This window comes from Lissotriton helveticus, chromosome 4_1 (assembly GCF_964261635.1).
Source record: "Lissotriton helveticus chromosome 4_1, aLisHel1.1, whole genome shotgun sequence".
NCBI lineage: Eukaryota > Metazoa > Chordata > Amphibia > Caudata > Salamandridae > Lissotriton > Lissotriton helveticus.
In genome coordinates this window covers 952,113,268-952,185,356 of record NC_136063.1, presented here as the reverse complement: position 1 = coordinate 952,185,356, position 72,089 = coordinate 952,113,268, and positions in this window count along the sequence as shown.

Here is a 72,089-nt window from a genome sequence, read left to right as displayed (position 1 = left end):
AATTATCTTCAAGTGTACAACATAGTTCCCCTTACAAATTAACAACTCACCTTTTTAAAAGTAGCAGAAGTGTTAGTACTGTGTAAATCAAACACCAGAAATTCACCACCAAAAATTCCTCACAAATGTACCTCAGACAGTAGTATCACAAAATGGCTGTGGTTTCCTCTCATTTGACATATATACATAACCAATTAACTTTCATCACACACAAATACAAAACCAAAGTAACATTTTAATTGGTTCTAAATTTCAACACTTTCAAATGTGTTTTCCCCATGCAATTTTCCATAGGACATTTACATACGTCTACAGCCTGAATGGCTGAACGGAATTACACCAAACTTGACAAAATGGTACATCAAACCTAAGAGGTCAGGAAGGATCTACTATGCCCCCTTATGGTCATTTCCCCCTTCGCTTTGGCCTCCTCTTGTCTCTCAATCCTACCGAGAGACAAGATGGCGGCCGCTACGGACTGTTTGGAATGTTGACAGACGCCGGAGAACCAATCAGCTTCGCAAAGCTCCGTAACGCGAAAAGTACGCGAAGCGGAGCGCTGTTACAGATATATATCTTTTTTTGAACGTTAATTTCTCAAAATCCACTGGAGCACATATATTGAGACCTAGCAAAGGCACATCGGGCTACCAGTCCCTAATATTTTGCCAAGTTTCGTGCAAATCCATTCAGCCGTTCGATTATTATTATTATTTTTTTTTTTTGCCCCGCGGAGCCCTTTTAAAACCTCCACATCAAACGTAGGGGGTCAGCGAGGATCTACTATTCCCCCTTATGGTCATTTGCCCCTTCGCTTTGGCCTCCTCTTGTCTCTCGATCCTACCGAGAGACAAGATGGCGGCCGCTACGGACTGTTTGGAATGTTGACAGATGCCGGAGAACCAATCAGCTTCGCTTCACAAAGCTCCGTTGCGCGAAAAGTACGCTGCCCGGTCCGCTGCCCGGTCCGCTGTTACAGATATATATCTTTTTTTAAACGTTAATTTCTCAAAATCCACTGTAGCACATATATTGAGACCTACAAAAGGCACATCGGGCTACCAGTCCCTACAATTTTGCCAAGTTTCGTGCAAATCCATTCACCCGTTCGGGCTAAAAGTGAGGCCAACCGCCCTATGGAAAACTCAATGTTAAAAACACGTTTTGGGACCCCCTTTTTTCTCAGCCCCCCCTTGACGAACCCCCCCCAAATTTTCAAGGGCTGCTCAGAAACAAAATGTTCCATTTTCCTGAAAGTTTCAGCCAATTCCGTCCACAAACGCCAAAGTTATTAGACATAGAATTTTCAAAAAACCCATAGAGAAAAAATCCTAACTATATATACCTACTGGCGACCGCCAGTAGGTAATATATATATATATATATATATATATATATATATATATATTCACTGAAAAAACCATAGGTTATAGACCATATATAGTTAGGAATTAGTATTTACAAAACCTTGAAAATTCACTGAAAAAACCATAGGTTATAAACCATATATAGTTAGGAATTAGCATTTAAAAAACCTTACTTTACTCACACAAAACCATTGAAATTCCATATATAGTTAGTTGTACTAACTATATATCGCGCACCCGCAATCCACTGCTGATCATGTCACATATTACATCATTCATGACATGGTCAGTGACATCACTGATGACATCACTGATGACATCTCAAATGACATCACTGATGACATCACTGATGACATCTCAAATGACATCACTGATGACATCACTGATGACAACATCCAGTGACTGTATGTTTCTGTAAAGTTAAAATATGTCTTACATATTGAAGAATGAGTGGATGTAGAAGTGTCTGAACAAAGGATTTAGTAGGTGCATGACTGACTGTATGAGTGAGTGATTAAATGTGTCTCACTGAGTGCATGGGTTAGTGACTAAACTGTCTTAATTTGTGCATCATTATGTCTGTTGTTCTGTAAACTGCTGCATGTGTTGATCAGTAGCTATATGATTAACTATATGGGTTATTGATTGGTTGCCCAAGTATTTGTATGGGAGACTGAGAGTGTGTATGGGTGGCTGGGAGGTGTATGACTCTCTGCATAGATGTATGGGTTCAAAAGTGCATGTGGAAACAGCTGTATGGGCGGTTGACTGTGTGCATGACTGTATTGGTGAGTGAATAGATATCTCAGTGCTACATGTCAAAGTAAGTACATATGTAAAATACAGTACATGTGAGAGTTGACATATATAAATAACTGTGCAAAAGAGCCAGTGAATGTGTGAGTGGCTGTATGGATCATTGTGAACTTGTATCCAGGATTGTATAAGTGAGTAAATATGTTTTAGTATATGTTTGAATAAGTAAGGTGTGTTTAACTGTATAGTTAAGGAAATGGAGGTGTGATTGATTGTTTGCATGACTGACTAGGTGTGTGTGTAACTTCATGGATGAGTGAAAATCTGTGAGTCTGTGTTTACACTGAGTGTATCTAAGGTTATATTAGAGTCTGAAGAGGTTCATCGTATTATCACATGAATGATGTCATCAGTGATGTGATCAGTAATGTCAAATGAGATGTCATCAGTGATGTCATCAGTGATGTCATTTGAGATGTCATCAGGGATGTCATCAGTGATGTCATTTGAGATGTCATCAGTGATGTCATCAGTGATGTCACTGACCATGTCATGAATGATGTAATATGTGACATGATCAGCAGTGGATTGCGGGTGCGCGATATATAGTTAGTACAACTAACTATATATGGAATTTCAATGGTTTTGTGTGAGTAAAGTAAGGTTTTTTAAATGCTAATTCCTAACTATATATGGTTTATAACCTATGGTTTTTTCAGTGAATATATATATATATATATATATATATATATATGTATATATATATATATATATATCCAGCAAGTGCAACCTCCCAGGCTCCAACCGTAGCGACCCAGGAAAATCACGCAGATCCAATGCAGCTTTTTTACAGGCACAGATTTATTTACGAGCTGAACCAAACAATCTGACGCGTTTCGGGCATCCGCCCTTGCTCACAGATCTATATATCTATATATATATATATTCCCAAAACCTCACAAAGTAAGAAAGACGCCGCAGTGTCTTTGATGTCAATCTTATTTAATCCAAATGTCGGCTACTGTGGGATGCGTTTCGCCTTCTGCACAGCAGGCTTGCTCACCAACAATTTGATATAGTTTGTTTCACCTTTTTAAACATCCCATTTGTGAACTGGTCACGTGAGAATAACAAGTGCAGTAAAGAAAGAAGACATACTCGTAGTTTACCAGGAAAGATTACAAAATTCAATCGTAACCTTCATCTCCTTGACACTAAGGGGTCGATTATGATGGCGGACGGAAACGGGATCCGTCCGCCACGGACGCGGCCAAGATACTCCCGACCGCGCCGCGGAGAACCCGCCGTTGCGATTAGGATAAAAATGGCATTAAACACAGTACAGCAAACCCCGTCCGCGGCGGACGGAGTACACCTGAGACCGCCGCAAGCGGACGGAACCCAAGAAGCTCCGTCCGCCGCGGACGAACATGACCGCAGGAACAGGCACAGCCACCGCAATACCTGCGGATGCTTCGTTCCCGCGATTAGGATAACGCCGCCAGTCCCACGGAACTCACCCCCATCCACGACCGCTGCGGAAACAATGCTACGAGAAATCCAGTATCCCAGCAGAAGGACTACACGGACACCATCCCTACCGTCAAACCAATCCACAAATGGCTGACGGAAGTAAATACAAAACACACTACACAGGACACCCACCCACCTGAAACACCCACACCAATCCCAAGCCACAATGACAACCCCCCCAAGCACCTACTAATCCACTCAAGTCAACACACCCACCTTGCACCTGACTGCCGTCAACCATTGGGACACAACCACGACACAGACTATAAAATCACTCCCACCCACTACCACAGTCCTTTGCATCACAGCATAGCTGCTAGCAAGAGGCCCGAGACGACGAACAGCAGAGAGAAATTGCACACATACAACCACCACCCAAACACACCCACCATACAAACACTCACCACACCATTCCTACACACCACACACCTGCACCTCCCAAAACAATCAACCCACACCTTGAGCACCACACACCATGGCACCCAAAAAAAACCCCAAATTCACGGAGACAGAGTTGAAGGTCATGGTGGATGAAATCATCCGTGTTGAACCCCACTTATTCGGGACACTAGTCCAGCAGACCACCGTGGCCCAGAAAAATCACATGTGGGACAGGATTGTAACTCGGGTGAATGCGTCAGGGACCGTGCCAAGGATAAAGCACGAAATCCAGAGGCGGTGGCATGACCTAAAAACCATGATCAAAGGCATCCGTGCGAAAAACCATCTACAAGCAAATCACACTGGCGGCGGCACACCCCCGGAGCCCATACTCTACACTGATTGGGAGGAAAAGGTGCTGGGCATACTGCACCCAGAGAGCCTGGAAGGAATTGAAGAAGGAGAAGAGGCTGGTAAGTAAAAACCAAGCACCACGAGCACATAGACATGGCCTGCCACACACAACTGAGAAGAAAAAGCTCCCAGGCCCTAACCTATGCATGTGGGATACATACTCACCAAAATGTAAACGACTCCCAACAGGCCCCTATGTCCACAGGGAGGGTGGTGGAGGGTGGGGTGTGTGTGAGAGGTGTGTGGGGTGTGAGAGAGACCAGCACTACAACTCCCAACAGGCCCGTATGTCCACAGGGAGGGTGGTGGGGTGTGGGGTGTGTGAGAGAGGTGGGTGGGGTGTGTGAGAGACCAGCACTACAACTCCCAACAGGCCCCCATGTCCACAGGGAGGGTGGTGGTGGGTCGGGTGTGTGTGAGAGGTGGGTGGGGTGTGTGAGAGACCAGCACTACAACTCCCAACAGGCCCCCATGTCCACAGGGTGTGTGTGAGAGGTGGGTGGGGTGTGTGAGAGACCAGCACTACAACTCCCAACAGGCCCCCATGTCCACAGGGTGTGTGTGAGAGGTGGGTGGGGTGTGTGAGAGACCAGCACTACAACTCCCAACAGGCCCCCATGTCCACAGGGAGGGTGGTGGTGGCTCGGGTGTGTGTGAGACCAGCACTACAACTCCCAACAGGCCCCCATGTCCACAGGGAGGGTGGTGGTGGGTCGGGTGTGTGTGAGAGGTGGGTGGGGTGTGTGAGAGACCAGCACTACAACTCCCAACAGGCCCCCATGTCCACAGGGTGTGTGTGAGAGGTGGGTGGGGTGTGTGAGAGACCAGCACTACAACTCCCAACAGGCCCCCATGTCCACAGGGTGGGGTGTGTGAGAGAGGTGGGTGGGGTGTGTGAGAGACCAGCATTACAACTCCCAACAGGCCCCCATGTCCACAGGGAGGGTGGTGGTGGGTCGGGTGTGTGTGAGAGGTGGGTGGGGTGTGTGAGAGACCAGCACTACAACTCCCAACAGGCCCCCATGTCCACAGGGAGGGTGGTGGTGAGTCGGGTGTGTGTGAGAGGTGGGTGGGGTGTGTGAGAGACCAGCACTACAACTCCCAACAGGCCCCCATGTCCACAGGGAGGGTGGTGGTGGGTCGGGTGTGTGTGAGAGGTGGGTGGGGTGTGTGAGAGACCAGCACTACAACTCCCAACAGGCCCCCATGTCCACAGGGTGTGTGTGAGAGGTGGGTGGGGTGTGTGAGAGACCAGCATTACAACTCCCAACAGGCCCCCATGTCCACAGGGAGGGTGGTGGTGGGTCGGGTGTGTGTGAGAGGTGGGTGGGGTGTGTGAGAGACCAGCACTACAACTCCCAACAGGCCCCCATGTCCACAGGGAGGGTGGTGGTGAGTCGGGTGTGTGTGAGAGGTGGGTGGGGTGTGTGAGAGACCAGCACTACAACTCCCAACAGGCCCCCATGTCCACAGGGAGGCTGGTGGTGGGTCGGGTGTGTGTGAGAGGTGGGTGGGGTGTGTGAGAGACCAGCACTACAACTCCCAACAGGCCCCCATGTCCACAGGGAGGGTGGTGGTGAGTAGGGTGTGTGTGAGAGGTGGGTGGGGTGTGTGAGAGACCAGCACTACAACTCCCAACAGGCCCCCATGTCCACAGGGAGGGTGGTGGTGGGTCGGGTGTGTGTGAGAGGTGGGTGGGGTGTGTGAGAGACCAGCACTACAACTCCCAACAGGCCCCCATGTCCACAGGGAGGATGGTGGTGGGTCGGGTGTGTGTGAGAGGTGGGTGGGGTGTGTGAGAGACCAGCACTACAACTCCCAACAGGCCCCATGTCCACAGGGAGGGTGGTGGTGGGTCGGGTGTGTGTGAGAGGTGGGTGGGGTGTGTGAGAGACCAGCACTACAACTCCCAACAGGCCCCCATGTCCACAGGGAGGGTGGTGGTGGGTCGGGTGTGTGTGAAAGGTGGGTGGGGTGTATGAGAGACCAGCACTACAACTCCCAACAGGCCCCCATGTCCACAGGGTGTGTGTGAGAGGTGGGTGGGGTGTGTGAGAGACCAGCACTACAACTCCCAACAGGCCCCCATGTCCACAGGGTGTGTGTGAGAGGTGGGTGGGGTGTGTGAGAGACCAGCACTACAACTCCCAACAGGCCCCCATGTCCACAGGGAGGGTGGTGGTGGGTCGGGTGTGTGTGAGAGGTGGGTGGGGTGTGTGAGAGACCAGCACTACAACTCCCAACAGGCCCCCATGCCCACAGGGAGGGTGGTGGTGGGTCGGGTGTGTGTGAGAGGTGGGTGGGTGTGTGAGAGACCAGCACTACAACTCCCAACAGGTCCCCATGTCCACAGGGAGGGTGGTGGGGTGTGGGGTGTGTGTGAGAGGTGGGTGGGGTGTGTGAGAGACCAGCACTACAACTCCCAACAGGCCGCCATGTCCACAGGGAGGGTGGTGGGGTGTGGAGTGTGTGAGAGAGGTCACTGAAAAGTAATGTATGCCAATCAAAACATGTCATGTCCAAAGTATTGATCATCAAAACTTTTTCCCCACAGGTGATCGCAATTTGACTGGTGGAACCAGCAACCCGCCGCCACATTCTCCTCACTCACATCCAGGACTCTCTGGGGACGATGCCACAGCCAGCTCCGGTGCGGAGGAGGAAGCGGGCCAAAGCACACTGCCAGGGCAATCTGGCACACGGGAAATCCCTGCCTCCACAACCGTGGCCTGTGTCACTCCTGCAACACCTGCCACAGTGAGCTGTAGAACCACCACCACCACCTCCACCACCACCACCATTACCACCACTCCTGCCTGTGCCACCCTGCCTGACCCATCGCTAGACGCAGGGCCATCAACATCCCAGGCAAGCAGGGAGAGTGGACGGGAAAGCAGAGAGCCGAGGCAACATCCCCCAAGCAGGAGAACCTCACACCGGCGAGCTGGGGAAGGACACCCACCCCATCCTGCCGCTGAGACACTGGAAGCCCTAGGCAGAGTCCAGGCTTCCTATGAGCGTGGGCAGGTGTAGTGTGTTTATCTAGGGACCTGTATCGATACTCCTATTTCTGACCCTTGCCCAGTTATAAATCACTAATATCCATACAACGGCACAGAAACCCGTTTCATAAATTAGTCATAGCGCATGCTGTCACATTAAGCAAGCACTATTCCTCCAGCCCCCTAGAAAGCACACCGAGTTCTTAAACAAATCCAAGCCTCGAGCAACCTGGGAAATCCCCTCCTGCCATGTTATGATTTAGTCCAAGAACTCCTGTAAAGCACTGCAAGAACGCTCAGTTCTTAGTGACATCCTTATTGACGTCTTATGTCCATCCTTACGTCAAACCCAGCACCTCTCAGGTATAAATATACCAACGCTGTCCTAAGCAGAGACACGGTGGTGATGAACCTGGAGCAGTGACTACTTGCCGGAGAGCCCACGGACGCTGCCCCTCCCCTTTTGACGCGCTGAGGAAGACGCTGTCTTTTCTCTTGCCGAGAAATCCAGCCTCCAGCGTTTCCAGCCCACCTTCGCGGGTGACTGGGATACCGAGTCCTGAGAAAGAGATACCAGACCTCCAGCCTTCTAAATCCCAGGTACTGAACTGACTAAACCCTTATAGAGAATTCTTGAGTCAGATCCTTGGCAAATACAAACTTAACTTAAACTGCTACTTACTTACTCCTTCCCATGTATTAGGCTTAGGTCAGGTACACCGGGGTAGGCGTAGTTAGAAGCACCAATTGAGTACGATTAGTCAATGTATATATGTATGTTTATCTTTTATCCATTTTAAAGTATCATATGGCTAAGAAACCATATCAATGCTTTTACAGTATTATTTCATGATCCTGCTTTTACTGTATGCACTTTACTTAACTATAAGTATTGCAATTGTAGCGATTCATTTCTCTTGTATGAGAAGAGAGACTGATCAATAAATAACACCTTTTATTGAAAACGCCCGTCTCTCCTTTTCTCTGCAAACTAGTGAAACTAAGTATGCACGTATTGACTGAGTAAAATAGCTGTCTTTTGTTTTCACACGACTCTAGAGATACACTCTTGATCAGGGAGAGCAAAGTTGTCATGTTCTATGGTTGCCAGAAACTAAATCCCTTCTTGTCTATCCAGGGAGGTTAAAATCCTCCTCGCCTATTCGAGAAAGTTTCTAGTGAACTCTGAGCTAGCTGGCACACAAAACTTAAGTCTAATATCGTCAGTAGAGACCTAGTTAACCTCAGTCCTACGTCTACACTACTGAAGATATTATTCCAATGCGCAGAGCCTATTGGGAATATAGGAACTACACTACACAGGGACATGCTGATCGTGCACACCAGGACATGGTTGATAACACCAATGTGTTGCGGGCCATTGACAGCCGCATTGGCCAATTAGTGGACCTCGTGGCCCAGCACACATCACTGTGGAGGGTATGGTTAGAACGCAACACCCCCCCCTCAACCAAGTGTCCAGCTGCCATGGTCAGCAACACCACCGCCACCACCACCTGTGCCCCTGGAGACGGATGTGGCCCCTGAGCAACCTGCCCCACAAGCTGACTCCGCACCGCCTCCAAGACGGAGGGGCCGTCCGAGGCTGGATGGAGGGGAGAGCAGTGGGGATGCTCCATCTACACGCTCAAAGAGGGGCCGACAATGACTCTAACACTGCCTGAGGCTGCCATCCACCCGCAAACTATCCTGTCCCACCACGCCAAGTATTGGCACAGGTCTGCTGGACTAGCCGGACATCACGCAATGTGGTGTCAGTACGGACATTTCATCTACCATGACCTTCAACTCACACTCCCCCCTACAACACTCACTTGTATATATCCACCAGCACCAATGCACAACCTGTAAATAAATTTCACTTACACACTCAATGATGTGTTGACTCCATGTTTATTCACATGATTGTCTCAGAAACAGACCAGACCAGGTGCAGGGAACCATGTCGTACAGAATCCTGCTGCTGTGGGAGTGACCTAGGGAAAATCAGAGACAGCAAACACACGTCAGGTAAGTGAATCACAACCATCACAACACACAGCAGTGTAAAATTCCACAAATCACACCCATCACAAAATCAGTGGATGAGAGGACACACATCATGGAGACTTGCATGTCCAGAGAAATAAACACACACACATGCAAACATAACATACCAGAACAGGCAGCTGATGAACACCACATCCACAGACCACCAGCAAACATACAAAACGCATTGTCAACCAGCACATGAGGTAGTCACTCACATTCAAGGGAAATAGCGATCAATGAGCTGACGCCTCTGGTCCACACCTTCCTCCTCAGCACTATCCTCATCAGTCGACATGGGTGGGATGGGAGGCCGAGGAACTTCTTGGTCTTCAGGGTCCAAGATCAGTTCAATGTTATTGCGCACTGCCAGGTTGTGGAGCATGCAGCAGGCAATCACGATCCTGCATACTTTGCCTGGTGAGTAAGGCAGGGCCCCTCCGGTCTTATCCAGGCACCGAAACCTGGACTTTAGCAGTCCAAAAGTACGTTCCACCACTCTACGTGTCCTTCCATGGGCATCATTGTAGCGCATTTCACCCGCTGTAGTAGGATTACGTATGGGACTCAGGTGCCAGGGCCGGTTTGGGTACGCCGAGTCGCCTATGTAGGGGGATGACAGACACAAATATCACAATCAGAATTGGTGGGTACCCCATGCCACACAGAAATCACAAATGTCCCCACAGCATACTCACCAATAAGCCACGCGTGTCCTGGGCGCAGATTAGCCATCAGTTGGGGGACAATGCTGCTCCGCATGATGTGGGAGTCATGTGCGGAGCCTGGGAATCTTGCACACACATGGGAGATGATGTTGTCGGCCAGGCACACCACCTGCACGTACAGCGAATGAAAGTGCTTCCTATTCCTATATACAGGCTCACGTGCCCGAGGTGGAATCAGAGCGATATGTGTGCCATCAATGGAACCCACTACGTGTGGTATCTGGCCCAGTACATAGAAGTCTGCTTTGACTGCTGCCAACTCTGCCGGCCGTGGGAAATGGATGTAGTCATCCTTGTACAGCATCATGGCTTTTAGAACATCCCGAAGTACCATGCTGAACATGGACTGTGACATCCCGCCGGCATGTCCAACTGTGTACTGAAAGGTGCCAGTAGCAAAAAAGTGTAGTGCCGCCATCACCCTAGCTGTGGGTGTAATGGAACCAGGATACGTCCTTCGTGGCTGCAGATGAGGAGACAATTGGGCTACAAGCTCCATCAATCTACGTCGATCTAGCCGGAATTTCCTGATCACCTCCTCGTCAACCATATCCTCCAGCACAGTGTATGGGCGATGGACATTGGGAGCCCTCCTGTGTGGGAGTAGACGTGATATAAGTCAACTTACAAACAACGCATGGCTGTGCAACTCCATCATATGTAAGGCAATTCTAGCAAGAAGATAAATGTTGTGGACAATAGTCATATGTGTGACATGTCAGAAAGTTACGACAATACGGAGTGCCCTATGAACAATGTGCTGCCACTAGCAACATGAAGTGCGTCAACTTGTACAATGCAACTTAGTCTCATGTCAACATTACTGCCAAGAAGACATGTTAGGACCCAATTTTGTAGAAGCTACATCACAGACACACATGCACGTGCAAACACAACACAATAATGCTACACACACTCCCTGTCATCATGCACCAATGACAACACAGACAATGGTGAGCATCCGCTCATTACATGCATGGTCAAACAGGCAACATACGCATACACAGAATGCATGTGGACCCCCACCATTGTTATTAGCACACATTAACTACACACTGACAACAGATTCAGAATGTGGCGAGACAGGCCTGATGTACTGTGTAGATGTGAAGTATTTGAAACGTGTGTAGGGAAATACAAGACGTCAACACGTCGACATGCACATGTGTAGCACATTGTGTGCACATCAATGGGCATAGTATGAACACACATGACATAGTGCATGACATATGCAGTTTTGCCAGCACGGTCACAACCCTCATAACGCAAGAGCGGACTATACAGCACGGTGCAGCGGTCCAAATAATAACAACATTGGAGCCGCCATGGCGGTGCACAGCTTCCGCGATTTCCAAATGGGCATACGCGCCCCGCGTTCACTCTTCCCATTGGCTGCCTGTGCACGGACCGTCACGGTCACACATCGTCAACCGCATGTGCAAGCTTCCGGGACGGATGCTTCTCTTGCAACAATGTTCAATCAGTGGCGCCACCATGGCTGCGCACGCCTTACGCGGGGGAGGTGCCGGCCAACACATCCTTCTGATGATGTCAATGAAGATGTCAGTTCATGACCCCCCTTACAGTCCTGTAGCATCATCCACCGTACACCGTCCGTGCCCGGCCCGGTCACCCACCGCCGGGCCTGGCCGGTCACCCACCGCCGGGCCAGGCCGGTCACCCACCGCCAGGCCAGGCCGGTCACCCACCGCCGTGCCAGGCCGGTCACCCACCGCCGGGCCAGGCCGGTCACCCACCGCCATGCCAGGCCGGTCACCCACTGCCGGGCCAGGCCGGTCACCCACCGCCGTGCCTGGCCGGTCACCCACCGCCGGGCCAGGCCGGTCACCCACCGCCGTGCCAGGCCAGTCACCCAAAGCCGTGCCAGGCCGGTCACCCACTGCCGGGCCTGGCCGGTCACCCACCGCCGTGCCAGGCCGGTCACCCACCGCCATGCCAGGCCGGTCACCCACCGCCGGGCCAGGCCGGTCACCCACCGCCGTGCCAGGCCGGTCACCCACTGCCGGGCCAGGCCGGTCACCCACCGCCATGCCAGGCCGGTCACCCATTGCCGGGCCAGGCCGGTCACCCACCGCCGTGCCTGGCCAGTCACCCACCGCCGGGCCAGGGTGGTCACCCACCGCCATGCCAGGCCGGTCACCCACCGCCGTGCCAGGCCGGTCACCCACCGCCGGGCCAGGCCGGTCACCCACCGCCGGGCCTGGCCGGTCACCCACCGCCGGGCCTGGCCGGTCACCCACCGCCGGGCCAGGCCGGTCACCCACCGTCGTGCCAGGCCGGTCACCCACCGCCGGGCCAGGCGGGTCACCCACTGCCGTGCCAGGCCGGTCACCCACCGCGCCAGGCCGGTCACCCACCGCCATGCTAGGCCGGTCACCCATTGCCGGGCCAGGCCGGTCACCCACCGCCGTGCCTGGCCGGTCACCCACCGCCGGGCCAGGCCGCTCACCCACCGCCATGCCAGGCCGGTCACCCACCGCCGTGCCAGGCCGGTCACCCACCGCCGGGCCAGGCCGGTCACCCACCGCCGGGCCTGGCAGGTCACCCACCGCCGGGCCAGGCCGGTCACCCACTGCCGGGCCAGGCCGGTCACCCACCGCCAGGCCTGGCCGGTCACCCACCGCCGGGCCAGGCCGGTCACCCACCGTCGTGCCAGGCCGGTCACCCACCGCCGGGCCAGGCGGGTCACCCACCACCGTGCCAGGCCGGTCACCCACCGCGCCAGGCCGGTCACCCACCGCCGTGCCTGGCCGGTCACCCACTGCCAGGCCAGGCCGGTCACCCACCGCCGTGCCAGGCCGGTCACCCACCGCCGGGCCAGGCCGGTCACCCACTGCCGTGCCAGGCCGGTCACCCACTGCCCGGCCAGGCCGGTCACCCACCGCCATGCCAGGCCGGTCACCCACCGCCGTGCCAGGCCGGTCACCCACCGCCGGGCCAGGCCGGTCACCCACCGCCGGGCCTGGCCGGTCACCCACCGCCGGGCCAGGCGGGTCACCCACCGTCGTGCCAGGCCGGTCACCCACCGCCGGGCCAGGCGGGTCACCCACCGCCGTGCCAGGCCGGTCACCCAACGCGCCAGGCCGGTCACCCACCGCCATGCCAGGCCGGTCACCCATTGCCGGGCCAGGCCGGTCACCCACCGCCGTGCCTGGCCGGTCACCCACCGCCGGGCCAGGCCGCTCACCCACCGCCATGCCAGGCCGGTCACCCACTGCCGTGCCAGGCCGGTCACCCACCGCCGGGCCAGGCCGGTCACCCACCGCCGGGCCTGGCAGGTCACCCACCGCCGGGCCAGGCCGGTCACCCACTGCCGGGCCAGGCCGGTCACCCACCGCCGGGCCTGGCCGGTCACCCACCGCCGGGCCAGGCCGGTCACCCACCGTCGTGCCAGGCCGGTCACCCACCGCCGGGCCAGGCGGGTCACCCACCACCGTGCCAGGCCGGTCACCCACCGCGCCAGGCCGGTCACCCACCGCCGTGCCTGGCCGGTCACCCACTGCCGGGCCAGGCCAGTCACCCACCGCCGTGCCAGGCTGGTCACCCACCGCCGGGCCAGGCCGGTCACCCACCGCCGTGCCAGGCCGGTCACCCACTGCCCGGCCAGGCCGGTCACCCACCGCCAGGCCTGGCCAGTCACCCACCGCCGGGCCAGGCCGGTCACCCACTGCCGTGCCTGGCCGGTCACCCACCGTGGCTGACCGGGCCGGCCCGGCGGTGGGTGACATGCCTGGCAGGGACGGTGTACGGTGGATGATGCAACGTGACTGTAAGGGGGGTCATGAACTGCCATCTCCATTGACATCATCAGAAGGAAGTGTTGGCCTGCACCTCCCCCGCGGAAGGCGTGCACCGCCATGGTGGCGCCACTGATTGAACATTGTTGCAAAAGATGCAACCAGCGCGGAAGTGCGCACATGCGGTTGCCGATGTGTGTCCGTGACGGCACGTGCACAGGCAGCCAATGGGAAGGGGTCACGCGGGGCGCGCATGCGCCATCGACAATGGCGGAAACAGTGCACCGCCACACCAGGGCCTGTCATTGGGCCTTTTCGAATGAGGCATCCAGGGGGAACCAATAGCTGTCCACGTGTGCCACTGACATGGGCTCTGGTCCCTATATATGTGTGACTTTCAGAAGCACACATTCACTGCTTCGATCCAGTGCTGCCTGTGACCATCACCTCGACCTGCTGCTGCTGAGCTGACCTACGGCTGCTGCCTGTGACCATCACCTCAACCTGCTGCTGCTGAGCTGACCTACGGCTGCTGCCTGTGACCATCACCTCGACCTGCTGCTGCTGAGCTGACCTACGGCTGCTGCCTGTGACCATCACCTCGACCTGCTGCTGCTGAGCTGACCTACGGCTAATGCCTGTGACCATCACCTCGACCTGCTGCTGCAGAGCTGACCTACGGCTGCTGCCTGAGACCAACGCCTCCACCTGCTGCTGCTGAGCTGACCTACGGCTGCTGCCTGTGACCATCACCTCGACCTGCTGCTGCTGAGCTGACCTGCGGCTGCTGCTTGTGACCATCACCTCGACCTGCTGCTGCTGAGCTGACCTATGGCTGCTGCTGTTGGGCCACAGTCCAGGACCTTGCCATGGAGTGCGAGAGAGACGGTTGCGTCCCTTCACCGCAGCAGAGCTGGATGTCCTTGTGGACGGTGTGCTCAGCCACTACCAACGGCTCTACGGTGCACCCAGACAGGTGGTAAGTACAGTGGTGTACATGTTGTTGGTCATGAGGTGTTCAGTGGCTCCTGTCTTCTGCAGGCCTGCCGGTGTGCTGTGGGACCTTTACATGTGTAGTGCTGAGCATGGATGCATGTTGAATCGTGTTCCTGCGATGTTTGTGCATGTCATACTGTCCACTTACGTTACCCTCTTGTCTCCCATCATGGCAGGTAAAGCTGCACGTTCGCAAGGCCGTGTGGAGGACGATAGCACGTGATGTACGGGCAGTGGAGGGGTTCAATAGATGACACACACACTGCCACAAGCGCTGGGACGACATCTCCAGGCTTAGCAAGAATGTGGCGGAGATGACACTGGGGATGATTCCAAGATCTACACGTCTGGCCCGCCGCACCATGACCCCTCTTATGCACCGTATCATTGCTGTGACGCATCCTGACCTGTCCGCCCAGCTGAGTGGGGAATCACAGCAAAGTAGCGGTAAGCAGATTGTATGTGTATGTTACTTGGGCCTGCAATGCATGTATTGCTGCTCGGACACAGTAGTGGCTTCCGTGGTGCGTATTTTTATCTGAAATACCATGCTGGTGCCATTAGCGGAGTAGGCGTTGGCATCCATGTCCGCCAGGTGGACAGCCCACTTGCTTGGTAGTTTAAGGGTTCCAGGACATGCCGTTGAGGTCTGTGGTCCCATGGCATGACATGTGTGCAGATAGTAGGGGTGGGACATGTGCAGGATGTGTGCTACATGTACAATGTATGTAATTGAATCCTAGATCTGTTGTCCTTCAGTACGTGTGTGTGGCACTTACTCACACCGCGTTTCTCTCTATTTCAGCTTTGGCAGAGGGCACTGACCCGCAGACGACGGAGATAAGTGGTGGCAATGCTTCCGAATCAGAGGTCGCACACACGCAGACTGACACTGAAGAGGGCAGCCCCGGAGAGGGGGACAGGACCGTCCCTGAGGACTCGCATATGGAAACACCATCGCCCTCATCCTCAGAAAGTGTTGGTGAGTCCGCACTGTTGGCACAGACAGGGAGTGGGCAATCGACACCTTCAGTCGGGACACAGCACACAGGGCCCACACTGTCACCAACTGCAACATGTACTGCTCGTGCTCGCCAGAGGAGGGGGAGCAGAGTTGCCTTCGGTGCAGGAACCGCCGCCCCTGCCCCAGTGACACAAAGTGCACTTTGTGCAGAGGCTGTTGATCTGCTGCGACAGCTGTGTGTAGGGCAGACCAACATGATCAATGCATTCCAAGACCACGATAGGAAGTTGGGGCAGGTGGTGGCATTCATGGAGGGGATGCATGGCGAGGTTGCTGGTCTCCACAGAACAGTTCAGTCATTGGCAAACACTGTGTCCTCAGCCATTGTACAGTCGCATAGACAGGGTGCTACTTCTGTACAACCATCCACACCACTTGATGTTACAGGGGAGAGTGAGTCTTCAGACCAGGCCTCTTATTCTGGTTATTACACTAGGAGCAGCCACAGGCAGCAAGGCAGGGCACGGAGGGCACAGACACCATCCCATAAGCCTGTGATCTCTTTATCCGAAGACGACGTGTCCAACACTGGAGTTGACAGACATGATCATGGAGGGGTGTGTATGGAAATGGATTCACATGCTGCACAGCCATCCCCCACCAACGTGACTCCCAAGCCAAGGCCACCTCCCAAGAGCAGGGAGACTCCCAGGGACAAGGACAGTAGCAAGGAAAGGCCACCTCCCAAGAGCAGGGAGACTCCCAGGGACAAGGACAGTAGCAAGGAAAGGCCACCTCCCAAGAGCAGGGAGACTCACAGGGACAAGGACAGTAGCAAGGAAAGGCCACCTCCCAAGAGCAGGGAGACTCCCAGGGACAAGGACAGTAGCAAGGAAAGGCCACCTCCCAAGAACAGGGAGACTCCCAGGGACAAGGACAGTAGCAAGGAAAGGCCACCTCCCAAGAGCAGGGACACTCCCAGGGACAAGGACAGTAGCAAGGAAAGGCCACCTCCCAAGAGCAGGGATACTCCCAAGGACAAGGACAGTATGTATGTATGTATGTATGTATGTATGTATGTATGTTTGGATTTATATAGCGCTTATAACCCAGGGGTCTCTAAGCGCTTTGCCTTGGGAACCCGTCCTGGCTTTTCCCTGTGAGATAGCCCCTACAGGGCATCCCCAAGGTGAAAGCCAGGCATCCCGCCGCGGGGGGTCGTTGTGGAGATTAAGCAAGCTTAATGCCCAGAGTTGCAGAGTGTGAACCCATGATTAGGTCAGGCACCGAAGCGAGAATTATCGAGTCCGTGGACATTTGAGCTCGAGACCCTGCCGCGTCGGGAATTGAACCCTGGTCCCGGGTCTGACCTCTCCTTCAGGGTCTGCCTGCTCTAACCAGTGAGCCACACTTCTCCACAGGTGAGGGCACCTCCCAAGAGCAGGGTAGCTTCAAAGGAGAGGGACACTACAATGGACATGTCTGCACCCAGGGACAGGGCACCGGAAAGGGATCAGGGCCATTCCAGGGACAGGACACCTCCGACGTCCAAGCCACATCCCATGGCCAAGGGTTCTCCCATGGACACGAGCACCATCAAGGACAGGCATATTTCTCCCCTGGCTGCACTCAGGATGATGTTTAAGGAACGTACAACACATGTATCAGCGGTCGAGTCCCCCCATACCTCTACTCCCATCCACGGCCCATTAAAGCAGAGGAAGTAGTACACTGTTATTGCATCACCCATTACACATGATGCAGAGGGCAGAAGGCAGGCCCACAGCAAACGGCAGGCAGGGTCCAGCACGTCCCCAGAGAGCAGACCACCACAAGCACATAATTCACCTTTGATGTCTGGTGATGCCACTCCACTTACCAGTCCAGGCATGTCCGGGGTACCCCTACGTTTCACAAAGAAACGGAGACACACACCAGTGAGACCTGAACACCCCAATGTCGCTCCAGTACAGCTGTCCCCAGCTCCCAGAGCCACCCTGCCTCCTGGCCCATACAGCCCTGTGGCTCACCATTTCAGTGGTCCTAGTGGCTCAGCTGCTGTTCACTCACATGTGTCAGGTGCAGGCATGGTATTTGTTGGTCAGTGTACAGGGACATGTCCGGCAAGTGTGTCTGGGTCTAGGGCTCATGTGTCAGTGAGTAGATCGGTAGCTGTGTCTCACACTCCTGGTGCTGGCGGTGTGTCTGGGTCTATGGCACATGTGTCAGTGAGTAGATCGGTGGCTGTGTCTCACACTCCTGGTGCTGGTGCTGGCGGTGTGTCTGGGTCTATGGCACATGTGTCAGTGAGTAGATCGGTGGCTGTGTCTCAAACTCCTGTTGCTGGTGCTGGCGGTGTGTCTGGGTCTATGGCACATGTATCAGTCACCACAGCTGTGGCTGTGTCTCACACTCCTGTTTCTAGTGCTGGCGGTGTATCTGGGTCTATGGCACATGTGTCAGTGAGTAGATCGGTGGCTGTGTCTCACACTCCTGGTGCTGGTGCTGGCGGTGTGTCTGGGTCTATGGCACATGTGTCAGTGAGTAGATCGGTGGCTGTGTCTCACACTCCTGGTGCTGGTGCTGGCCGTGTGTCAGTGAGTAGATCGGTGGCTGTGTCTCACACTCCTGTTGCTGGTGCTGGCGGTGTGTCCGAGGCGAGTTGTTCAAGCAGGCCACCAGATTCAGTGTTGTGAGGTCTAGTTGCCATCAGTCACATGTCATTTAAGTCTGTGTGTAGATTGACGAATGTAACCACCTATGTTTTGTTAATCTCCTTGTGACGGGTCGCTTGACACACGTTCTTGGCTAGCCAATGATGTACCTGCTCTGTTGTCCACAATGCCCTGTTGCTGTTCTGATACTGCATTCTGCCCTCTCACGTGCTGCCTCTGATGTACCAGCTCTGTTGGGCACAATGCCCTGTTGCTGTTCTGATACTGCATTCTGCCCTCTCACGTGCTGCCAATGATGTACCTGCTCTGTTGTCCACAATGCCCTGTTGCTGTTCTGATACTGCATTCTGCCCTCTCACGTGCTGCCAATGATGTACCTGCTCTGTTGTCCACAATGCCCTGTTGCTGTTCTGATACTGCATTCTGCCCTCTCACGTGCTGCCTCTGATGTACCTGCTCTGTTGGGCACAATGCCCTGTTGCTGTTCTGATACTGCATTCTGCCCTCTCACGTGCTGCCTCTGATGTACCTGCTCTGTTGGGCACAATGCCCTGTTGCTGTTCTGATACTGCATTCTGCCCTCTCACGTGCTGCCAATGATGAACCTGCTCTGTTGTCCACAATGCCCTGTTGCTGTTCTGATACTGCATTCTGCCCTCTCACGTGCTGCCAATGATGTACCTGCTCTGTTGTCCACAATGCCCTGTTGCTGTTCTGATACTGCATTCTGCCCTCTCACGTGCTGCCTCTGATGTACCAGCTCTGTTGGGCACAATGCCCTGTTGCTGTTCTGATACTGCATTCTGCCCTCTCACGTGCTGCCAATGATGTACCTGCTCAGTTGGGCACAATGCCCTGTTGCTGTTCTGATACTGCATTCTGCCCTCTCACGTGCTGCCAATGATGTACCTGCTCTGTTGTACACAATGCCCTGTTGCTGTTCTGATACTGCTTTCTGCCCTCTCACGTGCTGCCTCTGATGGACCTGTCCAGTGCAATGGACTGTTGATGCACTTAGCCCCTCTCACGTGCTGCCTCTGATGGACCTGTCCAGTGCAATGGACTGTTGATGCACTTAGCCCCTCTCACGTGCTGCCTCTGATGGACCTGTCCAGGGCAATGGACTGTTGATGCACTTAGCCCCTCTCAGGTGGTGCCTCTGATGTACCTGCTCTGTTGTCCACAATGCCCTGTTGCTGTTCTGATACTGCATTCTGCCCTCTCACGTGCTGCCAATGATGTACCTGCTCTGTTGGGCACAATGCCCTGTTGCTGTTCTGATGCTGCATTCTGCCCTCTCACGTGCTGCCAATGATGAACCTGCTCTGTTGTCCACAATGCCCTGTTGCTGTTCTGATACTGCATTCTGCCCTCTCACGTGCTGCCAATGATGTACCTGCTCTGTTGTCCACAATGCCCTGTTGCTGTTCTGATACTGCATTCTGCCCTCTCACGTGCTGCCTCTGATGTACCAGCTCTGTTGGGCACAATGCCCTGTTGCTGTTCTGATACTGCATTCTGCCCTCTCACGTGCTGCCAATGATGTACCTGCTCAGTTGGGCACAATGCCCTGTTGCTGTTCTGATACTGCATTCTGCCCTCTCACGTGCTGCCAATGATGTACCTGCTCTGTTGTACACAATGCCCTGTTGCTGTTCTGATACTGCTTTCTGCCCTCTCACGTGCTGCCTCTGATGGACCTGTCCAGTGCAATGGACTGTTGATGCACTTAGCCCCTCTCACGTGCTGCCTCTGATGGACCTGTCCAGTGCAATGGACTGTTGATGCACTTAGCCCCTCTCACGTGCTGCCTCTGATGGACCTGTCCAGGGCAATGGACTGTTGATGCACTTAGCCCCTCTCAGGTGGTGCCTCTGATGTACCTGCTCTGTTGTCCACAATGCCCTGTTGCTGTTCTGATACTGCATTCTGCCCTCTCACGTGCTGCCAATGATGTACCTGCTCTGTTGGGCACAATGCCCTGTTGCTGTTCTGATGCTGCATTCTGCCCTCTCACGTGCTGCCAATGATGTACCTGCTCTGTTGGGCACAATGCCCTGTTGCTGTTCTGATACTGCATTCTGCCCTCTCACGTGCTGCCAATGATGTACCTGCTCTGTTGTCCAAAATGCCCTGTTGCTGTTCTGATACTGCATTCTGCCCTCTCACGTGCTGCCTCTGATGGACCTGCTCTGTTGGGCACAATGCCCTGTTGCTGTTCTGATACTGCATTCTGCCCTCTCACGTGCTGCCTCTGATGTACCTGCTCTGTTGGGCACAATGCCCTGTTGCTGTTCTGATACTGCATTCTGCCCTCTCACGTGCTGCCAATGATGAACCTGCTCTGTTGTCCACAATGCCCTGTTGCTGTTCTGATACTGCATTCTGCCCTCTCACGTGCTGCCAATGATGTACCTGCTCTGTTGTCCACAATGCCCTGTTGCTGTTCTGATACTGCATTCTGCCCTCTCACGTGCTGCCTCTGATGTACCAGCTCTGTTGGGCACAATGCCCTGTTGCTGTTCTGATACTGCATTCTGCCCTCTCACGTGCTGCCAATGATGTACCTGCTCAGTTGGGCACAATGCCCTGTTGCTGTTCTGATACTGCATTCTGCCCTCTCACGTGCTGCCAATGATGTACCTGCTCTGTTGTACACAATGCCCTGTTGCTGTTCTGATACTGCTTTCTGCCCTCTCACGTGCTGCCTCTGATGGACCTGTCCAGTGCAATGGACTGTTGATGCACTTAGCCCCTCTCACGTGCTGCCTCTGATGGACCTGTCCAGTGCAATGGACTGTTGATGCACTTAGCCCCTCTCACGTGCTGCCTCTGATGGACCTGTCCAGGGCAATGGACTGTTGATGCACTTAGCCCCTCTCAGGTGGTGCCTCTGATGTACCTGCTCTGTTGTCCACAATGCCCTGTTGCTGTTCTGATACTGCATTCTGCCCTCTCACGTGCTGCCAATGATGTACCTGCTCTGTTGGGCACAATGCCCTGTTGCTGTTCTGATGCTGCATTCTGCCCTCTCACGTGCTGCCAATGATGTACCTGCTCTGTTGGGCACAATGCCCTGTTGCTGTTCTGATACTGCATTCTGCCCTCTCACGTGCTGCCAATGATGTACCTGCTCTGTTGTCCACAATGCCCTGTTGCTGTTCTGATACTGCATTCTGCCCTCTCACGTGCTGCCTCTGATGGACCTGTCCAGTGCAATGGACTGTTGATGCACTTAGCCCCTCTCACGTGCTGCCTCTGATGGACCTGTCCAGTGCAATGGACTGTTGATGCACTTAGCCCCTCTCACGTGCTGCCTCTGATGGACCTGTCCAGTGCAATGGACTGTTGATGCACTTAGCCCCTCTCACGTGCTGCCTCTGATGGACCTGTCCAGTGCAATGGACTGTTGATGCTCTTAGCCCCTCCCACGTGCTGCCTCTGATGTACCTGCTCTGTTGTCCACAATGCCCTGTTGCTGTTCTGATACTGCATTCTGCCCTCTCACGTGCTGCCAATGATGTACCTGCTCTGTTGTCCACAATGCCCTGTTGCTGTTCTGATACTGCATTCTGCCCTCTCACGTGCTGCCTCTGATGTACCTGCTCTGTTGGGCACAATGCCCTGTTGCTGTTCTGATACTGCATTCTGCCCTCTCACGTGCTGCCAATGATGTACCTGATCTGTTGTCCACAATGCCCTGTTGCTGTTCTGATACTGCATTCTGCCCTCTCACGTGCTGCCTCTGATGTACCTGCTCTGTTGGGCACAATGCCCTGTTGCTGTTCTGATACAGCATTCTGCCCTCTCACGTGCTGCCAATGATGTACCTGCTCAGTTGGGCACAATGCCCTGTTGCTGTTCTGACACTGCATTCTGCCCTCTCACGTGCTGCCAATGATGTACCTGCTCTGTTGTCCACAATGCCCTGTTGCTGTTCTGATACTGCATTCTGCCCTCTCATGTGCTGCCTCTGATGGACCTGTCCAGTGCAATGGACTGTTGATGCACTTAGCCCCTCTCACGTGCTGCCTCTGATGGACCTGTCCAGTGCAATGGACTGTTGATGCACTTAGCCCCTCTCACGTGCTGCCTCTGATGGACCTGTCCAGTGCAATGGACTGTTGATGCACTTAGCCCCTCTCACGTGCTGCCTCTGATGTACCTGCTCTGTTGTCCACAATGCCCTGTTGCTGTTCTGATACTGCATTCTGCCCTCTCACGTGCTGCCAATGATGTACCTGCTCTGTTGTCCACAATGCCCTGTTGCTGTTCTGATACTGCATTCTGCCCTCTCACGTGCTGCCTCTGATGTACCTGCTCTGTTGGGCACAATGCCCTGTTGCTGTTCTGATACTGCATTCTGCCCTCTCACGTGCTGCCAATGATGTACCTGCTCTGTTGTCCACAATGTCCTGTTGCTGTTCTGATACTGCATTCTGCCCTCTCACGTGCTGCCTCTGATGTACCTGCTCTGTTGGGCACAATGCCCCGTTGCTGTTCTGATACTGCATGCTGCCCTCTCACGTGCTGCCAATGATGTACCTGCTCTGTTGGGCACAATGCCCTGTTGCTGTTCTAATACTGGATTCTGCCCTCTCATGTGCTGCCAATGATGTACCTGCTCTGTTGTCCACAATGCCCTGTTGCTGTTCTGATACTGCATTCTGCCCTCTCGTTTACTGCCAATGATATACCTGCTCTGTTGGGCACAATGCCCATGCTCTTGGATTTTCTGATATGCAACTATTATGTTGAATAAAGCTAATAAATCATGTTTTGTGGTTTGTCGCTGTCATTCCTGGTTGTGTACTTCAATTGTGTATATTTTGGTGCGTTCGTCAATGTATTTCCTGTGACATGACACTTCCCTTCCCAACGTCACAGCGCTGCCAGGTACTCCCCTTCCGACAGTAAATGGTGTGTAGCGTACCTGCGTCGTCGTCGATGATGGTCCATGACTTGCTGGTGCAGGATCGCAAAGAGTATCGGAAAAGTGTGTAGCGCTGGGTCCATGTAGGCGAGCTGCTTGTGGTGGGTATCTCTGCAATGTGTTGTATCTTCGCTGTGGGGAATCCGCCGTGTTCAGGCAGGTTGTTTTTCCGCAACGGTTTTATGTGTGTTTTCCGCCATCGTGATTTGTGGCACGGTCGGAGACGTAATTCCGTACGGCGGTGTCTCAGGATTGGTTACGTCCGCCGCGGGGTCGGGTGTAGTTCCGCGGCGGTGCGTTCTCTTCCGCCGCGTACGGAGTTTTCACCGTTTTTCCCATCCTAATGTGGCGGTCGGACTGTCCGCGGCAGGCGGACGGAAAAGGGCTTTTTCCGCCTACTCCAGGACGGCGGACGTCCTTCCGTCCGCCATCCTAATGAGCCCCATAATGTGTACCATATCTCAGCTTGATCACACGTGAACGGTTTTCCCAGTATAATAAAATTCATTACGACATCAAGCATCAAGTATTATCATAATTGTGAATTCTTGACCCACAAAATTCGTGTTATGCTTAATACCAGTTAAATACCGCATAGCGCAACCATTTTGAGCACTATTGAATTTATTCTCTAACTGGGACAGTGTTTATCTCCGCAAATCTGTAGTTTACATCAGATACACAGTTCATCCCTAGAGGGTTAACAATGGGTATTAAAAAATTTGCTGTCTTTTAAAATTTTAACAATAATGGTATTTTTCCCCAGTGGGCTCCATTATTTTTATGTATTGACGTTATACTTGCTTGTCTGTCGAAATTAAACAATAAAGTGCTTGTGTAGAAATCATACCAAAACTAACAATTAATAGGTTAAAAACACCTATGTGGGTTATTGATTGGTTGTCAGAGTATCTGTATAAGTGCCTGAGTGTCTGTGTCAGTGACTCTTTGCATAGATGTGTGAGTGGATGATTCACTGGGTGTATGGGTTAAAGAGTGCACCTGTGAAGGGCTGTATGGGTGGGTGAGTGTGTGTATGGGTGTGTTGGTGAGTGGAAGGATGCCTCAGTGGTACGTGTGAGTAACTGCATATGTGAAAGGAAGTATATGTGAGTGTTGGAGTGTGTAAATGACTATATGTGAACTGAGTGATTGTGATGGCTATATGGATCAGTGTGTGCTTGTATAAGTTATTGTATAAGAGTGTAAGTATGTGTTAGTATATGTTTGAATAAGTGAGGTGGTGTGTGTATACCTGTATAGATGAGTAGACAGGAGTGTGATTGATTGTTTGCATGACTGACTAGGTGTGCGAGTAACTCTATGGATGAGTGGCAGTGTGTGGGTGTCTGTAGAGATATGTGAGTGCATATGATAATGCCGTATTGATAGTTGACTGCATGTATGAGCGACTGTATGGGTGAATGAGTGGATGTGTGTGTAGACCTAGGAATTAGTGAGTGGGTATATACTAACTGATATTGATGTGTCTATGGTTTCAAAAATGGTAGTCTGTATTTTAGAGTGGGTGTATCAAAGTTTATATTAGGGTATGAGGTGGTGCATCAGATTATCACGTGGATGATGTCATCCGTGATGTCATTTGAGATGTCATCAGTGATGTCATCAGTGATGTCACTGACCATGTCATGAATGAAGTAATATGTGATGTAATTAGCAGTGCATTGCGGGGGCGCAAGTTAAGGCCGAATTTCTCTGGTTTTGTACGAGTGAAATGTCCAACTAACTATAACGCCCCTGAAACCTGTGGTTTTTTCAGTGAATTTCAAAGGTTTTTCAAGTGCTAATTTCTAACTATGCCTCCAAAGGTGGGACATGTGAAGAAAGAGGAAGAAAAGTGCAGAAAGAAGCAAGACAAATGCAAAAAGAGGCAACAGAAGTCCAGAAAGACGAAGAAAAGTGCAGGAAAAGCAAGAGATGTGCAGAAAGAACCAACAGAGGAGCAGACAGTCCTCCTGTGCCCCCAACTTTTTGCTGACGGGTACTGGTGGTAACTAATTCTGACTGACCAGGCCTAGAGCCAGTGCTATGCTCAAAGACACTTAGAATACAGTGAAAACACTTACAAACACTAGGGAACACTATGCGTTGGGGTACCACTGTGATTAGCATGACCTCCTCTGTATTTGCCATGAGTTAGTGCCTGGGTCCTTGCATGAGTACATGGGTAGTGACTGGATGATTAGAGTGCTGCAAGGACAGTGCATGGTGATTTTATAACTGCTTGGGTTTTGGCGGAGTGATTGGATAAGTACATGGTGCTGGCTGGGTGATTGGAGGAGTGCATGGGTAGTGACAATGAGATGGCTGGACTGCATCAGTAGTGCTCAGGGGATTGTAGAAGTGCATTTGTTAGTGCCTGGGTCATTGCATAGGAACATGCCTAGTGACTGGATGATTAGAGTACTGAAAGGAGAGTGCATGGTGAATTTATAAGTTATTTTGTTTTGGCGCAGTGATTGGATAAGGACATGGAACTGGCTGGGTGATTGGAGGAGTGCATGCGTAGTGACAATGAGATGGCTGGACTGCATCAGTAGTGCTCAGGGGATTGTAGCAGTGCATGTGTTAGTGCCTGGGTCATTGCATGAGAACATGGGTCCTGATTGGATGATTAGAGTACTGCAAGGAGATTGCATGGTTAATTTATAAGTGCTTGGGATTTGACGGAGTGATTGGATAAGTACATGGTGCTCGCTGGGTGATTGGAGGAGTACATGGGTAGTGACAGGACAATGGCTGGATTGCATGGGTAGTGCTCAGGGTATAGTAGCAGTGCATGAGTTAGTGCATTGTTCAGTGCATGAGTGCATGTGTACTGACTGGATGATTAGAGTACTACAAGGAGAGTGCATGGTGAATTATAAGTGCTTAGGTTTTGGCAGAGTGATTGTATAAGTACACGCATATCACACCAGGCCCGCCCCCTTCACCACTGTGCAAACGCACCCCCTGGCAGGTTTTAAGTTGTGGGATTAATTCCTCTTGAATCCTGAGGGTCCCTGGGGGCGTCACAGAGATGCATTGCACAGAGGTTGTCCAAGGCTACACCCCTTTTTACACCTCTCTCCAACGCAGCTCAAGGGGACTTAATCCTCCAACTTACAATGCACCAGAGGGCCCGATTGCACAGTGGTGAAGGGAGGGGGTGGGGCCTGATGTGACAAGTGTGAAACGCGCCTGTGGCACATTTTAAGTTGGGGGATTAGGTCCCCTTGTTTCCTGAGGGTCCCAAATAGCCCACCAGGTACCTACAGTAAGCACCACAGAGCTGCGTTGCAGAGAGGTGGTCTGAGACCACGCCCCTTTTTTCACCTCTTTGCAACGTAACTCTTGCACTTACTGAAGGTACCTGGTGAGCTAGTTGGTCTCCAGGTCTCAGGATACAAGGGTCGCCAGGGCCACCAAGGGCTCCAGGAAGGGGGGCCACGCGGCCCCCTTCCCTATGAGTGCAAAGCTCTGGGGAGGTGGCAGTCCCCAGGGCATGTAGGGGGGCTCAAGCCTCCCCCCACAGGTTTATTTTTAGAAAACAAGCTCCAGGGGGTGGTGGTCCCCGGGGCTTCGGGGGGCTGTGTGCACCCACAAATATTTTAGAAAAGCCCCGGGAGTGGCAGTCCCCAGGGCTTGCGGGGCCTTGGAGGCCACCACACATTAAAATTCAAGCCCCGGGGGTGGCAGTCCCCAGGGCTGTGGGGGGCCGCGTGCCCCTGTGAATATTTTAGAAAAGCCCGGTGGTGGGGGTCCCTGGGGCTTGGGGGGCCTTGGAGGCCCCCCACACATTAAAAAGAAGCCCTGGGGGTGGCAGTCCCCGAGGCTGCGGGAGGGCCAAATGCCCTCCCACATTGTATCATTTGTATCGCCCCGGGGAGTGGTGGTACCCGGGGCTGCGGGGGGGGGGGGCGTGTGCCCCGCAAATATTTTAGAAAAGCCCCGGGGGTGGCGGTACCTGGGGTTGCAGGAGGGCCGCGTACCCTCCTGCATAGTTTTATTAACATAGCCCCAGGGAGGTGGCTGTCCCCGGGGCTGTGGGGTCCCCTGCGGGCCCCTGCAATTTTGAAATTAGGAATTGGGCAATGCCCCCGGGACCTGGCCCACCCAAGGGCCTCATTTAAATGAAGCCTCATTTTTTAAAATAATTTCGGCGGGATTCGTGACCACAGCATGAATTCCGCTGAAATTATTATTTTTTGTAATGCTTTTTTGGGCCCAGGGGGTCCTTGTGGTAGCCCCTGAGCAGGCCTACGGGGTCAGGGTGTTTCTACCCTGCTCCCTTTTCGTCTTTTCCACCTTTGTTTCCCTGTTTTCATGTGACTCGGTTCTACCGAGTCACAAGATGGCTGCCAACACTTCCTGGTTTGGAGTGTTGGCAGCCAACCACAGTGAAGCTCGTGCTCGGGAGGGGTCGGGACTCCCCAGCATTCCTAGATATCGAAATATTTATTTTTGAATTTCTCAGCATCTACTAAACAGATTTACACTATTTAACCCCTTGCATGCTGCCGCGATTCTGCACCTGTGCGGCAAAATCGCGAGTGGGCGGGTTTATGACAGCCCCCAGCCATCATCAGCACACGAGCGCCATAGTGCATGACGGATGGGGGCCGTCATCAGCATGCAAGGGGTTAAAAAAGGACGCTTTCTGAACCAAGCACTACCTTTTTGCCAAATTTGGTGTTATTCCGTTCAGCAGTTCAGGCTGTAGCCTTGGCTAAAGTTTCCTATGGGAAATTGATTTTCCGACCTCTATTTTTTGAATTTCTCAGGAACTACCAAACGGCTCTACACCATTTAAAAAAAGGATGCTTTCTGAACCAAGCACTACCTTTTTGTCAAATTTGGTGTAATCCATTCACCAGTTCTTGCAGACACCGCCATTCATATTATGATGGCAGCGGAAATAGGCCTTTCCAAGGCGGCGATGCCGCCATGGAAAGGCATGCAGTCTTTGCAATTGGGGGTCTGTTGCGGGCCCCAATGGTGTTGGGGGGTGCACTTGGAGGGGTACGGTACCCCCCTCCATTTGCATTAACAAGCTGGCAGGCACCGCGCGGGGCCTGCCACTTTGTGCATGCAAATGCACAACATACATACATATTGTGCATTGCGGTGTAAGTCAAAACAATACCCTTGCAGGCATAGAGTGACGCATAACTAAGGCAAAAAAGAAGGAGAGAACTCTGGGTAGTTCCCAAGTTTAGGTGGAAGGCAGCTCCTGCAGAGAGCACCCTCAACACCAGCGACACTCTAAATTTGCGCACCTCAAATGTCTGCTTTTCTATCAAAGTTTTTAAGCATAGGATTAGCACAGTGCTATCCATGCTGAGATAGAAATGGACAAAGTCTTTTGCCATTTGTACACCAAAGTCTTCAAGCATAGGATTAGCACAGTGCTATCCATGCCGAGCTGTAAAATGACAAAAGCCATTTACCACTCCAGGCACAAAATTACAGCTTTGGATTGGTAAAATACGATCCAAGGCAACCTGAAATGAGTAAACGCAACCCCTGACACGTGTTTCACTGTCATTACAGCACTTCAGAGAGGTTTAGCTTTGTCCAGACACAAGGGAGCACCCAGTATAAGACAAAACAATACCCTTGCAGACATAGAGTGATGCATAAATTATGCAAAAAAGAAGGAGAGAACTCTGGGTAGTTCCCAAGTTTAGGTGGAAGGCAGCTCCTGTATAGAGCACCCTCAACACCAGCGATACTCTAAATTTGCTCACCTCAAATGTCTGCTTTTCTATCAAAGTTTTTAAGCATAGGATTAGCACAGTGCTATCCACGCCGAAATAGAAATGGACAAAGTCTTTTGCCATTTGTACACCAAAGTCTTCAAGCATAGGATTAGCACAGTGCTATCCACGCCGAGCTGTAAAATGACAAAAGCCATTTACCACTCCAGGCACAATATTACAGCTTTGGATTGGTAAAATACCATCCAAGCCAACCTGAAATTAGTATATATATATATATATATATATATATATATATATATATATATATATATATATATATATATATATATATATGTACGAAACTTCCTCCAAAAATGAATGAAGCAGGAGCCCAGAGGGGACTAGGAAAACGGGCTTTATTAACAAATTGGCAGTCCCAGTGGCGGTAGATGCATTTCGCCGTCTTGGCTTCCTCAGTACCCAACACTGGGAGCCTTCATCTGTTGTGTGTTAATCCTGCTGCTTCCGATGAAATACTGGCGTGATCCGCTCCTCCCCCTAGCAATAAGGCTCACCTGTTGCAGTCCGTTTCAGTTAGAGGACTACATCTCCCAGAAGGCCTAATGGTTACGGCAGTCCGGGTTGGTGAAGTGGGGAGGGTGTGATGGTAGTCTTCACCACGGTCACTCGAGCAGGACACGATGACCACTGTCATGGAGTTAAAAAGCCAGTCTCCAAGTCCCCTATATGACGCCACAGCCCAGCGAGCAGAAAATCATGAGTGCAGGGATCAAGAGTGCGAGTGCACAAAGTCCAGGACGAGGCAATGCCTCACTGCTCCGTATTCTCTGCAGGCGGGGCGGGTTGCGGACTATCCTTCCCAGGAAAACAGTAGACGCCCTCAGGCAAGTACCAGCAGCTGTCCGGTTCCCAAAGCGTGGCGGGGCTCCTGTAATGTGCCACTGGCAGGCCCAACTAAAATGTACGAAACTTCCTCCAAAAATGAATGAAGCAGGAGCCCAGAGGCTCTTGATCCCTGCACTCATGATTTTCTGCTCGCTGGGCTGTGGCGTCATATAGGGGACTTGGAGACTGGCTTTTTAACTCCATGACAGTGGTCATCGTGTCCTGCTCGAGTGACTGTGGTGAAGACTACCATCACACCCTCCCCACTTCACCAACCCGGACTGCCGTAACCATTAGGCCTTCTGGGAGATGTAGTCCTCTAACTGAAACGGACTGCAACAGGTGAGCCTTATTGCTAGGGGGAGGAGCGGATCACGCCAGTATTTCATCGGAGGCAGCAGGATTAACACACAACGGATGAAGGCTCCCAGTGTTGGGTACTGAGGAAGCCAAGACGGCGAAATGCATCTACCGCCACTGGGACTGCCAATTTGTTAATAAAGCCCGTTTTCCTAGTCCCCTCTGGGCTCCTGCTTCATATATATATATATATATATATATATATTATATATATATATATATATATATATATATATATATATATATATATATATATATATATATATAGTTTAGTCAGACAGGCATGTAAAATGCAAACACCAAGAGATGTTTGAAAAATTTCAGCCCTCTGTCCATCATCCCTTGTGCTTGCTTTGTTTTCCCTAAGTTGTCAGGGTATGCCCAGATATGGTTCCCTTGCTCACTTTGCCACTGGATTCCTGGCTGATGAGCAATGCCACCCCGAATCCAGTCCCATGATGCTTGTTTCCAGTCTAGGGAGGACCTGGCTTGGCAGCTCGGGCTGGACTGTTCCCATGAGGCACAGGGTCAAAACTGATTTGCATATGGCTGGTTCAAAACTGGGGTGGCATGGTGAGCAAAAGAATGATGGATTTTACCCAGATCTCATGACTGTGGGTGAATGTTTGATTTGCTCTGCATTCAGTCCATCATCTGTGTGTCTTAGGCATGTAAAAAGGTCTCGTACAAACAGAGGGAAGAGTTGTTATGACCACACACACATGTTGATGGTCATGACAGTTTGATTTGTGTAAACTCCTTCCATATAGCCTGTAATGATGTTAAAAACATTGTTCTGAAACATTGAGACTTGCTAAAAAACACATTTGTCAAACAATGAAAACCATCTATTTTACTTCTAAAAGGGTGCCAAAAGGATGTGTTAGTTAGATCTACTTTACCCAAACCCACTGCACCCAGTTTGCTTACAAAACGAGGTCCCTCCACCGATAGGGCACGATAGGCCTGGTTGTTGCTTCGCCTGCAAACAGAGGGCCGATTTATATATTGGTGTGCGGACAGTTTCTCCATCAGGGCGTTGGAGGAAATTACTCTGTCACCCTAATGGAGGTGCCAGCTGCCAATTTAAAATGCCCAATGGCCCAGCAGACATTTCTAGAACTGACAGGGCAATGTAAATTTGACAGATGCTCCATGGACATGACTGAGCCATACAGTAAACATACTTCTTTTTATTGTTACAAAGAAAATCCAAAGGTGGAATTTTCTTTTTGAAAATAAAAATAAAACAATGCCTTCCTCGCCATGGGAGTTTACTCCCATGACGAGGGGGCATTGAGCACTTTTCAATTCTTCTTACCACCAGGTTTTTCCTGGCAGTGACAGGCATTGAAAATCAGCTGTATCTCCACCCATCTAAGTAGGTTAGCCGACATACAGATAAACCTCCAATGGCCCTTACTTGATCTGGATGTTGGAGGGGTTTGACCATGGAAGACATGGTTTTCAGATTTATTTCAGTTCCTTTATTTATGTCTTACTTAATTAAAACCATACATACAAAAAAAGATTCTGCGTATCACTGCCATTAAATTGCCATTATAAATCTCTAAAGAAATCTCATGCTTACAAGATTGTGCCAGCCACATTATACAATTAAAATGCGGCTTTATAATTAAAAATAAAACAATCCATTTAAAACATTTTCTTTGGCTATTACTTATCCTAAAATACTTCACTTGCCATTATAATTAAAATAAAAGATCTCATGCTTTCAACATTATGCAAATCTAAATTATGGCTTTATAAAAAAGAATAAAACAGTCCACGCTAAGAGTCCTCTCTGGCAATTGCTGATCCTCTAATTCACCACTTGGTTGAAAAAAACACTTATGTGGTGGATTGCGTGCCTATGAGACAATCAAGTTTGTAGTGGGGTGGCAAAGTGAGCTAAAAAACAATGATGGTTTAAACCCAGATCTGTGACTGGGGGTGAGTTTCTGAAAAGTTTCAGTGCTCCATCTGTCATCTCTTTGTGTTTGCTTTGTTTGCCCTAAGCTGGCAGGGTATGCCCAGATGTGGGTCTCTTGCTCACTTTGCCCCTGGATTCAAGTTAGCTTGGCTGATGAGGGGTGTCACCCCAAAACTGGTCCGAGGATGTTTGTTTCTGGTCCAGGGAGAACCTGGCTTGGCAGCTCGGGCTGGACTGTTCCCATGCGGCACATGGTCAAGACTGATTAGCATATGGCTGGTTCAAAACTGGGGTGCCGAAGTGAGCTAAAGAATGATGGATTTAACGCAGATCTATTGACTGTGGGTGAATGTTTGATTTGCTCTGCATTCCGTCCATCATCTGTGTGTCTTAGGCATGTAAAAAGGACTGGTACAAACAGAGGGAAGAGTTGATATAACCACACACATGTTGATGGTCATGACAGTTTGACTGTTGTGAAAATTCCTTCCATATAGCCTGTAATGATGTCAAAAAGCTTGTTCTAAAACATTGGGACTTGCTAAAAAACACATTTGTCAAACAACGAAAAACATCTATTTTACTTCAAAAAGGGTGCCAAAAGGATGTGTTAGTTAGATCCACTTTACCCAAACTCACTGCACCCAGTTTGCTTTCACAATGAGGTCTCTCCCCCAATAGGGCATGATAGGCCTGGTTGTTGCTTTGCCTGCAAACATAGGGCCCGATTTATATATTGGTGTGTGGCCAGTTTCTCCATCAGGGCAATGAAGGAAATTACTTCGTTACCTTGATGGAGGTGCCACCTGCGAATTTAAAATGCCCATTGGCCCAGCAGACATTTCTAGAACTGACAGGCCAATGTAAGTTTGACGGATACTCCATGGACATAACTGAGCCATACCGAAAACATACTTTTTTTACTGTTACAAAGAAAATCCAAAAGCGGAATTTTATTTTTTTAAATACAAATAAAACAATGCCTCCCTCGTCCTTGGAGTTACTCCGATGACGAGGGGACATTGAGCACTTTTCAATGCCTCTTACCACCAGGTTTTTCCTGGCAGTGACAGGCATTGAAAATCAGCGGTCTGCCCACCCATCTAAGTAGGTGGGCCGACATACAGACAAACCTCCAACGGCCCTTACTCGATCTGGATGTTGGAGGGGTTTGACCACAGAAGAGATGGTTTTCAGTTTTATTTCAGTTCATTTATTTATGTCTTACTTAATTAAAACAATACATACAAAAGAAGATTCTGCACATCACTGCCATTAAATTGCTATTATAAATCTATAAAGAAATCTTATGTTTTCAAGATTATGCCAGCCACATTGTACAATTAAAATGGGGCTTTATAATTAAAAATAAAACAATCCATTAAAGAATCTTCTTTGGCTATTACTTATCCTAAAATACTTCACTTGCCATTATAATTTTAAAAAAAAATCTCATGCTTTCAACATTATGCAAATCTAAATGATGGCTTTATAAAAAAGAATAACACAGTCCACGCTAAAAGTAATCTCTGGCAATTGCTGATCCTCTAATTCATCACTTAGTGGGAAAAAAACACCTATGTGGTGGATTGTGTGCCTATGAGACAACCAAGTTTGTAAACAATTGTCGCCAAATATTCGTGAAAGGCCTATGGTTGCTCATGACAAGTGAGTGAAGGGTCCCCTGAATATGGATCTAAAGTGCATGGTTTGCATATGATTCGCAAGGATCTACACTGCATAACAATTTCTTGAATGTCTGTATGAACTTCACAGATCTCTCTGCCAGTATTGGGTACTCTGCTTCAAGGCAGACAATTACAGGGGGTCTGCAAGACCCCCTGTCTAGTAACTGGAATTGTGCTTTTAGAAGTGCCCACTTTTCTGTCAACATGATCGGGCAAAATGCAGACAATGTGCACAATTGTTTCACTGTGCGATTGGCAGAGCCTGCATAGTAGGTTTATATTGAGGGCTGGTGTGTTAAAACATCCTGACATTTAAAAATATGGAAACACAGCACTTAAAATGGTTGATTACAAAAATGCTCAACTTCAAACAGCTTATTGAAGTAAATATATTTTATCCACTTCTTGACCCCAAATTCATCTCAGAGTTTTCATTATTAAGGAAACGTCCAGCTGACACATTTCAAAAGCAATTTAACCCAACTTAAGTCACTACATCATTAAAGAAATCATCATGTGTTTTGTAATATTATCTAAAGCATATATCAGTAGTACAAGTGATAATAGAGAGATAATCAAACACATCTTTCTAAACTATGTGTATTTACATTTCCAAATTTAGTACATCACTATTGTTGATTTGTTTATCACCTCTCACATTCGTAAAATATATTAAAATAAAGACATAAGATAGGATCAGAACCACCTCCTCTAAATGTACAATGTTTATTCCCAACTGTCACCTTTTGTTGGATTAATATTCATTTGATGGCACTTTTTGTAAAAATATAGCTAACTTTTTAACTATTTAAGATAGTTCTTCTTGTGTATTAAATTACATCTGTTTATATACAGCGTATCCCATCATATGACCCAGTTGGTACTAAACTGCACATCAATATGTTGCATTCTGATCAGACAAAAAAGTAAAGAAAAGAAAAGGAATTGAAGGACTCCCTTACTCAGCGATTTGCCTATCATGATATAGCTGATTTTATAAAACACACAATTCAGCTACACCTATCAAACAATCTTACCTGTGCAACATCATTTTTATTTGAGTGGAAACTGAGTTTGCATTATTCCTGCGCTTAAAAGTTCAACTCCCCCACTAAACCCCTGCCTTCTGGTCAATATTACCTGTGAGATAAACACCCTCATATTTGCAGCTTTACTACCCTAAACCATAAATATTTTGGATCTGCATTTGATTTCTACTACCTTTATTCTCTGCACGTCCTATAAAAAACTGTATGACCAGAATTTAATTTAAATGAACCACAATTGTTTAAAAAAGGAGACTTATTGAGAAAAATGAGGGATTGGTGGATCCAGCTGGGGGATTGTGGGAGGCATTTAAGACTGTAATAGGGGGGCAAGTTATCTTCCAGATCACAGGTCACACAAAAAAGAACAATGAGGTTGATATCCCTTAAGGAGGAAATTCCAGGTCTGGAAGCTGACTTAATCTCTGAGACCCAAGTGGAAGTGCGACATCATCTGGCACTTAGGCAAAAGGAATACTGGGATATTGCAGAGGAGGCAGCTAGAGCCAGGTACCAGGCAACTTAACAACACCTGTATGAGGTGTTCGATAGAGTGAGTAAACTCCTGGTGTGGTTAGACAGGAGAGAGGCAATTTCAAGATGCGTGTTTAAAGTCTTTAACGAGAAAGGGACCGGGGTAAGAGGCCAGCAGAGCATAGCCAATGCATTTGCGAGCTATTACTCCACACCATACTCCCTGTTCTCGACGACAACCATTGACGAGGCACGTGAATTGTTGCTGGATCTTCGTGTGCCTTGCCTTACATCTTCTAACAGGGACTTCCTAGAGCAAGGCCTAACTGTTAGTGAGATCTCACAGGCCATTCAGATGTTCAATGTTGGAAAGTCGATGGACTCAAATAGCCTTCCCATTGAATTATCCAAGCTTATTGCATCTAAAATGACCCCCTTTTTGAGGAATATGTTCCAGGAAAGTCAGCAAGTTGGGAAATTACTGTCTGATCAACGATTAGCCACGATTGTAGCCGTTCATAAGACCTGTAAGCCACCACATTTTTGTACATTCTACCGACCAATCTCACTGCTGAACACAGAGGTTAAGATCTTAGTCAAACTATTAGCTAACACACTATCTCAGGTAATAGGCACCCTGGTCCATCCAGATCAGTCTGGCTTTATGTCAAATAGAAACACGGCACTAAATTTAAGGTGCTTAAACAGGGTGCTGGGCCGCGACGCTTGCATCCAAGAAGATGCTGTAGGTGTCACCTGGGATGCCAGGATGGCTTTTGCTACGTTATAGTGGCCTTTTACATATGTAGTATTGGAAAAACAGGGATTCGGTCCAAACTTTTTATCCTGGGTTTGGCTCCTCTTTGTGGACCCTCCAGCACAAGTGAAAGTGAACGGATGTAAATCAGCGACCATACAGCTACAGAGAGTCATGAGACAGGGCTGCCCCCTTTCCCCATTGATTTTTGGCCTTGTTTTGGAACTACTGGCTGTCTGGATTTGGGGAAACCCACTGATTAGGTGACTGGAATGGTCTGAAGACTGGGAGGACAGGATCTCCCTCTATGCGGACAACATCCTGCTCTATGTGGCAAGTCCATATAAAACGCTACATAGAATACTCCATATATTTGACCTTTATCGGAAATATTCGGATTATACCTTAAATTTGGACAAATCTCTAATTTATATACTCCGTAGAGAGAGGATGTGTGCCTTCCCAGGAATTGTGCTGCCCGGGTGGTGATGGAGGGGTTTTGCTACCTGGGTATGTTTGTCACCAAAGAATCATCGGTCTTATATGATCGCAACCTGGAGCCCCCATTTCAGAGACTGAAGGGAGATGCCCAACACTGTAGAGCCCTGCCTTGGTCCCTGCTGGGGAAAGTGGCCTTGTTTAAAATGATGGCCCTGCCTTGTTTCCTTTACATCCTTCACAACACTCCGTACCTGGTTCTCCCTCTTATTTCAAGGCGGTTGATACAGTGGTCCAAACACTTCTTTGGGATGGCGGGGTTCTCCAGGATATGTCCGTCCGTCGAAGCTAGCCCTGGGTTGGTATGTTGGAAGGATAGCACTTCCTTCAACAGTATTACTGGGCAGCCCAACTTATGACTGTGAATTAGTGGGTTCACCTTCCCAACGATGATTCCGCCTACATGATGGATCATCGAAATATGCAACAAGGGAGTTACCTTTGAGCTCTCTATGAGGGGAAACAAACTAAATTATGGCCCAACCTGACCTCAGTAACAATTAAGATTTGGCACACCGCACCACTGAGTTGGCGAGGTGAAATCACTCAGGCTACGCCTCTGTGGGAAACCACACAATTGGGCCTGCTTGCTAGATACCAGGGTTTCCAAAATCAGATTTAATAGGTATCTCACAGGTCAGAGACTTGAGGGCAAATGGAGAGGTTAAGTCCTTTGGCGATTTACAAAGGGAATACCAGTTGGAGTCTTCAGAGGCATATGACTACCTCCAGATTAGACACACCTTATGGGGAGCAATACCAAGGGAAGAGGAGTTGCCCAAGTTCACACCGTTGGAAGACAGGTTACTTGAAGAATACATGCCAAAACGGGCAATCACTTTGATGTACCATAAAATCCTAATTAATTCCCCCGACCTTCTGCTGCAGCTCCTAGAAAGTTGGGGGGTGGATCTGGAACAATTGGAAGATGATGAATGGCGGGAAGTGGTAGCATCCTCCAGAGAAGTAGCCATCTGCTCCTGCTTTAGGCTAGTACAACTAAATACTTTAAACCGGACTTCCTATTCCTGTACCACCCTGGTCAAGATGGGCAGGACTGAATCACCTGTGTGCCCTAAGGGATGTGGTCGGAAAGGTACATTTTTCCACATGTGGGAATGTCCTATACTCCTGTGACATCCTATATAATAAACATATGTGGAAGGGACATATCCATCTTGGCAAAATGGTGTTTAGTGAATGTGTGGGAAACAACAGACTTATTAGCTGTGGGTAGACTATGGGTTACCCTGAGCTTTGTTATGGCCAAATACAAAATAGCTAGGATGTGGACGGCGGCATCCTCCCCGACATTGAGGGAATGGTAGACAGATATAGATTGGTGCATGCAGGCAAAGAGAGTGGTCTATGTAGGCAGAGGGTGCCCGCATAAATGGACGAAAGTCTGGGGAAGATGGAATGAAAGCAGAGGGATATTATGCGAAATGTGACTAGAATTGGTCCAAGCAAATTGGTATGAGAGTGGTGATACAGGAGGTCCTGCTATGGTGGTACAGCTACAGCTGCAAGCACCTGGGTTTATAGGCGAAATATAAGGAACTCCTTTACTGGAATCCTGTATTCTACTACCTTGTGCAATGAGAGTTGCTGTCATTGCAGTACTGTGCTTAATCACCTCAATAAAAAGGGTTGCAAAAACAAATGGAGCCTTATAAACTTGTCCAACTCAAAGTTATCCAATATGAAATTCAAGCCATAGATTTAAAACATAAGTTCAAATGTTTATTTACCCATATTGTCACAGTATGCCAACCCGTAGTTTCAGGCATGATAGTCAGCAAAAGCTACAGTTTCACCATCTTAATATTGCTGACTTTCCATTGGCTGCATTTACTAACCAAGATCTTGCATTACCTTCTGTTTTCTGTCTGACTAGGAATACCCAATAAGACTATTAGCATTTTAGGTTATTTTCTATGTAATTACATAGATAAGAATGTAATTGGAGAACAACATTTTAACCCTGTTCAACAATGGTCAATGTGTGACTCCAAAGGTTTTATTTTCCCCGTCAAATGAATTTCACTTTTTACCAACATTTGAGTTCTTCACAATATGGTGAATACAAAACATCATGATTCCTTTAATCTTATTAAGAGAATGCATTTGATTATAATGTTCAGCTATTAGGTATTTGCTATCATTATTTTTCATCCCCCTAAGGGTTTCTTTTCAACTTTCCCTGAATTGTCTTTTTGTTGATCCTACATATTATCTATCATAAACACTTTCAATCAGGTATATACCATAAGTGGTTCCATAGTTCATAAACTATTTTAAAGAAATACTTTCATCCTGAAAAAGATCGTGAAGGAGTCCTTCCTGGGATAAACTGACAGCACATACAGTATCTGCTTCTATAATAACTGTTTGATAGCTTAGACTATCAGTTTGTGAATTGTGTAAGCCAGTGTTTCCCAAACTGTGGGCCATGGATCACTGGTGGGTCACAAAAGTTCAAACAATAAATAAAGATGCCTTTAAATTCTGCATTTTTCTTGTTACATTTGCTGCACTTTAAAGACAGATGCCAAATGGCAGACTATATCTTCTTTCAAATTGTGGTTTATTTTTTTACATGGGTATTGGTGTTTATAAACACTTCTCACTTTACAGTCAGGGAAAGAAACAGAAAGTGAATTATGTAACAATCTTGCTTGGCTACAGGGAGTGTGAAATGAAAGGCCGTAGGGTGTAATTTTGTTTTGTAACACACAACAAAATATAAATACCTGTAAATGGACTGTACACATGCAGCAGCTAGGAAAGCAAAAAACGAAGCACTTTTTTTTGTAATGCTGAAGTGTGACGAAAAAAAGATGTTAATAGGATACAAAAAATAAAGACATTTACTTGGTGATCACAAATGATAAATATTCACTGAAACTCGAATTCTACAAATCATCATTTGTGTGCAATGCAGTTTTAGCAGGAAAACTTTATGTCTGTGCAAATATAGTATTTCAATTGAAAGTGCACTCTCTGTAAAAGACAGAACGCGACCACACAATGCTTTAGTAAAATAGAAAAAAATCACCTGCCCCATCTCCATTAAAACTGTTGGGTCATAAAAGTATCTCGTTCTAAAAATTGTGTCATAGTTCTTAAAACTTTGGGAAGCACTGGTGTAGTTGACAAATAGGATACGGAATCATTATTAGTTACCATATTTCCTATAATATTTGCTCTAGTTCAGGTAATTTGAATACTGTATGCAATGTGGTTACACAAAACTATATGCTGTGATAAAATATTCCGATGCATATAAAGAATTATATAGATTCCTTGATTTTGAGTAGAAAACTTTTTAATATAATGGATAATTTTGCTCTTTTCTTAAAGCTTATAGCATGACAGAGTCACTAGTAGGGTTATGCAGGAAAGGGCCTCCACTTAAGAAATCAGAGAATACAACAGTGGTGCATTCAGAAATCTTTATTGATAATTAACCAATAGTTGAACAAATGGATAACAGTTATTGAAATGATAATTTTAGCATTAGTCATGGTTGATAAAATGTGAATTCCTAAAACAATTGGTGAAGGAAATTGCTTATTGTAAAACCTAGATCTCTATGCCAAGAGTAAAGTCCTCAATCCTTTCAAGAGCTTAAAGATACTTATGCAATCCAACAGAACGATTTTTTTAAGTATTTACAGTTACGAGATTTTATTTTCAAACATTTAAATTCAATACCTATCCTGCCTAATGGGCTATTGGCAATATTTAATAAACCGATACGGATCGGTATTATATATAACTATCTACTCGAATTACATCAGGATGACCTTGTGCTGCAGGAGTCCAAATGGTCGATAAGGCTAGCTACTAGCTCTGTACCCTTACAAGATTCTATTAATACCGCGGATGACATTATTCTATCGGCGAATTTACGTTCTCAGCACTACAAAACTGTATTTAATCTTTACCATACTCCTGCAAAAATGGCAAAGTGGGGTAACAGCTATAATGGGAAATGTTTTAGATGCCAAACTAACATGGCTGACACTGTTCATATATTTGCTGATTGTAGTGCGCTAAATCCATTTTTTGCATCCATTGTACAATTTCTCTCAAATGTTTTAAAAGCTGATGTCATAATCTCCAGGGAAATGATTATTTTTGGTGTATCTAGTGACCTGGATGTGTTCTTATCGTACCGCAAGTACAGATACTTGCTATTTATGGTGATGGCAGTTGCTCGCCTATGCATTGCCTCAATGTGGTTGAAACCGGAAGCTCCAACTTATGAGATGTGGAGAGCAAAATTTTACAATGTGTTCTACTTGGAATACAACCTATACTGTACTAAGTCAATTAAGAAAAAGCAAAGGGGGATCAAGGTTTGGCAGGCGATGATTGATCATATGGGGGTTGAGGAATGATGTTTGTAAGTATCGAGACCAATGAAGGTTTACACTGTAGCGTAATACCAATATTGTTTTATATTTGATAATGCTCACTTATTGTACTGTTTTTTTTTTTTTCCTTTTTTTTTTCTATTTATATAGCCTCTATTGTTTCTCCCTGTCTTTTGGAAGTGTATAACTGTATAACTGTATTATGAATATGATATGATATCGGTTTTGAACTGAACCAATAAAAAAAAAAAAAAGAGTAAAGTCCTCAATTGCAATTTATTTTATGAAAATACCTTCTTACTCGGTTCACGAGGAGGTGACATTCTGATGGAGGCATGAAACAGTGACAGGTTTCCAATTTCACAGAACACAGCATTGAAGTGTGTAAGATTTTGGGAAATCTTTAGGATACCTAGATGTCTTTGTAGGAACTGCCCCTATGAACTTAAGACAGGTTTAAGGTCATTAGCCTCACTTTGGTTAGGACTAATGAGCTAATGAGCCTAGTATTAGAATAATAGTTACATGCTTTGTAGCATTTTCATGATTAACTAGAGTAGAGTAGATGAGGGGATGACAGCTGCGCTCCTCCTATTAGATCTGAGCGCGGCATTTGATACTGTCTCACACCCCCTACTGCTCTCGCGTCTTAGCGAGGTTGGAATTGAGGGCCTGGCTCATGAATGGATGCGCGCGTTCCTGTCAAATAGGCAATTCCAAGTCCATTGCCCACCTTTCAAATCGGAAATACGATCTCTCAGGCATGGGGTGCCGCAGGGCTCAATTTTGAGCCCTACGCTATTCAATCTTTAGATGGCACCCCTGGCCAAGATAGTCGAGGCTTATGGGGTCGAGATAGTGTCATACGCGGATGACACTCAGCTGGTAGTGACACTGTCTCGGCCGCCCGAGGAAGCCTCGGCTAGCTTTTCGGCATGTCTTAGTGATCTAGCTGGATGGATGAATACCAACTGTATGTGCCTCAATGCGAATAAAATAGAGCTTCTCGTGTTCGGGAAGACTCCATCCATCTGGTCGTCTGCATGGTGGCCATAAGAACTCTGCGCCATTCCAAAGCCCTCAGAGCAGGTGAAAATTTAGGGGCCTCTGTCCTTCGAACACCACACTCGAGGGATTGTAGGCAAATGCTACGGCATCCTTAAGACTCTACGTAAGACCCTAGACTCTCTCCCTGCAACTAGTAGGACAATTCTGATCCATGCCCTTGTAACCCCCATCTTGACTACAGTAACTCACTGTACATGGGCCTGAGCAAAAAAGGTCTTCAGCGTCTGCAATGCGTGCAGAACGCAGCTGTTAGATTGGCACTTAACCTGTCTAGAAAGTCCTCAGGGAAACGTGCCTTAGCCACCCTCCATTGGCTGCCTATACGGGAGAGCAATATATTCAAAACAATGTGCCTGACTCACCGCATTGCTCAAGGGAAAGGACCAATATATCTAAAAAAATTACTGACCAAGTATCAACCCAAACGCCATTTGAGATCCCTAGGCTGTATGCTTTTTCAAGTACCCAGAATGTACCGGGCGCGTATGGGCGGTCGGTCCTTCAAATACCTGGTCAGTAAACAATGGAACTCCCTACCCATTGAACTCCGGATGGAGCCATCAGAGAAGAGCTTCCGTCAAAAACTGAAAACCTACTTGTTCCCGAAGATATGAGTCCCCTTTTTTGCCTCCCAATTTTCTATTCTTTTCTTCTCCCGGTAGCGGCCCAGTCCTCTGTTCATACAGCGCGGGGACACACTGTTCCTAGTGTAACCAGGCGCTATATAAGATGCTTTTATTATTATTATTATTAACTGCGTCTATGCCAACCTACAGTTTATATTCATTTATGGTACATTTCATGTATAATTATCTCTGCCAATGAAATTGTGATACACATATTGATACAAGATTGCAAATATTGTATTCTCTTGTCACATGTATCATACTTGTACCTGAGCACTTCAATTTATATCACTTTATTAATGATACACTGCACCCCTTTGTTTTTGAATTGTTTATACTGATGGATTTTTATATATGATCATTTATTATATAATAAACACATTGTTTTGAATTGTATACATTGTTTGGTATATAGTGTTACCCTTCTTTACCTAGCCACCACTGTTATTCCAGTATAAGAAAGTGGGTGTTGGCACTGCTAAATCTAGAAGGGGTGCACACATTTCCAGATCTATACACTTGCTTTCACCATTTTTAAATAGAACCACCAACAGATCAACATGCCTATATTATGCTTCATGTCTTGGATTGGTGACCAACTGTAGGATGTCATTTTCTTTGGTAACACAGAATAAAATGCAAATACCTGTAAATAGACTGTACACATTCAGCAGACAGGAAAGCCAAAATGTAACACCTTTTTTGTAATTCTGAAGTGTGATAAAAAAAAAGATTTTGATAGGATCAAAGCAAATGAAAGCACTTTACTTGGCGATACAAAAATGATAAATGTTCATTGAAACTCTATTTCCACACATTATCATTTGTGTGCAATGTAGTTTTATCAGTAAACGTTTTTGTCAGTACAAATTTAGAGACAATTTCAATTGAAAATGTGCTGTCTGTAACTGAGAGTGCGCTACCACACAATTCTTTAGTTACATTAAAAAATCACCCGCCTCATGTACATTATGGCTAGGTGTGTCACAAAAGCTTCTTGTTCTAAAATTTGAATCATAGTTCTAAAATGTTTGGGAAGCACTGGTGTAAGCGAGAAATAGGATATTGAATCACTATTAGTTACCATATTTTCTATAATATTGGCTCTGCTTCAGGTAATTTGAGGACTGTGAGCAATGTGATTACACAAATCTATATGCTGTGATAAAATATTCCAATGCTTATAAAGAATTATATAGATTCCTAGATTTTGAGTTGAAAATTTGTAATATAATGGATAACTTTATTTTCCATTGTTCTTTTCTTACGGCTTATGATATGGCAGAGGGATGTTTAGGGAAAGGCCTTCACTTGAGAAATCAGAGAATACAACAGTGGCGGATTCGCAAATCTTTATTTATAACTAACCAGTAGTTGAAAAAATGGATAACATTTATTGAGACTATTATTATAGTAAAGGTTTATAAAATGTAAATTACTGGAACAATTTGTAAAGGAAAAACTTATGATGAGACTTCACCACGCAGCGGTCTAACATCTCCTTGAGGGTGTTCCCAGTTAGTGACCAAGACGGGCTCCTGCAGTCTCTCTTACCAGGTAATGGGGTTGGATCATCTCTTGGGGTGGATGCTTGGCTTTGCACCTACACACAATCTAGGTACACTCAGAGTAGGGTTTTGCATAGTAGGAGTATGCCAGATTACTGACTTGTTATATGCCTGCATATATACACTATTTTAGCACCATGGCAGAACTATATCTACTATTTGCGCTTTTGGTGCTTGTAATCACCTTCATCTGCTTCTGTCTACTGATTATCTCAGCACATTTATTCTCTACAAGAATAACGTTGGTTAAATAAATATATTGAAAACGTACCATGGTGTATTCTATATATTTCACTAAGCACTACTAAGCATGTGACTGAGTAAAACGTTCTGATCTGTTTCCACGATCCCTGAGGGGTCAGGGTTGTCATCTTCAGTGGTTGCCAGAAACCATTTGCTCCCTGGTAAGGTTAGGTTGCTTAGTGTGGCACTGTGAGTTAGCTGGTCTCTAGGCCAACCTATCCTGTGGGGGTGTCTGGAATCAGTCTAGGCACCAAGCCCCTAGTTTATGTTGTCCAAACAAATGTGCAGATCTTACAGATTAGTAGGAACTACACAATAACCTGTGGTTAGAACTAATAAGCTAATGAGACTAGTAATAGAATAATAGTTGCATGCTTTGTAGAACTTTAATGAATAACTTTGTCTACATCAAAATATACAGATCCTGCTTATATTAATTTGCTGTATATTTTATATATATATTTATTTCTGCCAATGCAATTGTGATGCAAATATTGATACAATATTTAAACAAATAATGCATTCTCTTTCCACATGTATCATACTTTTGCCTTTGCACTTCCCTCCCACTATTCACACCACTTTATTAACAATACTCTGCAGTTCTTGGTTTTGGAATCGTATATGTTGATGGATTTTTATATATTATTATTTATTATATATTGAAAACATTGTTTTGATTTACACATATTGTTTGGTCTTTAAGGCCTTATTATGAGTATCACAGTCTGCCCACCATATTATGAGTGTAGCGATCTGGCCGCCAAGAGACCCCCAGGATCAACGATCCGGCTGCGGTGGCATTCTGCAAATGGCCTGAATATGCTGGCAGTGCCAGTGCCGGCACTGCCAAGCATGTTATGACCTGCATATCTACAGCTCTTTTCATGGTGGGGACGCCGCCATGAAAAGGGTGGCGAACAGGCAGGTGCTGGTCGAATCTGTACCTGAAGGTGCATGTGACAGGGCACATGTTGTGCCCCCTGGAATTGCACCCCCGTCTCTGCAGGATGTGACATGCATGACATGGCACATGCCATAGAATGCATGAACATGCTGTGGGCACTATAACGTCTGTGGTATGCTTTTTAGGCTCTCCTATGAGCCTAACACAGCTACTGCCGCACCACCCGCCCACCCTGTAATTGAGTTCATAATCCGGCGGCAGGCTCACCACAGTCTTGGCGGTTTTCCTGGGACCACTGTGGTAGTGGTCCCATTGGAAGACTGCCTAAGTCGTAATAAGGCCATTAGTGTTATCCTTCTTTACTTTAGGGCCATTGCTGTTTCATAATAAGATACTGGGTGTAGGCACTGCTACATCTAGAAGGGGCACACACAGGTCCAGATCTATACTCCTGCTTACTATGTGCTTTCACCCTTTTAAATAGAACCACCAACAGTTCAACTTGCTTATGTGATGCTTCATGTCTTGGTGGGTGATCAGCTGGGATACGTCCTGTTTGCAGTCATTGAAAAACCCGATCCTTATCAAGGCCAGATGTGTTCGTCCAGAGGGATTCAATGGCTCAGAACTCTGAGGAAATGATTCTGTCAGTGAACATTCAGTCACTTGACATGGGGGTTTGTTGGTTACATTTGCAGTCATCAGTATTTCTGTTTTCCTCAGTGTCAGTTCTCTTGATGGCAGATGCCTCACAGATGACCTGGGCCACATCACAATGCTGAGGAAATAGCTAAGATCGATGTTGCCCAGTCATCCAACTGGAGGAAGTTTCTGCGATATTTCATACTCTCCAGGCATTTTCTCTTCCTCTTCAGTGTTCTGCAGTCGTATAAACATCGACATTAAAGTGCCCAAAGGACATGTCAAATGCCTGGGACCATGAGTTGTTCCAAACTAGTCCTAAGGGGACAAGGCATCATGTAATCCCTGGCAGTATCATATCTGCAAGTTGGGAAATTATAGAAGCAGACCAGTTCGGAATTCTATTCCCTAGGGTGAATTCCTGCTTTCACCCTCACACATTCCTGCTGTTTCTCAACTGATTTAGCCATCCATGGTGGGTATTTTCACATCCCAGGACTATGCTCTTTAACCCCCTGCATCACGCTTTGTGGCCAAAAGGCAAGTGATAGAGGCCAGGGTAGAGTGATCTGCCTTGAAACCTTAGCGGTTTATAAACCACAGTTTTGAGAACCATGGGATGGTGGTCAATTGACTTTGTCGCTTTGGGATCAACTGTTAAGTGCTCCAAAGCATATGACAGAAGATTAGAATAGACCAAGGATATTTAAAAAATATATATTATAGAATCCTTATCCTTAAAATAGCCCTCTATAAAGTTTCTTCCTTGCAGATAATCTTGAGCCCAAGCCTGGGACACTGCTTGTTGTCAGCTTACAGTTCTACTGAGCGGGACATTGCCTTTCATCAAAATGTGAACTCAGAGGATGAGACGGAACTCAGTACTTTGATTGACTGACATAGGGACTAAAGTCCCATACTGTACCTACAGCTGTGCAATTTTTCACTTTCTTATGGCCTGCCCCACTCAACACATTTTAAGGTCACTGATTGTGCTCAATATTTTTCTTGCTCAAAAACAGCAACATTGAATGGTTTTCCAGAGGAGAAAGCAACCAAAAAGTATCCTTAACCATAGTGATCAGAGATTATTGTATATTAAACAGGCTATATAGAGAATAATGTTTGTTGGTTACAAGTATCCTAGAGGTTGGGTACCAGCCTTTTATCCTGTCCCCCTTGGCAGATGGACTAGGAGCAGGCAGATGGAAAATCTGTTGAGACCCCCTTAATTGGATTCCTTCACTTCCCCTGTATCTATGTGATGGACATATAATGGGTGTAGTGTGGTTTGTAGGTCTGGTTCGACAGCACAGCTGTATACAAGAACGATGTCTACTAATTCTTTAAAGTACACATAGAATGGGAATGTCTCCACCCAGAGGAACATTCTGCTCCCACTTCAGGGAATTGGCTGTTTGATGTATCATTCCACCTCCTATGCAGCACTTGCATTGCAAAGCATGAGGAACTATTTTAAATCTCAAAAGTACACTGAATTATGACAAATTCAGGATGCATATAAAAAGCAATACCTTTTTGTTCCTTTTCATAACTGCAGCAGACTTCATTTTTTGTTAGGACTCAAAAAATTCAAGCCAGACTGGTTGACGTTGCTTGTTGTTGCTTAAATGTCCCTGTGAAGTGCCAGTGGTGGCATGATGGCAACATTTTGCCTCTTTGGACATACCTACTTCCATGAAGTTTCTGCCTAGATTGCCCTAAAACCCATCTGAAATGAGTGGGGAAATCCGGATTCATATCCTCCTCAGAAAGACCTCTTGTAGAGAACTAAGGGCTTAAAAGAATACATTTGGCTCTCAGGGCAGGCCGGCCTTAAGATCTATGCAACAATAAGCTACCCCCACTTGGACTGTTGGAATACACGCGTCGGTGTTCCCCCCACATTGGCGCTCATTACAAGAGGGCCAGTAATTGGGACATTTGGTGCAGTATTTTTCTCACCGCTCCGCTGGGTGGAAGTTATTAGGGGGCAGATTTATGTTGGGAATGCGCCACGTTTGCGTCACGCAACTGCGGCGTAAACGTGGCGCATCCCTACGACCCATTTACAACGTGACGCATCTAGGCAGATGCGTCACGTTGTAAAGCCCTGCGCCACTTGTGGGCGTTCCGGCGCAGGGTGGGCGTTCCGGGGCAGGTGCGCCTCGCAAAAGTGGCTGAGTGAAATCTATAAGATTATCATAAATCTGCCCCTAGGTGCATGAATAGAACCTAGTTAAGAGTTTTTTTTTATTGATAATGGAGATTAAAAAACCTGCATTTGTCCGCTTGCTAAGGTTTAGCTGGTATTTCCTCCCCAGATAAACTTCGGTAGATTTGACCTGCTGAAATGTTTCACATAGATGCTTTTTATTACCCACTCACAATTGCGATATGTGCCATAAAAGGGGCCATATCTATTTTTTTTTTATTTCAAGTTCCTAATAAGGGCTTTAGTCCTATCTATCTGTAAGAGGGACCCTTCTCGGGAAATCTGGCCTGTGTTTCCTGGAGCAAATGTTCACTGAGTTACTAACTGCTGCTTAATGATGAGCACAGTTTCACGGGTGCTTTTGTTTCCTGTATAATCAAAGATGTTGTGCTCTATGTGCAGGGTGTTTAGAACAGTCACGCTAAGAAATGACAGTGAAAACATATCAGCTTTTACATGTGGACATTTCGCCTAAGTAATCGCCCATTTTCATGTTGAAGGGTCAAAAGACTAGAAAAATATAAGGCGCCTCATAAAATATACTTTATATAATGGGGAGTGGATTCCATTAAGCTTGGCCATTTCTGTGGAGTATTGCAGAGAAATAAAGGCAATAATTCAGACATATGAGCAGGAGCCCTGGGAATCAATACTGCTGGAAGAAACGAAACATGCAGATCCAATCAGAGAAAATTGAATTTCATAGAAATGTTAGCAAATCTATATCAGATTATCACAACAGAACTTCATTTTCATCGATTTATAATGTATAATTATTGTTTCCTCCAAAGTGCCATAGACGGCAATTTAATAGCTGCCCGTGCCTTAAGGGTACAAAGGATATCACAGGATGGCGCAGGGCTAGACGTGTCTAACGGGCCAATAACTCTGAAGTGCAGCAGGTGTGACATTCTATACTCTGGTGTTCTCTTTTTTTTAATTATAGATTTGAAGCAACTCGCCCAACGGTTTTATATTTTACATAAATAATCCTTTTTTTTTTCTTCATTTAAAGTATAAAAATGCCCGGTGACTTGCAATGCTGGCACGCAGAGCTTTGCTCTATCACCTGATAGAAAATGCGCTCTTCCCGCACATATCATTATGTTCCTCCCCTGGTGCATGAAAGCGTAATGTTAACTGGTGGCCTAATATAATTTAACTGTGGCTTATTAAAACGCATTGACCAGACGGCGGGGTTTAATACATCACTCATTATTTTCCTCTCCACACATAAAAAAAAAATGAAACCCGGTCTTCATTATCGTCCCGGAAAAGAGTCCTAAATGTGCGATTATCAGCTACCCACATTTACAGCACACTGCTTGTTTAACAAACAGTAGTATTACCGAATTTTTAAACGTACTTACACCACACTAAGCACAGTAATTTCATGCAGGCTAATTCCAGTTAAAGACTGGTACAAACTCCTTCAAAATTGGAAAACCCCAAAATAGGTGGGGGTCTCGAGAGCATAGGGGTTTCCCATCGGGAAAATCTTTTCCACCTGCATAAGCAAAAATAATAAATTAGCAGGCGGAATTACACTTCACGCATGAGTACATGCTCAAAATGTTCAGTGAGCTTGAATGCTTTTGGTAAACGCCAACAATCGTAGGTTTCCAGGAGATTTTCTAGAATGCTTTGCGCATTCCATAAAGTGAGAACTTTACTCAGCATGTTCTTGTAAACTAAGTGGCTTATTTACAAGGCCCTTGCGCCACTATTGCGTTACTTTTAACATGGGGAAAAGTGACACAAATGTGGAGCAAGGAGCTTGTAAATCTGCCTCTAAGTGAATATACTTCTGACAGTTTTATTCGTGAATCACCCCAAGACTTTAAGGATAGGAGCGGACCGGAGCGCCCCACCAGTTTTGAAAATTTCAGGAAGATTTGTCAACCGGCGCCAAAGTTATTCCTAAGAGAATGTTGCGGATTTCCCAATGAAAATAGGTCCTAACTATAACTACCTACTGGCGACCACTAGTAGGTATATATATATATATATATATATATATATATATATATATATATATATATCCAACACTTCAGGAAGCACCAAAGGGAAGACCGTAGGTAGCTTAAAAGAGTTCTTTAATTTCACTCGAGCACATGCCGACAGTAGAAACACCAAATTCAGGCTTCTCTTAATTTCATTTTGCCAGACGCGTTTCAGGTTTCAAACACCTTTCTTCAGTGGCAATACGCTGGAAATGAGAGCATCGCGTTGTGATCTGCTAATTGAAGCACCTGCCTGTGTAGGCGTGGCACTCCCTGTGCCTCATGTTGCTTGTAGTCCATAATCCCCAAGTGGGTGCCTCGCTCATTTCCTTGATTTAAGCAAACATTAATTCACCCCAGTGGGTCGATGCACTGTACCTGGAGTTCGTCACTGCCCTGCTTTGTAGCGGACGAGAAGTGAACTCTGCGCAATGAAACATGCGCTGCTCCCTCTGTAATTTCCTTGCTTGATTCAAAGCTCGGACAGACCCGCACAGTCGCGGTAGGTCGTTCCCTGTAAGGCGTGCAAAGCCCCAAACATCCAACACTTCAGGAAGCACCAAAGGTCACAGTTCAGGGCTGTATTTTTCATCAAGTTCGATCAGCGGCTGAAAAGCAGGGCAGATGCAACGCCTTGAAAGATACATCTACCCACATGGGATTAACACTTTTGCAAAATTGGGGAAATGTACAGCGCACCCACTGTGGGACATTGAATAGAACTACGAACACCAGGAGGCTGTGTTGACGGCATGCCCATCAGGGCGGGTGTTGGGATTTAATACAAATGCGTGAGCAGCGCGGCTGAACATTTCCTCTGCTGAGCCACTGATGAAAGGATCGAAATTCCTGAAGCGCGTTTGGCTATGAACAGTGATGCCTTATTCAGGTGGAGTACTGCTTGCAAGCTGCTGATTAATTAAAGATGACATGAACTTTACTTTGCTTCCTGTGGCCTCTCTAAGCTTGGTGCTACCTGTTGTGTTGGAATATATATATATATATATATATATATATATATATATATATATATATATATATATATATATATATATATATATATATATATATATTCACTGAAAAAACCATAGGTTAGAGACCATATATAGTTAGGAATTAGCATTTACAAAACCTTGAAAATTCACTGAAAAAACCATAGGTTATAGACCATATATAGTTAGGAATTAGCATTTAAAAAACCTTTTTTTACTCACAGAAAACCATTGAAATTCCATATATAGTTAGTAGTACTAACTATATATCGCGCACCCGCAATCCACTGCTGATCATGTCACATATTACATCATTCATGACATGGTCAGTGACATCACTGATGACATCACTGATGACATCTCAAATGACATCACTGATGACATCACTGATGACATCTCAAATGACATCACTGATGACAACATCCAGTGACTGTGTATTTCTGTAAAGTTAAAATATGTCTTACATATTGAAGAATGAGTGGATGTAGAAGTGTCTGGATGAAGGATTTAGTAGGTGCATGACTGACTGTATGAGTGAGTGGTTAAATGTGTCTCACTGAGTGCATGGGTTAGTGACTGAACTGTCTTAATTTGTGCATCATTATGTTTGTTGTTCTGTAAACTGCTGCATGTGTTGATCAGTAGCTATATGAGTAAGTATATGGGTTATTGATTGGTTGCTCAAGTATTTGTATGGGAGACTGAGTGTGTGTGTGGGTGGCTGGGAGGTGTATGACTCTGTGCATAGATGTGTGAGCAGTTGATTCACTAGATGTATGGGTTCAAAAGTGCATGTGGAAACAGCTGTATGGGTGGTTGACTGTGTGCATGAGTGCATTGGTGAGTGAATGGATATCTCAGTGCTACATGTCAAAGTAAGTACATATGTAAAACACAGTACATGTGAGAGTTGGCATATATAAAAAACTGTGCATAAGAGCCAGTGAATGTGTGAGTGGCTGTATGGATCATTGTGAACTTGTATCAGGGATTGTAAAAGAGAGTAAATATGTGTTAGTATATGTTTGAATAAGTAAGGTGTGTATAACTGTATAGTTGAGGAAATGGAGGTGTGATTGATTCTTTGCATGACTGACTAGGTGTGTAAGTAACTCCATGGATGAGTGACAGTCTGTGAGTGTCTGTTTACACTGAGTGTATCTAAGGTTATATTAGAGTCTGAAGAGGTTCATCGTATTATCACATGAATGATGTCATCAGTGATGTGATCAGTAATGTCAAATGAGATGTCATCAGTGATGTCATCAGTGATGTCATTTGAGATGTCATCAGTGATGTCATCAGTGATGTCATTTGAGATGTCATCAGTGATGTCATCAGTGATGTCATTTGAGATGTCATCAGTGATGTCATCAGTGATGTCACTGACCATGTCATGAATGATGTAATATGTGACATGATCAGCAGTGGATTGCGGGTGCACGATATATAGTTAGTACTACTAACTATATATGGAATTTCAATGGTTTTGTGTGAGTAAAAAAAGGTTTTTTAAATGCTAATTCCTAACTATATATGGTCTATAACCTATGGTTTTTTCAGTGAATTTTCAAGGTTTTGTAAATGCTAATTCCTAACTATATATGGTCTCTAACCTATGGTTTTTTCAGTGAATTTCAATGGTTTTTTAATAGCAAATATCATAAGCTGTCGAATGTCAAGTACGTGGTAAGTAAAAACATTTTCGTGTTTATGCACACTGATCTGCTTTGAATGCTGCCCCCCCCCCCTCATTTCTATTAGGAGTACTCTCTCTTTGTAGATAGTGAAGGGTAGTTAACGCAGGCCTTTGCCCCCGTTGTAATCCGTCGTGCCTGCTTCTCTCTCCATTTGATTGATTGTTATCCAAGCATTTACTGTTTTAGAATTGGTTCTCTTTGGTTCATTCTCTATTTACAAACAAGCACAGAGTCGCAATACTCTGTTTAGTCTTTGCAGATAGTGAAAAATTGTGTAAAAAAACAAAAGGAATCGAGCAAAATCAGTAGGCCACTAATGGGATCTCTTTTTGACCTCGCTAAAATAGAAACATTAGGAACAAGCCCTCATGAGAAATACGAAACTAGTGAGATGAACTGAGCTCCACACCATGATGGCTGCAAGACAGCTCGGCTCCGCCACCCACCCCGCCCAAAATAACGATAAACTCTATGCAAATATTACAAATATATACAACACACCAGCAAAGTAACAGGGTAAAACATTTTGTTAAATAACTATTTACATAACTATTTTATACTTTTTGTTGCCCGATCCGGCTAGCTCAATCGATCAAGCATGAAACTCATGCATTCTGATAGTTCAAAGTTTTGAGGAGTGCTTGTTAGACTGTCTGAAGCTTATTTGCACCTGCTACAGCTTCACTATTCTCAATGTAAGTGGGGGCTGTTTGAGGACGTGACTGCATTTGAAAACAATGTGATGCGGTGCCTCCCTGAACCGCTTGACGGAGGCCCCCGAGGGACGGTGTGATGGCGCGGACTCGGAGGATGCGCTTGGCTCCGGCCCCCTCCCCAAGTCGTGTTGCCCTGGTGTGGCCTGAGATCGCCCCCGACATAGGTGGCCGGCTCCCGGGGTCAAGCGGAACTTTTTGCCTTTTGGTGACTCTTTCATTCTTGACCTTGTCCCACAATCCGTTTGACCTAAAGACACGCTGTAGTGGGGCGCCCCTTTACCGTTTCAGCTGCCATTCCGCCCGCTTTTGCTACACTGTGCCTCTTCCGCTATTCAGCTGTTTACCGCCCGCTCTTGCGACTACAGCGTCTCGCTCACCATGTAGTTGAATTGCTCCTGCTCTTGCGGTGCAGCGACAGGCGGCTGCCACAGGACTCTCAAAATGGCGGCCGGCTCTTCAGATTTGGGCGTGGTCCACTAAAATGGCCCTGCGACACCTTGGAACTCGGACGCTTGTCTGCTAGGGCTTGGGCTCCATTCTCGAAAGCGTCCCCTCAGCCTTGAAGATTCTACAAAAGTCTTGGGGGCCCCCGACTCCCGCAGGCTTCTGGTGGGGAGCGGCTGCCATGATTGCTCGTGGAATGGCCACGACGGAGCTACGAGATGGTGGTGCTCTCATGCTGACGCCAGCTTCAGTCTGAAACATCCAGAAACACTGTAGACTACCAATTCGATCAGTTACGGTAGCGCCCCAACGTGACCCGGTAGAGAAGAACTTGCCCTCCCCTCTTTGACTGATGGTTCTTGTTGCCTGTCCCTTTTGTTGTCATTTAACAGAACTATTTAGCCTGCTGAAAGGGGTTGTGTTCCGACCGCTTTTTGGAGGAGACATTTTGACTATATTCTGGACCTGCGTTGTCGCGTAATGCGTCATATGACGCGCCGCGTTAGCGCATCCGGAAGTGCTCCGGTGCGCGAAGCGCAGCTTCCCGGAAGCGATCCGGGGCGCGGCGCGCAGCGCGTAACGTAAGCATAACAGGTCATGTGACTTGTTAATAAAACTTTTCATTGGTTCATTTTACTTTTCTTATTCTAATGATGAAAGGCTTGGTCATATGACCTAAAAATTACACTTTTTATTACTTTCGAACATTATTTTTTCTTAAACATATATGTTATAATGTTCCAGGCTAATGTACTTTCCCGGAAAATTTACAACTGTCCTGCAAGTAAAATATATTCCTTTTTCGAGAAAAAGGGCGTTTCTTCGTCCCATGACGGAGCCGTTGAGCAAAAGAGGCTCGGCCTGCTGTCTTAGTCGCCGATACGCCTGAATATCAGATTCTTATCGATCACTTTATGTTGCAGGAGTAGAAAACACAACAGCCCTTGACCATTTATCTTTACTGCATTCCTGCGTATTATACCTTTTACCCTTCATGTAATTGGACTGCTTTATTTCACTTGCCTTTTACTGATTCGAAAACAGTGACTATTATTAAAAACTTTACCAATGTAAATACTACTACCATGTTTTCTTTTAAAAACCTTTATTGTGAAAATGTCAGTATACAAATACGGTCCTATAACCACGTGGGCCGGCCACGGAGCAAACTGTAATCGTATATGATGAGGAGACATTTACACTGTAGAGGAACGTAACGGGCGGGCCATTAGGTTGCAAGAACTAAGGTGTCTAACAGTTGCGGAATCGGTGGACGTACATTTTATAATTAAAATACGACAGGGCCAGTTACAATAAAATTATCTAGATATACATTTGCGGGCAAGTACCATGGGTGACGTTAATTAGAACTTTCAATAGTACAGTAATCAATAACACATCAGAACTTAATATCAATAGGGATGTCGAAATATTCAATCAATTCTCGTCCCCGCCCGCCATGTGCTTCAAAACTGCATACGTATCTCGTGATATCAAGGTTGTGCAACCAGTACACAACAAGGAGTTACGAGTCCCATTTATTCCGGCACCATTTTGGGCGAGGACGGGCAGGTCCAGGATATAGTCAAAATGTCTCCACCAACCATCGACTATGATGATGTTCATATGCTGTATTTATTAGAGTAACACTCATCTGTCCACATGAAATTAATTTGCCACAATCTAAACATGTCATTTTAATCTTTCCAAAGTTCTTCTGAATATTTGGGACCGTTTCCCTTGCCTCTGATGCTGTCAGTGCCACTTCTTTGGTGAATGTACTGGCAGGTCGGGGGTTGTCCTCCAAATCTATCTTTTGTGCAGCACTATAATTAATCGGTGCCACCTCTCCATATGACGATGCATGGTATAATTACCATAACTATATTTTTTTTCGGTTCCTCTGGAGAGTACATCGTGGCAGATGAGGCAGGTAACGTACCGGGCATTTACCTTTTTTGCATGTAGAGGAAAGGAAAAAAAATGTGAGCGTCCGAGTTCTAAGGTGTCCCAGGGCCATTTTAGTGGACCAGGCCCAAATCCAAAGAACAGGCCGCCATTTTGAGAGTCCTGTTGCAGCCGCCTGTCGCTGTAGCAGCAAGAGCGGGCGAAACTCAGCTAGACGGCGCTCCACTGCAGATGAAGTGCCTCAACCTGGAGAGGCGGGAGAGGCTCGTTTGTGCCGCCTCCCCCCCCCTTCGGGCACCCCACGCCGTCTTTCGGCGCAGCATTGTAGGATGGCCACACCAGTGCGGCAACTTGCTAGACACCACCTCGGTGCCATCCGGATCTCGGCGCCCCACTGCAGATGAAGTGCCTCCACATGGAGAAGCGGGAAAGGCTCGTTTGCGCCGCCTCCCGCCCTTCGGGCACCCCACGCCGACTTTCGGCGCAGCATTGTAGGATGGCCACACCAGTGCGGCAACTTGCTGGACACCACCTCGGTGCCAACCGAATCTCAGCGCCTTGTGGTGTCTTCCATTCCAATATTGTTGGCAGCATTTTGAAAGGAAAGATAAACAGCCGTTTGTGGCCCTCACTACACCGTTCTCCTAGTGAGTCTCACATTGTTACATTTAGGAAGAATGTTGCAGAGTAGTATGTTGAAAATCTGAAGCCATTGTTCTACAAACTCTCAACCAGCCTTGGATGGAAAAATCCTGAAGAATGTACAAACTGAAAACCAGTTTTTGTCTGTATAGCATCAGCAGCAACGCTTGAGTCAGCTTTGTGTGAAGCCGCCATTTTGATTCAATCAATAGCGTCCCCCTGCACACATTCAGGGACCTGGTCGTGTCTTCAGGTCAAACGGATTGTGGGACAAGATGCACAAAGGAAAAGGAAAAAAGTTCCGCCGGACCCCGGGAGGCGGCCGCCTATGTCATGGGCGATCTTAGGCCACACCAGGGCAATAGTGAAGCTGCAGCAGGTGCAAATAAGCTTCAGACAGTGTTACAAGCGCTGCTCAGAACTCTCAACTATGACACCACCTCGGTGCCATCCGGATCTTGGCGCCTTGTGCTGGTTCCGGCCTATTCACACATCGGTCCGCTACTGACGCCACCTCACAGGCCAACGGGGCACCCCACGCCGACTTTCGGCGCAGCATTGTAGGATGGCCACACCAGTGCGGCAACTTGCTGGACACCACCTCGGTGCCATCCAGATCTCGGCGGGTTGTGCTGCCTTCGGCCTATTCGCCGCAAGTGCGCATGCAACTCAGCTGCATAGCGAGTGAAACACCAAGGGGCGCCCCACTGCAGCCGAGGAACCTCCATCTTGGGGGCGACGCACAGCATCACATTGCTTTCCAATGCAGTCAGATCCTCAAACAGCCCCCACTGACTGACGCGAACTCACAGGCCAACGGGGCGCCCCACGCCGACTTTCGGCGCAGCATTGTAGGATGGCCACACCAGTGCGGCAACTTGCTGGACACCACCTCGGTGCCATCCGGATCTTGGCGCGTTGTGCTGCCTTCGGCCTATTCGCACATCGGTCCGCTACTGACGCCACCTCACAGGCCAACGGGGCACCCCACGCCGACTTTTGGCGCAGCATTGTAGGATGGCCACACCAGTGCGGCAACTTGCTGGACACCACCTCGGTGCCATCCAGATCTCGGCGCGTTGTGCTGCCTTCAGCCTATTCGCCGCAAGTGCGCACGCAACTCAGCTGCATAGCGAGTGAAACACCAAGGGGCGCCCCACTGCAGCCGAGGAACCTCCATCTTGGGGGCGACGCACAGCATCACATTGCTTTCCAATGCAGTCAGATCCTCAAACAGCCCCCACTGACTGACGCGAACTCACAGGCCAACGGGGCGCCCCACGCCGACTTTCGGCGCAGCATTGTAGGATGGCCACACCAGTGCGGCAACTTGCTGGACACCACCTCGGTGCCATCCGGATCTTGGCGCGTTGTGCTGCCTTCGGCCTATTCGCACATCAGTCCGCTACTGACGCCGCCTCACGTGCCAACGGATTTTCTACGCTTTTTATAGCCCTATGCCGCATAACAGGTCATGTGACTTGTTTATAAAACTTTTCATTGGTTCATTTTACTTTTGGTTTCCTAATGATGGCCTAAAAATAACACTTTTCATTGGATTAAAACATTTTTTTTCCCAAACGATGAAAGCCCCACCTTGTTTCTGGATGTTTCAGACTGAAGCTGGCGTCAGCATGAAAGCACCACCATCTCGTGGCTCCGTCGTGGTCATTCCGCGAGCAATCATGGCAGCCGCTCCCCACCGGAAGCCTGCAGGAGTCGGGGGCCCCCAAGACTTTTGTAGAATCTTCAAGGCTGAGGGGACGCTTTCGAGAATGGGTCCAAGACCTAGTAGACAAGCGTCCGAGTTCCAAGGTGTCCCAGGGCCATTTCAGTGGACCAGGCCCAAAAAGGAAAGAGCCTGCCGCCATTTTGAGAGTCCTGTGGCAGCCGCCTATCGCTGCACCGCAAGAGTGGGCGCAACTCAGCTGAATGGCGGATTTTGGCACAGTGTACCAAAAGCGGGCGTAATGGCAACTGAAACGGTAAAGGGGCGCCCCACTACAGCAGACAAGCCTCCACCTGGGGAGGCCCGTTCACGCCGCCTCACCCCCCCGCCGTTATTCGGAGCAGCATTGTAGGATACCAAAACCAGTGCGGCAACTTACTGGACATCACCTGGGTGCCATCCACATCTCAGCGCGTTCTGCTGCCTTGGGACTAATCGCACAACAGACCGCCACTGACTAGGCCTCCCCCCGCACCCCCCGGGACGCCCCACGCCGTTTTTCGGAGCTGCATTGTAGGATACCAAAAACCAGTGCGGCACCCAGGTAACATCACCTGGGTGCCGTCCAGAACTCAGCACGTTGTGCTGCCTTGGGACTATTCGCACAAAACACAGCTACTGACCATTGTTGCTTCTTTTTTCAAAAAAATGTTTAAATGTATTTACTGTTTTTGTTGCGTTGTATATATTTATAAGTTATTAAAGTTTTATAATCCTACTACTTTGTTGGAGTGCTATATATTTTTAATGTGACACATAATTGTAAAAACTTTGATGTACAAAGAGGCATCCCTGGAATCTTCCGCCTCAGGCTCGGTCCCCTCCCCAATCACAATACAGGATGGTTTTCAGATAGTAGGAACGCGTGTGGTGTGACGGATCTCATCGGGTGGGGGCCTTGATCTACTGTAACTCCTTTGAAGAGGGGTGATTCTTTACAGCTGGGGCCATAAACTACATCTGCAGGGCTAGGTGATAGCCTGGGACCGGCCTGGACAATCGGACACAGAGGAAGAGGAGTGTCAGAGGGTGCGGTAGTGAATAGGGCGAAAGGGAGGTGTCGGGCGGGCACAGGGTGTGATTCTCAAGGAAGAGCAGCGCAGATGGGGGGAGGTTTTTTGCCCATGCATAAGACAGAGAGCGGGGGTGACCAGTGCCTGGGGGAGATGCTTGCGAGGGTGGGGAGCCATGCTAAGGATCGACAGCGTGCAGAGAGTGGGTCTGGTCAAGGCATCTAAAATGGCTGCCGTGCACGACAAAAGTGTGGCATTTGAAAAAAGGCAAGATGGCGCAGACAATGTTTTTCAACACTTCCTGATTTCCTTCGAATCGAACGTTAACAGATGTTATCTCTCCCACACTACCGGTCCCCCTGGGCTTAAACGCCGAGATGGTAGGGACTGCATCCCGTGGAGATAGGCCGAGACGTCACTCAGCAGAAAAAAAAAAAAAAAAAAAGTCTATAAACATACAATAAGTTAAAAGTCAATCATTCTTGTTTCCTTGTAGTACGCTCCCCAGTCCGCGTTCCGTTACGCGTACCGGGCGCACCCCACGGAAAAAAACGTTTTTTGGGGGGTTTTTTGCCCCGCGGGGCCTTTTTAAAGCCTCCACATCAAACCTAGGGGGTCAGGGAGGATCTACTATGCCCCCTTATGGTCATTTCCCCCTTTGTTTTGGCCTCCTCTTGTCTCTCGATCCTACCGAGAGACAAGATGGCGGCCGCTCCGGACTGTTCAGAATGTTGACAGACACCGGAGAGCCAATCAGCTTCGCTTCGCGAAGTTCCGTTACGCGTCAAGTACGCGAACCGGAGCGCTACCCGTTTGGGGGGGATTCGTCAAGCGGGGGCCGAGATAAAATGGGGTCCCAAAACGTGTTTTCCCCATGTTCATTTCCATAGGGCGGTTGGACTCACTTTTAGCCCGAACGGCTGAATGGATTTCCACCAAACTTGGCAAAATTGTAGGGACTGGTAGCCCGATGTGCCTTTGCTATGTCTCAAGATATGTGCTCCAGTGGATTTTGAGTAATTTAGGTTAAAAAATATATATATATCTATAGCCGCGCCCCGGTGCGCGTACCGGGGCGCGCACCTGGCGCGCTACGCGAGTACGCGACCGGAAAGCTGATTGGCTCTCGGGTGTTTGTAAACATTCCAAACAGTCCAGAGCGGCCGCCATCTTGTGTCTCGGTAGGATCGAGACACAAGAGGTGGCAAAAACAAAGGGGGAAATGACCATAAGGGGGCAGAGTAGACTCCCCCTGACCCCCTAGGTTTGATGTGGGGGCTATAAAAGGACCCCGCGGGACAAAAAAATTATTTTTTTTATTTCGATTTGCGCGGGGGGAGTGCCCGGTACGCGCACCAGGGAGCGGACCGGGGAGCGGACCATGGGGAAAAAAGAATGACAGAGTTTTTAAAAAATGTAGCCTTTTTTCTTATAAATTGGAGGTAGTTCTAAAAAGAACTGTTTTTTTTCTTCTTTTTGTTGTTTTATATTTTTTTTAATGTTTTTGAACATTTTGTACTTTTTTTGCCTCTGGTCCCGATAGAGTGGGTTGCTTTCTTTTGGAGGTGCTTGGTGAAGATTGGGGAGGGTTACTGGCCAGTTCTCTCAGCTCTGCTGCAGCATAGTTGTTGGGATGCTTGCGCTGCATGTGTCTAATCATGGTGTTATTACCAAATGAATATTTTTTATTAGGGTTCCCCCTTGAAAGTTCCATGCCACAGATTTGACAAGTCACCTTTGGCGCATTCACTTTCTTCTTGCCCTCTGGGATGGAAAAAAACTCCCATACAATGTGCTGCTTTGGCCTGTATGGGGTATTGTCTTCTGGCAGCCACCTTCTCCCCTCCTCCTCCTCCTCCTCCTCCTCCTCCTCTTCTTCTTGACCACCAATGTGTTGTTGTGGTGGTCCTCTTGGTTGTGGTGGTGGTGGTGCACATGCTCCAGCTGCTGCTGCTACTGTAGCCATTTTAAAGTACAAAATATAACATCAAAGATATCCAAACAGGTCTTCCTCAGTCAAAGGACAAAGTCAGAATAAGGAAAAAAAGGTGGGGTCTTTCATCATTTGGAAAAAAAACCTGTCCTGAACCAATGAAAAGTGTTATTTTCAGGTCACATGACTCGGGCCTTCATCATTTGGAAACCAAAACTGTTCTGCACCAATGAAAAGTGTTATTTTCAGGTCACATGACCCGACGCGCTTACGCTACGCACCCCGGGGCGCGTCGCGTAAGCGCGTCAGATGATCGTATGCGCTCGAGTGCTTCCGGGTGCGCTTACGTCGTGCGTATCGCGCGGACGCGGTTACGCGATACGTCACGTTGATGTTTTCGTTCGCGATAATAGCGCTCACGGGACGCTCCCCGGGGCGCGCCGCAAAATTGCGCTGACCGGGGCGCTCCCCGGTACGCTCCCCGGTACGCGCCCCGGGAGCGCACCAGGGCAAAAAAAAAAAAAAAAATGAAGAATATACATATAAAAAATAGTATTACATAAATATACATTACATTTTTTTAATATTTGATAGCAATAGAAATTTGCTATTAAAAAACCTATGAAATTCACTGAAAAAACCATAGGTTTCACACCAGTTATAGTTAGGAATTAGCATTTAAAAAACCTATTAAATTCACTGAAAAAACCATAGGTTTCATACCAGTTCTATTTAGCTGGAAATTTTACTCGCATAAAACCATTGAAATTCCCACGTTATAGTTAGTTGGACTCACTATAACTTGCGCGTGCAATGCACTGCTGATGACGTCACATATTACATCACTCATGACATGGTCAGTGACATCACTCATGACATCACTGATGACACCATCCTTTTGACAGAGTGACAGACCTCCTTTTACTGTAATGTAACCCTTGAAACACATATTCAAAAATAGAAACTAAAATTTAAAAAAAAATGGAGATACCCATACCAGTTACAACAACCAATTCAATAATTCCACCATCTATATACACATCCACTCATTCACCAACAGTTCTATATAGTCACTCATACATATACTCACTCATCATATGTAGTGATACACCTATACATCCTCTTACACACCGACAGTCATCCAATAGATACTCTCACACATACTCACACATGTAAATAAACTATTGAACATCCATTTATTTGCATATACAGCTATACCACTTTACTTCGAAGGAAACTTACACATACTCTCTTAAACAATCACTTATAGAAATACATACTAATTTAAACAGGAACTCTTACAATCCCTCACTCTCACATATACTCACTTATATACATCAATATTCACATATACTAGATTAAAACATATGTAGTTACTGATAAAGACACTAGTGAGACAGCCATTCACTCACTAACACACACATATACACACTCATCCACCCATACAGTCCTGCACATATGCTGTGACTTCAAAACACATACAAAGAGAGAGTCAGTCATTCATGCATGTATGTGCTAAGTAATACCCCCACCAAACCATACAGACACTCAAACTGATACTAAGAAAAACATCTAATAACCCAAATACACACACATGTAGCTACTCACCAACCCATGCAGACACTTATACACAAAGTGAAACACTAATACATATATTTAAATATTTAAACATTACTCTCTAATATATGTATTCACTAAGATACACTTAATAAGCCAGTTAACCAATTAATTTATTTAAAAAAAAATCCATGTAAACACTTATTTAAACATTTATTCTTCTATCAACTTTTACATATACATATATAACACATATTTTTTTTTCAGAAAGACACACATTCACTGGATGGTGTCATCAGTGATGTCATGAGTGATGTCACTGACCATGTCATGAGTGATGTAATATGTGACATCATCAGCAGTGCATTGCACTGGTTTATTAAGTGTATCTTAGTGAATACATATATTAGAGAGTAATGTTTAAATATATATATATTAGTGTTTCACTTTGTGTATAAGTGGCTGCATGGGTTGGTGAGTAGCTACATGTGTATGTATATGGGTTATTAGATGTTTTTCTTAGTATCAGTATGAGTGTTTGTATGGTTTGGTGGGGGTATTACTTAGCACATAGATGCATGAATGACTGACTCTCTCTTTGTATGTGTTTTGAAGACAGCATATGTGCAGGACTGTATGGGTGGATGAGTGTGTATATGTGTGTGTTAGTGAGTGAATGACTGTCTCATTAATGTATTTATCAGTAACTACATATGTTTTAATCTAGTATATGTGAATATTGATGTATATAAGTGAGTATATGTGAGAGTGAGAGATTGTAAGAGTTCCTGTTTAAATAAGTATGTTTCTATAAGTGATTGTTGCAGAGAGTAAGTATGTGTAACTTTCCTTAGAAGTAAGGTGGTAGTGTGTTTAGCTGTATATGCAAATAAATGGATGTTCAATAGTTTATTTGCATGTGTCAGTATGTGTGAGAGTATCTTTTGGATGACTGTTGGTGTGTAACAGGATGTATAGGTGTATCACTACATATGATGAGTGAGTATATGTATGAGTGACTATATAGAACTGTTGGTGAATGAGTGGATGTGTATATAGATGGTGGAATTATTAAATTGGTTGTTGTAACTTGTATGGGTGTCTCAATTTTTTTGAAAATTTTAGTGTCTATTACTGAATATGTGTTTCAAGGGTTACATTAAAGTGAAAGCAGGTCTGTCACTCTGTCACTCTGTCACAAGGATGGTGCCATCAGTGATGTCATGAGTGATGTCACTGACCATGTCATGAGTGATGTAATATGTGACGTCATCAGCAGTGCATTGCACGCGCAAGTTATAGTGAGTCCAACTAACTATAACGTGGGAATTTCAATGGTTTTATGCGAGTAAAATTTCCAGCTAACTATAACTGGTTTGAAACCTATGGTTTTTTAAGTGAATGTAATAGGTTTTTTAAATACGAATTCCTAACTATAACTGGTGTGAAACCTATGGTTTTTTCAGTGAATTTCATAGGTTTTTTAAATGCTAATTCCTAACTATATATAGGGCCTCAAACCTATAGTTTTTTAATGTATATTTTTCCACTTTTTTTTTTTGCCCTGGAGCGCTCCCGGTGCGCTTACCGGTGAGCGCACGGGTAAGCGCAGTGTTACGGGGCGTTCCCGGTGCGCGTACCGGTGAGCGTCCCGTTAGTGCTATTGCCGCGAACGAAAACAACATCGTGACGTATCGCATAGCCGCGACGCAGTGCGTCATAAGACACGTATCGCGTAGCCGCGAGATGCGTCTTATGACGCACGGCGTAAGCGCACCCGGAAGCGCCCGAGCGCATACGATCGCGCAACGTAAGCGCCCCGACACGCTTACACTACGCGCCCCGGGACGCGCCCCCGGGCGCGTAGCGTAAGCGTGTCAAGCCATGTGACTTTAAAATAACACTTTTCATTGGTTCAGAACATTTTTTTTTCGAAATATTGAGAAACTCACCCATTTCTCTCACTATTGCTTTGTACTAGGAGAGAGCAAGAGGTGTTCTGTGCATTATCTACTTCTCAAAGTTTCCTGATCTACAGCAATGGCTGCAAGGGAGTCATTCAGCAGTGATTCTGAAGGGTTTTTGCCTGTGGACCATCCTCACCACAAAACAAAGGACCACTTCATTTGGAAATTTTTTGACATCCCTGAAGGAAAAAAAAAGGTTAATGCTGCTAAGGTAACCTGCAAGATATGTGGCAGTATTTTATCCAGAGGCAATCCTAATAGCAAATATAGCTTTGGAAATGCCACTTTAATTAGGCATGTCCAGAGAATACACCCAAATAACTATGCCAGGGAGAGTGTCAGGGACCTGGCATGGAATTTACCAAGAGATGGCGGCAGCACCTCCCTCCACTGGTGGAGCAACACCTTCAAGAACACCACGTGGAAGAATGGTCCCTAACGTGCAACCGGTCTTTGCAGGCATAAAATTTCTATGCGTGGACTGTGATGAACTGCTCTGTTATGGGGAGCAGAGCGTTGAACTCATTGCTATAAAGAGACAGGAACACCGCTGCCCTCCCCGTCCCTAAGGTTTCACAATTTTTTGCTCCTGTTGAGCAGTTTTGGAATCCCTGTTTTTGTTTTTCCCCTGAAAAAAATCCCAAAAAAATATAAAATCGTTCTAAAAAAGTATAAAAAAATATAAAACAACAAAAAGAATAAAAAAACAGTTCTTTTCAGAACTACCTCCAATTTATAAAAAAATTCTAAATTTTTTAAAAACTGTCATTCTTTTTTCTCCATGGTACGCTCCCCGGTGCGCGTACCGGGCGCTCCCCCCGCGAAAATCGCGGGGCCCTTTTATGGCCCCCACACCAAACCTAGGGGGTCAGGGGGGGTCTACCCTGCCCCCTTTTGGTCATTTCCCCCTTTGTTTTTGCCACCTCTTGTGTCTCGTTCCTACCGAGACACAAGATGGCGGCCGCTCCGGACTGTTTGGAATGTTAACAGACACCCGAGAGCCAACCAGCTTTCCGCTCGCGAACTCGCGTAGCGCACTGGAGCGCGCCCCGTTGTGCATACCGGGGCGCGCATATAGATATATATATTTTTTTGAAACTAAATTACTCAAAATCCTCTGGAGCACATATCTTGAGACATAGCAAAGGCACATCGGGCTACCACTCCCTACAATTTTGCCAAGTTTGGTGGGAATCCATTCAGCCGTTCGGGCTAAAAGTGAGTCCAACCGCCCTATGGAAATTAACATGGGGAAAACACGTTTTGGGACCCCCTTTTATCTCGGCCCCCGCTTCACGAATCCCCCCCAAATTTTCAGGGAAGGAGCGGAGCGGAGCTGGCCACCTAATTTGAGAAATTCGCGAAAATTCGTCCACTGGCGCCAAAGTTATTCCCAATAGAATGTTGCAGATTTCCTATGGAAACTAGGTCCTAACTATAACTACCTACTGGCGACCGCCAGTAGGTAATATATATATATATATATATATATATATATATATATATATATATATATATATATATATATATATATATATATATATATATATGTATGTGAAGATCCAAACTTGCCTTAGGAGTGCCTGGCAGCACCGACAGGTACGCAAACTGCAATAATGTAGCCAAAGTCAGTCTTTCAAATTTCAAAATTGTTTTTTATTTCATTCGTGGTACAAGCTCTCAGACGCGTTTCGGACGTGAAGTCCTTGCTCATTGATAGAGAGTGGAAGGGCTACCACTGTGATATAGGGCAACACCCCGCAGAAGCGCCCCAATTCCTGGTCACTAACATCGACACAGGACTATACTTAAGCAGGGAATTCTATCGGGACTACAAATAAGGACGTCATTTTGAAACATGCAAAAATCGTATAGAATCAAACATTATTTACAAAAATTCATTACATCCAGCGCACAATCCTAACAGTTTTTAAATACTTATGGGGTTACTCACATTCTATAAAATGCATAATACATTTAAGCATAATGGGAGACGGTTTGCCTTAACTTAACATATAGGTCTAATGTCATAGAGTAAGATCTCTATATTGCATTGATCTGGCATCGAGTTCGCATTCAGTTAAATCTAGGGATTTTCTTAAAGGTGATTGGACTGGAGCAAAAAGATGCATAATGCATAAACAATTAGCGTGCAAATACCATCATGTGCAACAATTATACATCCACATGTGTGCTATTACTTTGTCAAACCAGTCACAATACAATTGCCTAATACAATAATCTCAACCCAAATCTATTTCCCCTGAAATGTCAACGACCACTCTGTCCATTGCAATGCCGATAGTTATTATTTGGTAACATATGTCCCTCTTCAATTCATATCGATGTGTGCACCCCCCATGCATACCCTCATATGGCAATAATCTATTTTTTTTGTAATAAAGAAAGTATTTATATTTAAAGCCCGTTTCCCGGATAACCTAGCTGTATGGCCAAAGCGGGGAGTGTGTATCTTATAGTGCTCCTAATGTGGTGCTCTAATCTCATTTGAGATGTCATCAGTGATGTCACTGACCATGTCATGAATGATCTAATATGTGACATCATCAGCAGTGGATTGCGGGTGCGCGACATATAGTTAGTACAACTAACTATATAGGAGCAATTTCAATGGTTTTGTATGAGTGAAATGTCCAGCTAACTATAACACCCCTAAAACTTATAGTTTTTTGAGTGAATTTCAAAGGTTTTTTAAAAGCTAATTCCTAACTATATAAGGCCTGAAACCTATGGTTTTTTCAGTGAATTTCAAAGGTTTTTTAAATGCTAATTCCTAACTATATAAGGCCTGAAACCTATGGTTTTTTCAGTGAATTTGCAGGGTTTTTTAAATGCTAATTCCTAACTATATAAGGCCTGAAACCTATGGTTTTTTCAGTGAATTTGCAAGGTTTTTTAAATGCTAATTCCTAACTATATAAGGCCTGAAACCTATGGTTTTTTCAGTGGATTTGCAAGGTTTTTTAAATGCTAATTCCTAATTATATAAGGCCTGAAACCTATGGTTTTTTAAGTGAATTTGCAAGGATTTTTAAATGCTAATTCCTAACTATATAAGGCCTGAAACCAATGGTTTTTTCATTGAATTTCGAAGGTTTTTTAAATGACAATTTTTAAATGTATTAATTGTTATTTTTTTATACTGATTTACTACATTTTTGCAGGCAGGTGTTCAGAGGGCACGCCCCCTTTTTACAATGTTCTGCAGCGCAACCCCTGGCGCGTTTGCAGAGGAGGAACTAATTCCCCTTGCATACTGGGGGTCCCTGGGGGGCAACTAGCCCACCAGGAACCTTCAGTATAAGCCAGGGAGCTGCATTACAGAGAGGTGTAATGAGGCCACACCCTTTTTTACACCTCTCTGCAACGCAGCCCCCGGGTGTGTTTGCAGAGGGGGAACTAATTCCCCCTTGCATACTGCGGGTCCCTGGGGGCCAACTAGCCCACCTGGAACCTGCAGTATGCGCCAGGGGGCTGCATTGCAGAGAGGTGTAATGAGGCCACACCCTTTTTTACACCTCTCTGCAGCGCAACCCCTGGCGTGTTTGCAGAATAGGAATTAATTCCCCTTGCATACTGGGGGTCCCTGGGGGCCAAGTAGCCCACCAGGAGCCTCCAGTATGCGCCAAGGGGCTGTGTTGCTCTGCCCCGGGGGCGGCGGTCCCCGGGGCAGGGTGGGGGGGATTGTGGACACTCCACACTTCTTTATCACTATGCCGCCGCGATTTGGTCCCCCCAGGGGTAATTTAAAAAAAAAACAGACCAGGGTTTTAAAAAAAAAAAATTTGGCCCTTTTTTATCCTTGGGGACCACCTGGGCAGGCCTAGGGGGTCAGGGTGTATCTACCCTGCCCCCTTTTTGTGTTCTTCACGTTTGTTTTTCTGCTTTCTTGTGCCTCGGTCTATCTACACGCACACATATACACATATATATATATGCATATATATGTATTTATATATATATTCACTGAAAAAACCATGGGTTATAGACCATATATAGTTAGGAATTAGCATTTACAAAACCTTATTTTACTCACACAAAACCATTGAAATTCCATATACTCACACAAAACCATTGAAATTCCATATATAGTTAGTTGCACTAACTATATATCGCGCACCCGCAATCCACTGCTGATGATGTCACATATTACATCATTCATGACATGGTCAGTGGCATCACTGATGACATCACTGATGACATCTCAAATGACATCACTGATGACATCATCCAGTGAATGTGTGTTTCTGTAAAGTTTAAATATGTTTTACATATTGAAGAATGAGTAGATGTAGAAGTGTCTGGATGAAGGATTTAGTAGGTGCGTGACTGACTGTATGAGTGAGTGATTAAATGTGTCTCACTGAATGCATGGGTTAGTGACTAAACTGTCTTAATTTGTGCATCATTATGTCTGTTGTTCTGTAAACTGCTGCATGTGTTGATCAGTAGCTATATGAGTAACTATATGGGTTATTGATTGATTGTCCAAGTATTTGTATGGGAGACTGAGTGTGTGTGTGGCTGGCTGGGAGATGTGTGACTCTGTGCAGATCAATGTGTTCTTGTATCAATGATTGTATAAGAGAGTAAGTATGTGTTAGTATATGTTTGAAAATGTAAGGTACTCTATGTTTAACTGTATAAATTAGAAAATGGAAGTGTGATTGATTCTTTACAGGACTGACTAGGTGTGTGAGTAACTCCATGGATGAGTGGCAGAATGTGAGTGTCTGTATAGGTGTATGAGTGCATATGATAGTGTTGTAAAGATGAGTGATTGTATGTATGAATGATTGTATGGGTGAATGAGTGAATGTGTGTGTAGACGTAGGAATCAGTGAGTGCGTATGTAGTAACTAGTATTGGTGTGTCAATGGTTTAAAAAATTATATTCTGTATTTAACACTGGGTGTAACAGAGGTTATATTAAAGTGTGAGGAGATGCATTGTATTGTCACATGAATGATATCATCAGTGATGTGACCATTGATGTCAAATGACATGTCATCAGTGATGTCATTTGAGATGTCATCAGTGATGTCATCAGTGATGTCATTTGAGATGTTATCAGTGATGTCATTTGAGATGTCATCAGTGATGTCATCAGTGATGTCATTTGAGATGTCATCAGTGATGTCATTTGAGATGTCATCAGTGATATCATCAGTGATGTCACTGACCATGTCATGAATGATGTAATATGTGATATCATCAGCAGTGGATTGCGGGTGCGCGATATATAGTTAGTGCAACTAACTATATATGGAATTTCAATGGTTTTGCGTGAGTAAAATAAGGTTTTGTAAATGCTAATTCCTAACTATATATGGTCTATAACCCATGGTTTTTTCAGTGAATTTTCAAGGTTTTGTAAATGCTAATTCCTAACTATATATGGTCTATAACCTATGGTTTTTTCAGTGAATTTTAATGGTTTTTTATTAGCAAATATCAAAAGCTTTAAAATGTCAAGTACGTGGTAGGTAAAAACATTTTCGTGTTTATGCACGCTGATGGGCTTTGAACGCTGCCCCCCCCTCTTTTCTTTTAGGAGTATTCTCTCTTTGCAGATAGTGAAGGGTAGGTAACGCAGGCCTTTGCCCCCGTTGTAATCCGTCGTGCCTGCTTCCCTCTCCATTTGATTGATTGTTATCCAAGCATTTACTGTTTTGGAATTGCTTCTCTTTGGTTCATTCTCTATTTACAAACAAGCACAGAGTCGCAATACTCTGTTTAGTCTTTGCAGATAGTGAAAAATCGTTAGAAAAAACAAAAGGAATCAAGCAAAATCAGTAGGCCACTAATGGGATCTCTTTTTGACCTCGCTAAAATAGAAACATTAGGAACAACCCCTCATGAGAAATATGAACTAGTGAGAGGAACCGAGCTCGACGCCATGATGGCTGCAAGACAGCTCGGCTCCGCCGCCCACCCCGCCCAAAATAACGACAAACCCTATGCAAATATTATAAATATATACAACACACCAGCAAAGTAACAGGGTAAAACGTTTTATTAAATAACTATTTACATGGCAGCCTGCTGCAACATCGATCCAAATACATGCCGCCGTTCCCGGGATTTCTCCCCGACTACTCTGCGGCCTACGAGATGGAGAGGCCGGGGCGTTGACTAGGCGGGGCCTCCGGCCGCAACCACAGCGCCAACGATCGCTGCTGACGGAGGGGAGCCTTGCCGGTGAGACCACTGATCTGAAGAACCGCTGCCTGAGGTGCCTCCCTGAGCCGCTTGACGGAGGCCCCCGAGGGGCGGTGTGGTGGCGCGGACTCGGAGGGGGCGCTTGGCTCCTGCCCCCTCCTCAAGTCTTGTTGCCCTGGTGTGGCCTGAGATCGCCCCCGACATAGGCGGCCGGCTCCCGGGGTCCGGCGGAACTTTTTGCCTTTTGGTGACTCTTCCATTCTGGACCTTGTCCCACAATCCATTTGACCTGAAGACACGTCCTGCGGTGCCCTGGTCCGACCATCACATATACCTGCGTCAGGAGACGGTGTGGGGTGCACTGGAAGGGAGAGGCGGCGCGAACGAGCCTCCCCCACCTCCCCAGTTGGAGGTTTCTCAGCTGCACCCCAGCGCTTCACTCGGCCAGCTGAATTGCGCCCGCTCTTGCGGCACAGTGCCTCGCTCGGCCACCTAAGTTTCGCCTGCTCTTGCTATTACAGCGTCTCACCCGCCATCCGGCTGAATTGCACCCACTCTTGTGGTACAGCGACAGGCGGCTGCCACAGAGCTCACGAAATGGCGGTCGGCTCCACAGACTTGGGCCTGGCCTGCAAGGATGGCTCTGGGCAACCCTGGAACTCGGACGCTTGACTGCTAGGGCATGGGCCCCATTCCCAAAAGCGTCCCCTCAGCCTTGAAGATTCTACAAG